The sequence below is a fragment of the Psittacula echo genome, assembly GCF_963264785.1.
Source record: "Psittacula echo genome assembly, chromosome: 5".
Taxonomy (NCBI): domain Eukaryota; kingdom Metazoa; phylum Chordata; class Aves; order Psittaciformes; family Psittacidae; genus Psittacula; species Psittacula echo.
In genome coordinates this window covers 24369980-24430927 of record NC_137739.1, presented here as the reverse complement: position 1 = coordinate 24430927, position 60948 = coordinate 24369980, and the positions used below count along the sequence as shown (strand labels likewise).

General features: G+C 41.2%; 2 protein-coding genes across 2 annotated transcripts; both read right to left on the bottom strand.

Moving 5' to 3' along the window:
* Positions 1–2819: 2819 nt before the first annotated feature.
* On the bottom strand, positions 2820–33154 carry BBOX1 (gamma-butyrobetaine hydroxylase 1; the record flags this gene model as incomplete). The annotated part of the gene is made up of 7 exons (XM_080619004.1): positions 2820–3564; positions 5190–5356; positions 5803–5999; positions 8500–8605; positions 16135–16333; positions 30961–31075; positions 32780–33154. 7 exons carry the CDS (start codon positions 33152–33154, stop codon positions 3404–3406), a joined length of 1320 nt encoding a protein of 439 aa, XP_080475130.1. The 3' UTR covers positions 2820–3403.
* Positions 33155–50222: 17068 nt separating this feature from the next.
* Positions 50223–50849, bottom strand: FIBIN (fin bud initiation factor homolog; the record flags this gene model as incomplete). Its single annotated transcript, XM_080619123.1, has 1 exon — positions 50223–50849. One exon carries the CDS (start codon positions 50847–50849, stop codon positions 50223–50225), a length of 627 nt encoding a protein of 208 aa, XP_080475249.1.
* Between the last annotated feature and the right edge of the window lie 10099 nt (positions 50850–60948).

The window sequence follows — 60948 nt, the reverse complement described above, 5'->3', positions numbered from 1 at the left end:
TTCCACTCATGAACAGTTTTGACCATTATTTGTACTTCATTCTATATGCAGTACTTTATTGAATATACATTAACTTGAATTATATTTATATATAATCGTGAAGGATTTATATGCTGCACATTGCGTGCAGGCAGGGTGATTCTGCTGTTGGGAACCTGGAGCCACAGCACTCCTTCACCTACCCATCTTCCCTGTGTATGTGACGTATGCCTGCTATGTGCAAAGCTGCCTTTTAAATAATTATTATCTTATTCATATAACATTGGTATTTTTGGAAAATGTAGACAGTTCAAGAAGATGAGGGTGTATAAAGTATACCGCTCAGGCATATCTCAGGCATAAAGTTATGAACTTCAGGGTTTTCCTGGGTGAGCTTTTAATAGGGCATACTTCACTGACAAATCCCAGCAGTGCAAAATTAGAGCCATTTAAAGCCTTGATTAATTATTATCATAGAATAGTTAAGGTTGGAAAGGACCTGAAGATCATCTAGTTCCAGCCGCCTGCCATGGGCAGGGATGCCTCACCCTACACCATGTCGCCCAAGGCTCTGTTCAGCCTGGCATTGAACACTGCCAGGGATGGGGCATTTACCAATTCTTTGGGCAACCTGTGCCAGTGAATTACCCTCACAATAAAGAACTTCTTCCTTATATCCAACCTGAACTTCCCCTGTTGAAGTCTGAACCCATCACTCCTTGTCCTATCAGTACAGTCCCTAGCGAAGAGTCCCTCTCCAGCCTCCTTGTATGGTCCCTTCAGATACTGGAATGCTGCTGTGAGGTCTCCATGCAGCCTTCTCTTCTCCAGGCTGAACAGCCCCAGCTCTCTCAGCCTGTCTTCATATGGGAGATGTTCCAGTCCCCTGATCATCCTCATAGGCCTCCTGTAGGCTTGTTCCAAAGGCTCCATGTCCTTCTTATGTTGAGGACACCAGAACTGCACACAGTGCTCGAAGTTGGGTTTCATGAGATCAGAATAGAGTGGCAAGATCCCCTCCTTTGACCTGCTGGTCACACTCCTTTTGATGCAGCCCAACAAACTGGTGGTTTCTGGGCTGTGACTGCACACTGAAGCCGGCTCATGTTCAGTTTCTCATCAATCAACACCCCCAAGTCCTTCTCTGGAGGGCAGTGGTTGGTTGGTCAGTTGGGCTTGGTTTTGACTTTTCGTTTTGTTTTCCCAGTAGCTGTTCAAAGCTGTGGGTTTAGTTGTATTTTAACTGTATGTTAAGTATACAGAACAAACCTGAATAGATACAGGTCTAATCAGGCTGGTTTGGGTTGGAAGGGACCTTGAAGCTCATCCAGTTCCAATCCCCTGCCATGGGCAGGGACACCTTCCACTAGACCAGGTTGCTCCTAGTCTTGTCCAAACTGGCCTTAATGTAGTCCCTAATCCAGCTATTCTAAGTGGTGGAAAAATATGGGGCAAATGGATGGTAGGAAGCAGTCAGGTAGTCGTATTTACAAGCACTTGCAAATAACAATAATGTCTTCGTATCTTTGTACAAGATGTTATGTGTGAGATTAGATATGAGCCCGAAACAGTAATCAGTTCCATAATAGTTTTTAATAAGCAGAAATGTGAAGAAATGTGAATAAAACAGGTTTTAGAAAAGTACAGAATAAAAGCAGAAAATATCTCTTCCCTATTAACCATCAATATAAATCCCAAGATGTCTTGTTTTGAAATTACAAACTGCAGTCTTCCTTCAATTGTTGCATGGAAAATATCACAGTGAAGCACAGTAGTGCCAGCGTCTTACAGAATATAGGTATTAACCTTTCCTCATCTTTCCCCCTTTTGTAGCAAAGGCAAAAATACTTTTCTCATGTTTCCAAAATTAGTTATTAAACAAATTGCCACTAAAAGCCAGTATTGTTATGCTATGTCTTAATGCCATAACTTTGATAAAAACATTTCACTATTCACTATAAAGAGGAATGGATTTGAATGCACCATGTTAGGTCTTGATCAAAGCCTTATTTAGTTTTTTTGTTTATTCGGCTGGGATATCTGTTGCCTGTAAATGATGAGTAGAAGCTATGGAAGTGTTTGCAGGCTGATGTTAGAGTATCACTTATGTGAGGTTTGACAATCCTATTGTTTTAGCCTACTAGGAATAAACTAGTATTTATTTGACTTTCAAGGAAGAGTTTGAAAATGGTTGAACAGAGCAGGTTTGAGGGTGGAGGTGTGGTTATCTTGTCAGGCTCTCAGCACAGTGAGATGCTGTCCTGTTAACTCCACAGCTATAGGGACAGTGACAAATAAACTCAGCGACATATTGTTTTGTATAAAAACAAGTGAGGTTCAATAATTTCTCTTTCAATTTGGCATCTGAATATTGGAAAAAAAAAAACCAACAAAAAAAAAAAACCTACTACTTCAGCTGCGGTAATTCTTACATAGTGTCATCTCTCTTCAAAATACAACCAAGAGGAAAACATCCTGCAGACCAAGTCTGTCAGAGGCATGCTCATGTTTTTGGTGTAACAAAAATGGGTCTGAGTTCAGTCACCACTTCTCTGTCAGGTACTGAGTCAATAACCACCTCTTGTGCTCTGTGGTTTATAGCTGCCAAGCAGTATCAGCATTCCTCCTCTTGAATTTACTCAAAAGTCTGTCTGCCCTGCAGATCTTAATTATGTCTGTGCACAGTGTCTGATGGGATTTCTGACCCTATCTGTGACCTTCACACTGAGATTTATTTGTATTCCTAATGCAGAGGAAAATTAATGCGACACATTCTCTGGTAGATCAATCGTTTCTGAGCTTGTGGACTTTGAAATGTAGGAGCAATGATTTGTGGCTGTGATAGTCATCACATGCACAGCAGGATATGCGGAATATAACATTTGTTGAATGAGATCTTGTATTAAAGTGGAGTTCTACCTAGAAAACTGTGTATATGGAATTCACTCCACAGCAAAGGTTGTTTATTTTGATAATGAAATTTAGTTATGATTTATGCAATAAAGAATGCCTCTCTGAAATAAAGGAAGGTGCTGTTGATAACAAACCTTTAGTAGGTAACACTTTAAGATCTTTTTTGATGCTGCCTTCCAAGCTGCCTAGGGAGGGCAGGTATATTTGTAGAGGCCACAGAAGGCATTGGGATACCCAGTCAGTCCAGTAAAGTGATAATCTTTCAAACCATTTTGTACACTGATTTTAAAAAGCAAATAAACTGGCAGAGGTAGCAATGCATTTTATGGATTCAGAGACACAGATAAATCTTAAATTGTTATGAATGACAGGTTTCTTATGGAATTTAAAAATACACTTGTGATGTTAGCTTCTGAAAGGAAAACAGAGTTTTCATTGTTTTTTTTTTTTTGTTTTTGTCATTATTGAGGTTAGACAATCTACGTTTTGCTTATTCTAGGTAGAACAAAGATCAGTCCCTCTTCAGTACCCTCTTCCTTAGGAGCCGGAGTCTTGACATGACCACATCCCAGTCTGCATAGGCACCTTCCAGGTGACGAGTCACTTCTGAACCTGATGGGTAGCTTTGGCGACCATGAAGCACACGCCAGTTATCAAATGTCAGTATGTCTCCTGTAAAGAGATGTTTAATATTTGGTGTGTTATAGTTGATTCCTTCAAACAGATAACATGGAGATGGGCTTATATCATCAGTTAGGGAGCAATAATTTAAAGCAGCTCAGCTGGAGATACACAGCAATGACACAGTAATTTTAATTTAGCTGGTCATTCTCAGCTAGAGAGGGGAGGTCCCTTTCAACCTCTGCTCCTTGTCTGGTATAACCAGGAGTGGTGGTAGAGGAGTCCACGCTGAGAAAAGCAGGCCTTGAAGGGAAAGGCAACTGCATCAAATCCACAGGAAGGAAAAAAAGGGTGAAAGCCAGTCTGGTATTATTGATCAGTCTGGTATTATTCATACTATGCACATCCTTCATTGCTGTCCTCCTCAGGAGACCTCTGCGAGAACAAAGTCAAGCCATTGAAAGTTAGGAACTCACATCATGAAGGCGAGCATGCTGTTTTAATTTTTCTCCCTTGTGTTCCACAGTTATGATTAATCTCCAGTTAAATATCCTTATAGCATGTCTTCCCTTCTCCCCCTCACCTCTACCACCATTTTGGTGCATTAAATGATGGGGTAGATGGTACTAATGCAATGTGATGTCCTTTTGTTTAGTATTTATTATGTGATCTTATAAATTATTTTATTTCATGTTCGCAATAGAGGGAGATTTATTTCCTTATCGACATTTTAAAGACAGTCATCATAGTACATGAAGCAGTCAGATACACTAATGAATTTACTTTTGTAGCATCTTTTGAGAGATAAGGAACTATTCACATCTTTATTTTATAGCTGGGGAATGAAAGAACAGAGATTAAGGCCAAAGTACTTAAATAGATGCACAGACTTCAAAGAGTAAGGGGCATTTTCGCAGCATATTTTATGTTCAAAACACAGCCCTGTACAACTCGAGCGGAAGTTTAGAACACTAAGCACATCTGCAAATCTGCCTCCCGATGTCTTGCATGGGCCATCCAGAAGAAGCAGCACAGCAGCAAAGGCCTTCAGTAATTTGTCCTGCATTACACTGGCGTTGGGTGGCTAAGCAAAGACAAAGACTGGCGCTGCTCAGCTTCCTTCAGCATTATGCACATTGTGCATCTGTATCATCAGATGTTCTGCAGTTCCTGCAGCCATTGGGAAGGTGCCCCATTAACAAAGTGTCATAACCACCACAACCACCTCTAAATCATTTGTCTTAATGTCCATACTCTGCATCGAGTGGAGCAGAGGAAAAAGTATGTGATTGTGTATCATTTAATGAACAGGCACTGAACTAGGGTGGCACGGCAGTCTTACACCTGGTATTTCCCATCTGTGGTACTACTGATATGACAAGTTGCAATTTCCTGTGTATGTGGATTTTTGATGTAGTATAAAGATACATTGAACTCATCAACAAACAGACTGTTGTGTTGTGTATGTGTGTCTCCCCCACCTTTTTTTTTCTTTTCCTTTATAGTGTAGCAATGGCAAAAGAAATCTGTGAGATGAATGTAAAGACACGGTATGAAATACCATAGGTACTGGAAGGACTGAAGCCTCCTCAGTACCAGTGCTAACAGTGCTCAAGTGTTTTGACTGCTAGGAAAAACATTTGCAAAATCATTGCAAGGAGAAGCAACTTACTGACCTGGTTTCAGCTTGTGAGTAAACTTGAGCTCTGCACTGTTTAATAAATCATTGAATTCCTTTAGAGCTGCATAAAACGGCCTCACTTTTTCAGCTGGTATGTCAAACACTGTGTCTCTTGTTGCATTATTATAATTGATGCGAACTGCTTGGCCTCTGGAATCCACACTAGGAAACAGAGAAGGAAAGGAAAAGGCATGTATTATGTTACTGAAATATTTTAAGATGGTTAAACAACATCTGCACTCTCCTGCTGGAATTTCAGTATGTTTCTATAGTGAAATTCAGATTATTATTGCACTGGATTTTGTAATTAAGCCTAATTAAAAATAATCAGGAGAAAATGTAGACAATTAACTCAAAATTATATTTTCTGTAATCTTTAATTGTAGAATCATAAGCTTTTTAAATTCAGAAGAGATTATAAACATTTGCATTTGATCTTTTTCTAGCATATAGTTCTTAATCTAATCGCTTCAAAACCAAAACCATGTAAGTCTCCCAACCCTCTAAGTACAGACCAAGGTAAACCAGCGTTTCCCCACAAGGTGGCAGGAGCAGACAAAAATCCCCATACAAAAGGGATTTTACTTTTCTATGTTGAAACTGCTCACTCTATAATCCTTTGTTTACATTGCACAGCAAAATCACAGTAGTCCCTCCCAACATCGGTATAATCTACAGCAGTAGAGGACAGGATCTGATATGCCTGAGGATTTTGTTGCTTCAGCTTATTGCATGCGTGAAATCCATCTACAACTTCGGTTTCACCTCCTGTGGCTGTTTGCTTTATACAGTGGAGAAACTGAACCTGGAAAAAATTAACATCTCATTATAAACAAGAATTAGCTTGCATATTTAACAGTTCATTAGCATCAGTTCCCTTATATCTGTGGTTCTGGCTTTTTGGTTGAATTTGGTTTTCAGTGAAAGACTGAGTTCCCATTGCTGCAGCTTCACTACACTCTGCCACCACTATCACAAAGGCAGAAAATTAAAGCAGCATGTTCATAAATCCGTCCCATGTGGCCTGTCTTCTAATGCTTGCAACTTGCAAGTCAACTGCAAAGCTCTGTTCTCACTTCTGTCCTTTGAGTCCCTCTTTGTGGCAGTCATGTAATTTTAAATGCAGTCTTATCTCAACAAGGAGGATTAGCTTTCTTTTGCAGAAACAAAACCTGCTGTGGATTATCTGCTCACAGTAGGGGAAAGGTGGCTGTCATAGAAGGCAACAGGCCCAGTACCTCTATGATAAAATAGGATTAAGACAGTTTCATTTCATTTCGCAGTGAAATTGCCAAAGTGTAAAACAGAGCAGAAAGCCTAAATTGGGCTCTGGGTGGCACCAGTCTAAATCTGAGCTACAGACACAAATGGTAAAACTCCCTGTGGTGTTAGAGTCCAGCTCACACAAAATGTAACCGTTCATCTTGGCCAAACCACACAAAACACATCTGTCCTACCAATGGAAGCAGCTTCACCTTTCCTTTCCGTGATGGTGAACTATTTCTGAGACCATTAGAAAAAAAAACAACCAACCAACCAAAAAAACCCCAAAAAAGCGAACAAAACACTACCCTTCCCCCACCCCCCAAGAAGCCTAATACAAAACCAACCCAAAACAAACAAAATGGGAGGAGAAAAAGGAGCAGAGAACAGGCTTCATCCCAGAATCACCTCACCAGCTAGACCAGCAGACCTTGATGATGGTGATGAAGGGGGCAATTGAAATAACTGACAGTACAGAAGGAGGACTTGTTGGAAAGGACATATCTAGTTAAATCATGTGATGAAGCAGCTTTCTGCCCTCCTGCCATGCTCATTTTGGCCAACAAGCTTGGGGCATGTGGTCTCAGAGCTCCCACTGAAGAGAGCACATGGCAACAAGCTCTTTTCTTTTGTGGCCTCAGCTGGCCTTGCATCGGGTGAGCACAGTTTGGCAGTGCTAAGGAGGGCTGCAGGAATGTATTCCATGGAAAATAACTCTGGAAAAGTTCAAAGGGATAATTCAATTTACATTCTAGAGAGCTAATATTTGTGCTAGATCTAATCGTCAGTTGTTTGTTGTTTTGATTTAGTTTTAATCAGGATCTCTCATGGAAAAATCATTGCCAGATCAAAATCTAGGAAATCCTAAAACCATTATTATGGGACAGTTCTGAAGCTAATCATCATCCATTTAAAACCATTTCTTCAAATATTTGTAAGAAATACATCTTAAGAGTTCAGGATAAAGTTCAAAATAATTCAATGTACTTTAATACTTTTATTTCTTACAAGCACGTTTGAATGAGAAAGGTTATGTTCTTCTAATATTTCATAGCAGAGTGTGCGCCCTGGCACAGATAAGACAATGAGGTAATTCACATCTGCTCTCTATTAATGAAGCCCTGTTCCATTCTTACTCCACATTAATGAACCAGTATCTGAATAACTTTAAAAGGTGATGTTAGTGTGAAGTATTTGGTACTTGTGGATAAATTACATTGGCTTTTTGTTTAATTGTAGAAACAACAGATATAAAGTATTCCACAAGACTAGAAGGGGAAGTTTTATAGATGCAGACTTTTCCAGGGTTATCTTTGTTCCTTTGTACCTGTTTCGACTCCTTTCCAGATTTACGATGAATGTGCATTAGACTTTAATGTGACAGGGACTAGGTGAAAACATATTGTCTGTGGTTGTTGTCCAGCTTTACAGAATGCCCCTTTTTTTGTCTGTTATGAAATGGCAAATAAATGTCTAATGTCAATCAATTCACAGAAAAGAGAATATAAAATCTTAATCATATTTCTTCCAGTACATTCCCCTCCTGAGGTGAACAGATGAGTCCTAAAATGTCACAACTTGACTATAGCATTTAGACAAATAATTTTTTAAATATAATAAAAGCAGTATCAAAAACACATATAGGACACTAGTGTTTTCTCATATGGTGGTAATCTCAATATTCCATGAATTTCATTTAAAAATTGTGGGATACATAGTGGTTTTGTTATGCAGAACTTGCATCATAATGTACATTGGATGGGGCTTTGAGCAGCCTGATCTAGTGGAGGTTGTCCCTGCCCGTGGCAGGAGGCTGGAATTGGGTGAGCTTTAAGGTCACTTCCAACCCAAATCATTCTATCATTCTATGATATAGTGCGTACCCATGTGTATATAAATTGTTATATGATTAATATATTGTTATGTTTACGTTGCTCTTTTAAGACAAAATTCAGAGTCACTGAATGCTAGCCATATTTCATGCTATAGGAACATTTCCCTTTCCCTTTTGTGTTGTGAAGAAGTCAGTAGATTCACCTTACCCCAGGTGGATGCTGCAGAACAGGGTAATCAGTGTGAAAACATAGTTTCCCGGTTGTATAAGCTACATTGTTAGCATCTGCTTTGTCTTGCACTTGCCAAGTTGGTCTTTATAATGAAAGGGAAAAGAGATAACAGGTTAAAACAGCCAGCCAGCATGCCAGACAGTACACATTGCAACTGTAAAATCACAGTATAAAAGAGTCATTACACCTTTGAACACGAAAATTGTACAACTTGAAGAAAAAAATGATTTAGTGATGTTCCCCCATTCCAGCAGAGAAGGCTTATTTCAGCTGTCCTAGGTTCAAGGTAGAAACCTAAGTGTGCCAAGGGACATCTGGCCTTGGTGTGGTATCTAGAAGAATGATGGCTTTCCACTGGCACTACTTTGCTGAATGCAGGAATCAGCTGAAGACTCTAACCAAGAGGTGTCTGTCTGCTAGGTTAAATCATCATCTTATTACTGATGCTTCAGAAATAAGAGTGGAAGTTGGCCCATTTCCTTTATTCAATGTTCCATTTTTCCCTGCCATGTGGAGCACTTTATCAATGAAATATGAAATCGTAAAAGGCTATGAAAATTTAAAAAAAATATATTTTAAAAGCTTTATATATATATTTATGTATACATAGAGAGAGAGACACACTGTCCTTTGCAGGGGGATCTTTCCGGTAACTTCAAGACTTGCTGCTAAAGGAAAAAGAACTTCATGGAAATAGTAGAATCCCAGACTGGTTTGGGTTGGAAAGGACCTTAAAGCTCATCCTGTTCCAGCCCCCTGGCACAGGCAGGGACACCTTCCACTAGACCAGGTTGCTCCAAGCCCTGTCCAGCCTGGCCTTGAACACTGCCAGGGATGGGGCAGCCACAGCTTCTCTGGGCAACCTCTGCCAGCGCCTCAGCACCCTCACGGGGAAGAACTTCTTCCCAATATATAATCCAGATTTCCTCTCTGTCAGTTTAAGGTCATTCCCCCTTACCCTGTCACTACAGGCCCTTGTCAGAAGTATTGATGAAAAAGTGCTAATGAAAGACTTTGTAGTTTCTTCTCTTTCTCTGATGCTCATTCAAAGAACTCCCCCCCCCCGTATTTTGTTACATAGTTGCTGTCTTGAAATTTGGCCATATTGATTAAGACAGTTTACTGACAACTACAGGGGAAAGAGAAAAAAAAAGTCTGATTTTTATGACAGACATGAATACATCGCATTGCAGCACAATCAAAATCTGTTTTGAATGACAACCATGCAGGAGAATTTAAGATCAAGAAACACATGTCTTGCTTGTACAGAGTTCACATGATTGAAGACAGTCTTCATCAGATGCATGTTATAGGTGCAGACATTTGTCTGGAAAAGTGTAAGTCACCATATGCAGCCCATGTCATCACAGGAGCATGGTGATTTAAAAGAAAAAAAACAACTATAGACCAAATATATTATGTTTTGGATGGTGCATGTCCAGCATGACTTCTAAACAATAGTTTAGGAAGAAAATAGGCTAAAGAACATTCAGACCAAAATGGTTTTATACAGTACAGAAACACTTTTGTTCTTGGAGTTCTATTTAGTATAGAAACGATGCAATATGCTAAAACCGAATTTTTTAAATTGCTGGGGGAAAACCCCATTGAATATTTGCCGATATGTTTTACTGACTGGGAAAAAGAATTTGCATTGTTTGGTACAGCGCATACTCATCAGTGCATGACATCAGTACTCAGGCATGATAATTTCAACCACACTTCCATAGTCCCCTATTTTACAGCCAAAGCCCAGCCTGCTATATCATCCTTGTCATTAGTGTTGAAGGCAGCTAAGTTCACTATATCTTTAATTTAAAAGGCTCCAGTGTAACTTGATGGTTCTAAAACAAATTAACACATTTTAATTGTCTCATTTATATGCAATTTGTGCAATTGCTAGAATGGTAGTACTTTATAATGTCACTGTCAGGATTTGCAAAAGCAATCAGTGCTTTCATGCTGTCATGCTTTGCAAGAGGAGCTGGTCCCTGGTAGTTTTCCTTACACACAAGGAGCTTAGGACAAAGCTCAAGTTACTGACTTGAAGTCAGAGATGCTAATAGGGAGCTCAGCACTGAATGTGAAAAAAATCAACCTTACTTTGTCAGACTCAGCTCTCCCTCAGTCATGGACAGAGCACACAAGAAGTAATGGAAGTAAAGAAGGAAGAAAATGTGGGTAATATCGAGGACTCTTGGCCCTTTGAGAAAGCAAAATGGGATGGAATGGTTTATGGTTTAGTAATTAGGGTCAGATTCCAACAACAGTTGCTCAGGCTGATTGACAGAGGAGAAAATTTGGCACCAGGTAGGTGTAGTAATTTTTTTGCATTAAGTGGCAATGTGGGCTCAGTCTCCCTGAGCAGAACACTGATCTGCTTGATACATCCTTAGCCTTGCAGTGCCGCTGCGCTAGAAACTTAAGTCACATGTGAATCATCTGGTCTTGCATGTTATTAAAAATCTAAGTCCCTTATAAATAAAAATCTTAGTCTCATTCATAAGAGACTTAGATTTCGGGACCCATGTTGTCCTCCTGCAGCTGAAGCCCTCTGAGAGGTGCAGATGTTTCAGCTATTTCAGCAGGGGTGCTGGACCCCAGAAGAAGCCCTTCATGCCACCCCAAGCCCTGGAGAAAGCTTCAGAACAGGGGAGGAGCACAAGGTCTAGGGCATGAGAAGTCGGAGAAATATATTGTGATACAGCTGGAGATCTTGTTAACGGAGTTGTGCCTCTGCAACATAAAGAAAAAGGTTAATTTAAAAGCATGGAACCTGTTGTTGTGTTATATGGCTGAAACAGAGAATGTTTCCACTTTTTACAGTAATGACATTTTAGGTAGCATGTACCAATCAGGCATTTAGACAGGAAAAATGTCTTTTGTTTTCCCATGTGTCAGGGTTATATTCATTGCTGTTACATTTCAGCTTAAAATTCATGGTCCTGTTGAGGTGATGTTTTATTTGGCAAGCTTGCCAATTCCAAATGTATCCTTTTATTTATCCTTCTTTTTTTTTTTTTTTTTATCCTTTTTGGTAGGCCTTGTATTTGGCTGCTAGCGAAACAGCAAGGGAATTACCTAAAGTTATTATTTATTACAGTTGTAAAAACTACATCAGAGTTGGATGTAAGAAATGCATTTCTGTTTTAGAGGTGAAGAGATGGACTATAAAATGCTGCTCTAAGTCTGTTGTTAAGACTGAAACCTCAGTGGAGTTTTGCTACTGTGAGAAATATGTAAAACCAAGACCAGGCACTATAATAACTAAAGCTGAAAATGAAACAGGTTAAATCAGGAAAAAAAGATACTGTAGGGTAAGAAGTCTTTTCTTCTTGCTAAAATTTTTAGGCTGGGTTCCAGCTATACATGGTGAAAAAAATAAGCAATTTGTTCCTTATAAAAGACTTACCCCCTCCAAATATCCAAAAATAAAGCAAAACTATTAAAGGCTTTTTCAAGACTTTGTGTAATGAATTACACATTTAACAGCACTGGGTTGTTAAGCTGTTTGAATACATTTCTCTAACTGATTTCTGATATGTTTAGCATGTTACCACTTCATACACATTTGTGCTAAAACACTTGAAACTGGTTTTGTGACTTACATTTTTTAAAAAATACTTTATGAATGGTTTCATGAACCACTACACATAACAATACAAAGTTTATGCACCATCCTGATTGTATTTTCCAGTATTTTAGGATTTCCTCCCTCTTTCTCTTCCCAGGGTCTAAAGAGTCATGAAAGCAGACGATACTAGCTTTTGCAAGATGTTTCCAGTAGACTTCATTCAAGGCCAGGAGAACTCAATGGCACTGGTAGGCAGTGTCCTTCTAAGGACTCAAGAAAGCTTTTGATCAAGGCTCATCTATTCAGATAAGAAGCTCATCTTGTGCATCTCCTTGACAGGATAAGCGTGCTGTGCAGTTCTGGCAGCTTGAATAGGTGTGCTTTGGAATAGTCTTAACAAAGGCATCCTTGCAGCTAAACGATGTCTGAACTGGAGATGCGAAAGCCAAGATGTAATGAATGTCACACTTGCCCCAGCTAAGCTCATAGGTCTGGCCCCAAACTCCAAGGCAGGGTGCCTTGTATGTACAGTTAATTTCTCTCCTTGGAAGTTAGTCTGAAAAAGAAAACGTCTTCAACAGTTTTGGTTCCTTTCCCATAAGTCTTGGCTCTGCTAATATGTGCATTGTATCATCCACATCCTATCCGTTTTATAACTGCCCTTCTTTTAGCACCGGCAGAGACACTCTTGTTTTCAGACCTGGACCTTGGTCTGTACATAGCTTGTTGACTTCATTCTGTGGCAGAGCTGGTTTTTGTTACTTGAAATCCAGACTAGTCTGCAAAACTGGTCTTTAGATGTCAGGCCCTCTTTGATCTTATGCTCTTCAGATTTTAATTTAATATTGCAAAATCAACCTGATCATACACAGAAACATAATTAGCAACTGTCAAATGACTTAGAGTAAATCTAACCATGGTGACTTAATTGGGATGATGTAAACCAGACTTCAAGACTTTCCAAAACTACAGCTGTGCTTAAAAAGCAAAAAAGAAAAAAAAACCTGAACTCAATTAAACTAAATATTCCTGCTAAGTATATTTTGTATTAAATGCAGAATTCATTGGCAATTGGAAAACTTCCACAACATTGAAGCCCTCTTTCTGCAGCCTAATAAATACATGAATTAACAAATAGGTTTTGGAAAAGCAAGGAGACTTACAGCCTTTCATCATTCCTTTATTGTGAAACCTAATAGTTAAGGAAACATAAAACTAAGGTTTAATCAACACCAAGAATAAAGCTGATTTAAACAGTGAAAGGAGCTGTAACCGTTACTTGCTCAAACGGTTTAGAGCATGGTCACATTTCAACCTTGACCTTGTGTGAAACATTAATGGGCAGGAGGCTCTTTGTAGGATATAAAGACTTTTAAATGTATATGTGTATATATAGATATCAAAGACTCAGAACTCATCCTGACAAATTACTTCTATTGAAAACATCTATTAAGAGATTAAACATTCATTCAAGCTGACTTCAAACAAGATGAAGTATTTGTCATTCCTGTTTATAATTGTACTAGGGAAGAGTCAGTGAGGGGTAAGAGTAACTTTTTTTTAATTGGAAAAAAACCCATTCTGAAGTCTCCCTAGAACAGCCTTGGGAGCTGAACTTAGATTAGGAAAGTGTATTCTAACAGTTTATGCGTATTTATACAGTAAAGGACTTTTCAGTCTCTCAAACATAGCAGAGTTACCACAAGCTGGATGTTGCAGACAGCTTCTAACAGACACTTGGCAGTCATTTTAAACAGTGAGGATGACGAAGGGCTGAGGCAGAGTACCAGGCAGAATGTAGATTTTGTGTTAGTCTTACAATGCTGCTGAGTTAAATAGCAAAACCTTTTGAATACGTTATTGAAAAGCATGTTACAGCGCTCAGCAGATGGACAGTAGGTATAACACAGTGGGCTGCCATGTCGAGAAAGTTAGTCTTGAAGATTTTAAGATCTTTTCCAGTTTTAGGATCAAGGAACTTCTTCTAGATTGGGTTCTTCATCCCTGAAACCCAGGCAAACAGCTAAAGGTTTTGTTGTAGCCCAGGCACAAACCTGTGTATGTGTTGAAGGGGCTGTATGGGGGGTTTTGGTTGTTATTTAGGTTTTGGGGGTTTTTCCCCTCTCCCCTGAGCTATTTTGGAGATATATAGTATTTTCTCTTAGTGGTACGCTTCAACAAAGGACCAACATTTTTTTCATCTTAGCTGGGGTTTGCTATATTTGGTCCTAATTCAAAATGCTTGTGCAGCTGTTTGGGTACAAACAGGGCAAATGTTTCACCCCTCAGGTATTGAGGAAAGCTGTAAAACATCCTCAGATATGGTCAGGATTGGATACCCCTAAGAATCATCTTGTATCTGTAATTAGGATGACATCAAAACAGAAATCAAAAGCAGCAATGTTTCCATAATGATGCAAGTTTTAAATTGAGACCATAGTAGACTGCCAAAGGTAGAACCGCTTGACATTAGGAATGCTTTTAGCTGCAGAAAATGTTGTGTAGCACTGGATGAGGTTTCTGAGTTGAGCAGGGGACTCTTATCCCATATATTTCAGTAGGATTAACCTGATTGAATCCCAGCTGACTTTTCCTTCTGGCACAGTAAGCAGAAAGAGGAAGCCACACCTTAATAAAAATACAGCATCTTAACTAGCCTGTTACATTTATAGATTACTCAAGCATCCTAGCTTGAAGAAGGGACATTTTGATCACCTTCCTCCCCTTCACTTCACAATTAACATTCCAAGTTAATGTAATTTTCCTGGTATCACAGTGCGCTTTTACCCCCCTCACCTGCATCACATATTGCAGCAGGGCCCCACATATGCCTTCACACAGGAGTCTTAAGGGGAGAAAATCTTTCCTCCTAACTTGAGGGAATGTGGTCTTTCTGGCCAAGGGTGAAGGTTTTTCACCCACTTCTGTTCGTTTAGCTGTTGGCTTTTGGGTTTCAGACAAAGGAGGAGACACTGGTTATGTGAATAAGGAAACACAGTTTGTTTCCTTATTCTCTGAACTAGAGGTAAATCCAGTTTGTCATCTTTTATTCTATTATAGGGGAGAAAGGACCTTTTTATATCTGAAACCCTGAATGTTCTGGGTTTGGTAGCTATTCAGGCATCAAGAAATCCCAATTATGTTTAAATGTTCTATTTTGTTTAAGTGTTACTGGCTATTTTTATAACTTTTTTTTTTTTTTTTTTTTTTTTTTGTGAGACAATGCACACATCCAAGTAATAAGGTTTTTTTATATACACTGTAAAAAAACATCTCAACAGCTGGGGATGAGGGACAGGGCACCATGTCAGCTAGTAACACTGCTCCTTCACTTAGCTACATGGAGGTCACTGACTCAGCTCAGCAAGACCTGAGCTACCATGGTCATTTTTTTACTCAGGCAGTAGATGCTTGAGGAGGTGAGGTTCAATTTATCACCTCTTAGCATCAGAAGGATGATTTACAAGTTCCTGCTTGCTCTCCTGCAGGCTGAGCAATTACTTCTGGATAAAAAGCAGTCTTAAAAAGTGCCTGCTGGGACTGGCTGGGGCTTTCCAGAGCAGACTCAGTTGGAAGCAGGGAATGGATACTCTGCCCACCTCCTCAGTGATGGGAGGCTCAATAACATCGTCTGTGTCTTAACCTATTTCCATGATTTGAAATCAGGCTAAGAAGAAGTTTCAGTACAGATAACTTCCTTTTTTCAAAAGGGCACTTGATTAAGGGATTTTTGATTTTGTTCCATGGTATAGATAAGTACTGCTATCTTGTGGTTATCTTTAATTTGACATCATCTCCTTTTAGGCATTTTTCCTTCTCTTAGCAGTTATAGTTGCTAAGTATAGTACATACCCTGCCTGTCACAGCAAAATAATCTTCTTATACAGACTCTTGACACCACATTTTCTAATATGCAAAGAAAAAAAAAATCTGCTTTTCTTAATTTAATCCACAAAACAGGTCCGGCAAGCTGAAGTGAAGGATATTAAAGGTGGTTACATAGCCAGCAAAGCAGGGATATTAAAAAACAAACTCACCCATAAAAAGTGAGACGCAGAAACCCAATCCTGTGGCCAAGTTTAATCAACTCTCCCTGCCTAGCAGCAGCTCCTGTTAGTATCACAATTCCTACTTTCTTTAAGGTGCACAGCCACCTGTAGGCACTTTCATCATTGTATATAATTTCTTCAAAAGGCATTTTGGGAAGCTGCAGGTCGGAGCCCCAGTACTGATGTTCTGGAAGGGAAGAAATAGAGAAGTAAGTGATTAGCTGTTGTAGCACCACAGCTCAGGACATAGTTGAAGTATGAAGTTAATGGGATTTGTATGCGTTTGTGAATATGCCCTCAATCCTGCAGTCAACCACCTGAAACTGGGTCCCTAAGTTTGCATGGATAACAAGAAAGATTTTGAGACCTTAACTCAAGTGGAGATGTCAAGATTGGGATTTTTGCTTTCTCATATGATCTTGACTGCAAAGGTAAGAAGGAATTCATATCTGTGGGCCTGATGAAAAGTGGGTTATCTTAGCCTGTGTTGGAGGCATTCTCAGTTCCAGTGTGAGCCATAGGAATAGCCCAGATTCTCACAGAGCTAGGCAGTCTTTTCATGTGTACCCAAAAATAACTTTTCCTTTCCTGCCTCCTTTCTTTTCCAGGACAGAAATCCCATGCCTCTCACTTCATTCTTTCCTATGTCAGGCAACATTCACATTTCTCCAGATGAGATAGATGCTGACACAAAGAGAAGAACTTCTTAGAACTTGTCTCTCACTGCTTTTCATTTTCAGGACTCCAGATGGCTCATGGCAAATGATAAGGGAATGTGCCCACTGCAGCCGGGAAAGCAGCACAGGCAACGTGTTCCCCAGCCCATGCCTCACCAGCTCCTGTGGCAGAGGTGTTTGGACGCTGGACCAGGGAGAAGCAGCGTCAAGCAGGAGAGCAGCCCTTCAGTTGACAGTGCTGCTGGAGCCCTCCTTTCAGCAAAGTCTCGAGGGAAGACAGTGGCTGCTCTCTGCTTCTTGTGATCTACAACAGCAGATGGCAGCTGACGGGGAAAAGCCTGTGGGATTATTTGTGAGGTACTCTGTCCCTTTCACCATAAGAGCTGTACAAAGCCTAGCGCCAAGTCCAAGGCATAACCACTAACCCAGCATATCCACTCTCTGCTGATTTATACTCATGGCTGATTTAGGACAAGTGTGTTAAAGGCTGACTGTTATGGTGGTGATTAAAGGCTAAACCTCAGCAATGTGTACTGTTAATAAATGTAACTGCAGTAATGTTGTTTTGAAGTTTCAAACTGTGTTTATGTCAGATGACATGATACACAGAGGCTCTGGCATAAGCAGGATGTGGGCAAACCCGAGGTGCAGGGGTGGGCCCAGGGATGGCCTCAGGGAGGGGTGGCCCTGAAGGAGACAGGACACCAAGACCACCGGGGATCTCAGGGGAGATGAGGCTCTACACTACAGCGGCCTCGGGTGAAGAGGCTCATTTCAATCTGTGAGGACCTCACTGGGATTACTTGAGGTCAACCAATTAGCCTGTAGGGGTTGCTTGAGGTCAAACGCAATTTCTGCAGACCCCACTGGGGTTACTTAAGGTCATAAGGGTTAGCTTAGGTCAGACTCACTCTGAGGACCCCACTGGGATTACCTGAGGTTACACTTTGCTTGTCGACTGGGATCGTGTTAAGGGTCATCGCTGTACAGCCCTGCTGATGCCAAGTATATTGAGCCAGCTCAGGCTTCTCTATCTCCAAAGCAATGAGGTGTGTGGTTTGAAGATGTTCTACCACCCCAGCCCAGTGTCACCCCTTCTCAATCACCTGTTTTCTGATGGCTTACCCCCAAGAATGTTTTATTTTTTTATATTGAAATGCTTTATGATTTACTATTTTCATTCTTTTTAACACAAGTATATAAGGTTTCCTTTCTGCGTGAAGCTTTCCTCAACCACGCAGCACTGCCAGCCTGTCAGCTATAACATGTAGGGTTTGTGACAAACTCTTTTTTCTTCTCAGCTCTCAGAGCTCCATTGCTGAGCATGAGCAGCAGCCCCCTGAGGAAAGCCATTCATTTTGTTGGCAAGTGTACCAGTGCCAAGAACTATAAAAGAATCTTGGTGTACTGATATGAAGAACAAAGGTGAACCCTTTTTCTGCTGAAACTGATTTTTGTCTCTTACCAAAAGGTTGTCTCATCTGAAACCCAAGGCCAGTGTATTTTAATGGCCAAAGACTGATGTGTACAGAGAAGAATGAAGGTCACAGCTCTCTGCATGACTGAATTCAAATCGTTCTCTCCAAGACTGTGATTGCAGACAGGCAGGACTTCCTAGTGGATAAACTTGGATCTTTCCCTTGCCACCTTTCCATAGCCACATCCTGCATCTTACCCACACAGCTCAAAAACGTGCATCGAACAAACAGGAGACATCATTAGATGAAAATAGTGTACTATTTTTGTATTATGGGCAGAGCTTCTGCGAAGCGGCTTTCAGTGCTTTCAGTTTCGCTTGTGGGATCCATGTCCATGATGTCCTCCCAGAGAGGAGCTGGAGGAACCCTCTGCAGCAATGAGTGGTTCACCTGCTCATAACTTTGGTAAACCCTTAACCATTTGAGCTGAAGTTTTCCATGGCCTCATAGCTGCTGGAGAAAACATCTCATATCTGCCAGAAATAATTTTGTGAGAGCTTCAACAGCAACAAAAAGGGATCAAAAGCCTTGACCAGTGGCAAATGAATACTGCAGCCAAGTCACAACTTCTACACTGGCTTAGTTTTAGTGCTTTCTGATGTATAGCTGAGCATTAGGTCAAAACTCAGACTTTCCATTACCAGACACATAACTGTGCACAAACTATATCATGTTGCCGTCACACCAGTAGCACATAAGAGATTTAGAAAAAACCCTACTACTAGAGTAATTTGTCCATGTGGAGAAGCAGGACAAATGGGGATACTGCAGAAAGAAGCACTTTCTTTGTTAACCATCTGCTTAAATACTCCAAATCAAATCAAGTACATTTTTAAGGACATTAAGACACATCTGCAAAATCCAATTAAGTTCCTTCAATCAGAGGCAGTGCTGCAGCCACTCGTAAGTGCAGGCAAAACCACATATTAACAACTAAACCCCGTGGTTGTTTATGTTGGCCTCAATATTTACAGGCCAAAATAATTTAAAATATTTAAAATAATCAAGATTTTTTTTCCTTCCCTCTTTTTTCCCCCCAGACTAATCCTGCCAGGACCAATTTTGCTGGACAACACTGAAGCAGATATCACCCAAATTTTAACAGCTTTGGTGCATCCAGCCAAGAACTCAAGGAATCGGTAATGTACACAGGCAGCAGAAAGGCAGGAAATGAATCATGGAGCCTGAAGGACAGCTTCCCACAGGACACTTTCTGGAGCTTGCCAGTTGTTAATGCACTTCAATTTAATTTGTCTCTGCTAGCGGCAGGGGACAACTGGAAGCCAACAGCTGTGGCTCACATTGGGTACTTTACAAGTAATAGTAATTTTCTTCCACAGCTCAAAATATTCCAGAAAAGAGCAGCCTGAAATACCACATGGTGTCCCTGGACCACTGAACCCATCCTGGGCTTTTGTTTATTTGTTATATGTATGGGGATTTTAAAATAGTGCAGGGAGTTTGAACTAGTACAGGGTTTAAAGCCAAATGCAATGGTTGCCAGTGTAACTGAAAGAAAGCCGCTGCAGAGACTTGGTAGTGATTTTTTTGTTGTGAATTGCATTTGTAAGCACTGTTAGTACACATTAAAACTGAAACAAGTACAGGTTTACTGGTGTAAATGGATCTTAGATCAAGATACAACTTTTATTAAGCTACATGGCTAGAAAGCATCATTGGTAATTTGTTTTCTTGTGTGTAGCACATACACACACTGCAAATACCAGTCGCTATTCAAGGAGTTAATAATAAGTGGTACTAAGATTTCCTCACAAATCAGTGTTTCTATTGTTAAACTCTGGTTGAAATGCTTAGAACTACAGCAAAATACAATCTTTTCGTTTTTTTCATGCTGAAGGTTCCTTTAGTTTGAATTTATGAGGAGAACAGCCAGTCAAAAAAATTGGCTGTGTCTTAGAATAAAATCGAGCACGGGAATACACTTTTTTGCTCATGTTTGAAAAACTTCCAGCGCAGGCTCCAATTCCTGTACTTTGGGTTTCTAAGACAATGTCAGAAATGTTTTGGTGAATCCCTCCCCCTGCTAAGCTTGTTGAGGTACAAGTCCATCAGGACACTTGGTAACTGACCTTCCTACAGCTTCATAGCTGACAGCATCCCCACTGCTGTGCTGCCCAGGCAGGTGACTACCCACTGCAGGAGCCTGCCCATGGATGCAGCCATCCAGGGAAGGAGATGAGAAGGAAAGACGAGCTGAGCTGGTCCATGCTCTCTATTAGAGCCTCTATCCCAGGCCCCAGAGGAGAAAAGATGTGAACAGAAACATGGGAGAAGCTGTCAGGGATGAGAAAGATGTTACCTGGGAAAAAAGGGAAGACACCTGGCAGAAAGAAGCTGGGTCTGGAGACTGAGTAAAAACTGCCAGTGGCTGCAGAGGACACTGGAGCCAAGTAAGGGGAGCTGGAGGTTGAGGAAATTCACAGGAAAAAAATTGTTTTATCGTTAAACAGAGAGGATGGAAGCCTTCTAACCCCCACCAAACTGCACTCTGTCCCTCTACTGACAGCTGGGCTGGCTGCGATGCCACAAAGCGGCAGTGTGTGACCACTGATCTCCAACTGCCAACTGTCCTGGCTCAGCTGAACTCAGAAGCAAAATAATCCTGGTGATTGCTCTTTGGTAGCAACCTTGTGTCTTACTTATTTCAGACTTTTTGTGGGGTCTTAATGATGGCACATGTTAACTTGCAGAATGAGGAAAAGAGGTGTTACATGCTTATTTGACCTGAAAAGCAGTGCTGGTGGCAGATACAAAAGACCATGTGGACAGATACAGCTGCACTTCAAAGTTTCTGTAATGCACAGAAGTAGATGTGGGGCAATTACTTTCTCTCCTGTATGAAAGACCTATTTCAGAGTTGTACTGCCCAAATAAAACACTACCTGCCTCCTTGTTCTCTTCTCACTAATTTCCACTTGTAATATCTCTTCAGCTTGCCAGTTTATCAGTTTGTCTGCATAAATAAACACACACATAGAATCATAGAATCACAGAATCATAGAATAGTTAGGGTTGGAAAGGACCTTAAGATCATCCAGTTCCAACCCCCCTGCCATGGGCAGGAACACCTCACACTAAACCATGCCACCCAAGGCCTCATCCAACCTGGCCTTGAACACCGCCAAAGATGGAGCACTCACAACCTCCCTGTGCAAGCCATTCCAGTGCCTCACCACCCTCTCAGTAAAGAATTTCTTCCTTAGATCCAATCTAAACTTCCCCTGTTTAAGTTTGAACCCGTTACCCCTTGTCCTATCACTACAGTCACTGATGAATAGTCCCTCCCCAGCATCCTTGTAGGCCCCCTTCAGATACTGGAAGGCTGCTATGAGGTCTCCACGCAGCCTTCTCTTCTCCAGGCTGAACAGCCCCAACTTTCTCAGCCTGTCTTCATACGGGAGGTGCTCCAGTCCCTAATCATCCTCGTGGCCCTCCTCTGGACTTGTTCCAACAGTTCCATGTCCTTTTTATGTTGAGGACACCAGAACTGCACACAATACTCCAAGTGAGGTCTCACAAGAGCAGAGTAGAGGGGCAGGATCACCTCCTTTGACCTGCTGGTCACGCTCCTCTTGATGCAGCCCAGGATACGGTTGGCTTTCTGGGCTGCAAGCGCACACTGAAGCCGGCTCATGTTCATTTTCTCATCGACCAACACCCCCAAGTCCTTCTCCTCAGGGCTGCTCTGAATCTCTTCTCTGCCCAACCTGCAGCTGTGCCTGGGATTGCTGCGACCCAGGTGTAGGACCTTGCACTTGGCATGGTTAAATTTCATAAGGTTGGCATCAGCCCACCTCACAAGCGTGTCAAGGTCCCTCTGGATGGCATCCCTTCCCTCTGGCATTATCAACCGAGCCACACAGCTTGGTGTCATCAGCAAACTTGCTGAGGGCGCACTCAATCCCACTGTCCATGTCACCAACAAAGATGTTGAACAAGACTGGTCCCAACACCGATCCCTGAGGGACACCACTCGTTACTGGTCTCCAGCTGGACATCGAGCCATTGACCACTACTCTTTGCATGCGGCCATCCAGCCAGTTCTTTATCCCCCGAGTGGTCCACCCATCAAATTGATGTCTCTCCAATTTAGAGACAAGGATGCGGTGTGGGACAGTGTCGAACGCTTTGCACAAGTCCAGGTAGATGACGTCAACTGCTCTGCCCCTGTCCATCAGTTCCATAGCCCCATCATAGAAGGCCACCAAATTGGTCAGGCAGGATTTCCCCTTAGTGAAGCCATGATGGCTGTCACCAAGCACCTTGTTGTTTTTCATGTGCCTTAGCATGCCTTCCAGGAGAATCTGCTCCAAGATTTTGCCAGGCACAGAGGTGACACTGACTGGTCTGTAATTCCCTGGGTCATCCATTTTCCCCTTCTTGAAAATGGGGGTTATATTTCCCTTTTTCCAGTCATTGGGAACTTCACTTGACTGCCATGATTTTTCAAACATGATGGCCAGTGGCTTAGCAACTTCATTCGCCAGCTCCTTCAGGACCTGTGGGTGGATTTCATCAGGTCCCATGGACTTGTGTACGTTTAGGTTTTTAAGATGGTCTCGAACCAGAATCAATGTTCAAATCAAAGACGTTGCACAGTAATAGATAAACAGAATGAAGATGCCATTTCTTACATTTTTTTTCTTTGCATAAATTTTGCATTGATTCTAGTTTTTTTCAATCCAAGAAACATTAGGGTTTAAGTAAGTCAAGCATTCTCTTACATGTTGAATCGGAGCTGTTACTCTTACAGTAAAAACACAGTTTCCCTTGCTTTTATCTCTTTTAGTCTGAAGATACTTATTCTTAAGAGAGTGCACAAAGTGTGAAAATATTTTATCTATTCCATAGAATAATTGTTTTGTTTAAAGCAAACCTAGCTTACTTGGTATTTGAGCTAAGAGTCATTCAGCCTGCCTGATCATCAATCACATAGATTACATACTGGAAATGAGACCATAAGCATTTGAAAAAAGGAGATGGCATCATGTATAAAACACCTATTTCTCTCTTTATCCCAATATCCCTTCAATGGACCGGACCAATAAAGACTATTACATAAACCAAGCAGTTTCCAGAATGGGAGCTGGGGGGGATTTCACCTGGTGACTGAAGGACGTGCTGTACTTAAAGAGATGTACAGGGCCAGGTTTTTGTGCCTCTCTCCCCACATATAGGTAGCAAGCACAAAATGCGCCATCCTGATAAAAATAGTGAACCCAGACACTACATAGTTACAACATTTTTCAACAGTTGCAAAGTCTGCAAATTTCCAGCCACCAATATTCCCCCCACCTTGGCTAAGGCTGGTGAGAGACTGTCCAAGAAACACAGTGCACGTACCCAAATATAAGCTATTCACATAGACAATCTTTTATACCCTACCCAGTGTTTCAAAAAAGCTGTAGTGCGATTGACAAGCTGTTGAATTTCATAACATGCTCGCAAAATGAAAAAAGCACAATCCATGAGGAGAGATGTAATCTCACCTCATTAAATTCCTTTTTGAGGCCACTCCGGGACCTGCTACTCACTGCTCCAGTGTGTTTAGCTCAATATTGATCCTTTCACACACTTGAAAGATGGGGAAAAAATAAAATATTTCCTTTTCCTCTATTAAAATTTATGAAATTAAAATAGCTTCAGGTATGCTGTGTGAGCTGCCAAGAATATCCTGTGAAAGACAAATTAAAGCTTCAGTGTTGGTGCAGGTAAATAACCATGTGAAAACTAGTGGAACTTTCTAAGTTTCAGCTTCTCCTTCCTAGTCTTTGTTGCTGTCTTGCTATTAAATATTTTCCTGACTTTCCTTATATAAAATAAGGAGTGGAGCAATATTAGTATTTCAAGGAATATACCAACAGATTTTTCCCCACATTGGGAAATAAATGTACACACCTTAAGACCTAAGTGCAGCTCCTGGAGCCCCAGACTTTCCTGATTAGAGGGACTGTGAAGTCCTCTTGTTCCAATTCCCAATTCCTACTGTGCTTGCTTGAAGTTCCACATAATACGGGATGTCCTTTCTGTAGAACTATAGAATCACAGAATGGTTTGGGTTGGAAATGCAAAAATCCAAGGAAACTGAACTGTTCACTGATACTTTCCAAGCAGCTACTGAAACTGAGAAAGGATTCAAATGAAGCAGCTTCTTAGACTCTGTTCAACATTTAGCTACTTGATATTAACAACAAAAAAAACCCAGCCCAAACACAATAAAATAACTCAGAAAATAAAGTCCGAAAGTACTACTAAATGTAGCTAAATCATGCCTGGCAAGGCTAGAAACTCTGTCCTCAAAATTCCAGCTCTCTCACAGGAATTCACTTCTAGTGACAAGTGCAGCCAGCATCCTTAGTGGACTGGGCTCTTTCTAAAAGCACAGACTGGTACACAAATGCTTACAAATCCTACCTCATGATTCAGAGAAGAAAGGCTCCAAGTTCACAGCTTTTCAGTGTCATCTTGAGGCAGCCAAGAGCTTAGTCTCTGAGCTACTGAAGGAATAACCTTTCCTACTTGACATTTGCCAACATACTCTACAATGACGCTGTGGTAAATATGCCAAAAGCTGAAAATGCCTCATGTACAGCTCCAAGCATTACTGATCTTGGGAAATGCATGGAACACAGCAACTGTTGGTATTTAGGAGGGGGAAAAAAAAAAAAAGTCCAGTGCAGCTTGTAAAGTTATTGCTATTAAAAACATGCCCTCACTTCATGTCTTACAATATTCTGTTTAAACTTTATAGTTTGTCTGAGCTCAAATCTTTACTTATTCTGAACAGCATTAAGAAAATCTGCTTACATATGCACACATGTATTTGTATAGCGATGCATCTACCATGCACCGGGAAAACAAACGGCTCCTTCTCTCTCCTCTCTCTCTCCCCTCGCACATACTTGCTTTGTTCAGTGTTTCCAGACCACTAATCATGTATAGTGCTTTCCAATGGGCACTTTGCAGTCTTTCTTGATATATGGTGCTCAAAATTCATACTAGCTACAAAGTCCTTACTCAATCAAATGAAGCAGGAGGACAACTTCATCTCTTCAGCAAAATAGACTTCTCTTTGGACTCAGTTGAAAGCAGTGTTTGCCTTGATCCCAAACCAGTCTACCACGTTCAGCCTGTGATCAGTACCAACCCCACCCAACACGGGTGGTTATTTCTTTGCCTTGCACTTGAATTGCTGCCGAGCTGCAGTATCCTACAGGAAACCCTGATGCAAAGACTGTGGATGCTGAAGAAATATGAAGGAAACGGACTGCAGAGAGCGGCTTGGCTCACATGCTTCTACTACAGTGCCGCTGAGTGTTAGGCTAGATGAACTGGTCACCTGACCCATTAAAGCATTTTGTATGTTTTTACCACTTCTCCTATTTTACAAAGTCATTTAGAATTGTAACCTGGTGCTTTAACACATTTCCAGGGTGGTGTCACCTGCAGATTTAATGTGGCTATTCTTTTCCATCATACTCATAGATGAAACCAAGAAAGAGTACTGCATGAATCACAGACCTTTGCAAAGCCTATCTTGCAATATCATTCTGTCTCGATGGCAAACCATTACAGCTACTCTTGGCTTTTTTTTTTTTTAAGCATGACACATTTCCTTAGCACATTCATGGGAGTTCCATGTGCAACTGGGTCAAATGCTTTATGCCAAGGATATGAATGTGAACACTTTGTTTAACACTAAACATGCCAAGGAAAGTGATGAAAACCAATCAAAGAACAAACTTGCATACTTAGAGCACAAGCCAAACCACTGTCTTTCCTGTACTGCATAAACTTTTCGGGATATTAGAAAGGCACAACCTTCATGTACAGAAAGAAGAGGGGAAAAATATTAGAACCAGGGAGATCTTACAGCTTAATTCAAATATACCGGTACCAGTTTTAATACTTATACTAACTGCAATAGGTCTGAGGTCTAATTTCTAACACTTCGGTCTGACATACACATGAGCTACTTTTAAACACCTCGTATTTGTACGAAAACCAGGGGAGGACTTTTCCTGACTGGTCACAGAGACCATCTCAGAGAAGAAAGTAAGTACAACTGTAGTAGGAGAGAGACAAGTATTAGGTCTATACTAAAATAAGCAGTATTTATAAAGAAAGACTTCCTTCTCCTCAGTCCCAGATAAAAATGTTATATGCTGTCTAACAATTACAATTATCAGGTCCATAACTCTTTGGAAAAGGGACATGAAAACATACATCATAAAACCCAAAAAACATTCTATCAGTCATGAAGATATTTAAATTCTTCCACTTAACAATATTCTTTTAAAAGTCTGTATGAAAGTCTTGGAAAACTGTGCCCACAGGGCACGTCACTCTCCCAAATACTGAACAACAGGAACTTTATTCCCAGTTTTATCCACAAAACCCCTTCAGCCTGAAAAATCTATCAAGCAGCTGCACTGAACAGGGACTGTACTCTTTGCCACTATTTCCTGGTGGTAACTGATCCCACTCATGTTCTTCATTATTTTATCATGGCAGCATAGCACGGGTTTTCCCACTGTGTAACCACAGTTAACATAGTTTCCATTGTACTATAATAGAAATCTAAGAACATACTCTTTGAAAGCTGAAAGCTGAAAGACAAGAATGAGCCACTAGTGCCTGCACAGCCTTAGGTCTCACTTGCACAGCACAGTTGCAGTTGCCAAATTATAAATCATTATGTTTGCAAAGGTAAGTGAACAATTGCTAAGGGATAAAAACAAAAGTCTTGCAGAACTCTTTTGTGGTTTTATTGATAATTTTCATTATGAGCACTAAACCCCAAAACTATGTGCTTTTCAAAATGGGAAGAATTCAATACTTTTGAAAGAATTAATGAGTCACCACCTCTTTAAATTTCAGAATAATAATTTGGGGGGTGGGAGAGAAAAAGAATCCCATTTCTTGATCATACCAAGCTAGTCATAAAAAACCACCTGCACAAAATGAGAAGTCAGCCTTTCCCCAGCTCCTGCAGATGCATTAACAAACCCTTGGAATTATTCAGCATTTACTGTGCAGGTTGGGACAGTGCTGGTCAAAGCCTTCTATACTGGAGTCATGTGGGAAAGAAAGTCTAAGCATCATAGATTCACCTACCCCACATAAAATTATTTTGTCTACAATGTGTGTTTTAATGTTTGTTGAAGGCCAAGTGTATTTTTGCTATATTGTGAATTCTGCATGTGGCAGCCTAACTCATGGGGGCAGCTCATATTAGTTATTGCTACAGGATAAACTCAAATGACCAAACTCTTTTAGTAAAAAAAACAACTTCTAACTTTTCCTCTTAAAATTATCATCTAATAGAGAGACTGAAAGCACCACTGATGCTGTTAACATCCTGATTCAAACAAATATACATCCAACATCATATTACTGCACTTAAAAGTACAAGCATCATCTGAAACCTTTAATTTTAGGTTAAAAACTCAACATAGCAGCATTTAGGAATCTGAAAGGGGCCTACAAAGATGCCAGAGAAGGACTTTTCATCAAGAATTGTAGTGACAGGATAAGTGGGAATGGGTTCAAACTTAAACAGGGGAAGTTCAGATTAGATATTGGGAGAAGTTCTTCCCTGTGAAGGTGGTGAGAGGCTGGCACAGGTTGCACAGAGAAGCTGTGGCTGCCCCATCCTTTGCAGTGTTCAAGGCCAGGTTGGACAGGGCTTGGAGCAATCTGGTCTACTGGAAGGTGTCCCTGCCCATGGCAGGGGGTTGAAACTGAATGAGCTTTAAGGTTGCTTTCAACCCAAACCATTCTAAGATTCTATGATTAAGTAGCACTAGGGACTGCCTCTGCTGCACTTTTTTCTCCTCCATCCAATAAGGAAATATCATTGTGATATTATTTTTTCCCCTCTACATCTTATTCTTGGGATGCCAGTGTTTTGGAAAATGCAATGTTATGCAGTGAGAGGCTGAATACTGAAAAGCACCTCATGTACTTGGTATCTCTCACTGAGTGCATGTGTCTACCACACAAAATCTGAGTTACAGAGAGGCTGCACGAGGTGGTAAATCACTCCTGTGACATTCTCTGGGGAGAGCACAAGTAAACAGGAGGGACAAAAAGAGTATGTTTGAGACACCATAGCTGAAGAAGTAGAAGATAGCTCTTTTGCTGCTTTTTGGGAAGTATCTTGTAAGCTGGGCTGAAATGAGCCTCGGCGTACACAAATAGCAGACTTTGCATATCACATGGATAGGATCTGGCAGTGTTTTTGAAAGGGGAATCTTAACATATTGCCATAGAGCTATTTATAGTCACCTTCATCATGAAGTAGAAATCTGACCTACTCTTTGGGTTTGACACACACCTGACATCTAGTTTTTTGAATCAGAAATTATGATGAAAGAAACATCATAAAAACAACATGAAAAGCAAAAAATTGTAAAAAAAAAAAAGAAAAAAAAAAAAAGAAAAGAAAGAAATAAACCCCCACAGCTGTGATAGTGCCAGCAGTGAAGGTTAACTTCTAACTACAGCTGTCTGACAAGCTTGCTGTTATATTTGTTGAACCAGCATGCAGAGCTGGCATTCCATATCATCCGTAATACTATACTGCTGGGATATGATTAGCTACTTAAAGGCATGTAATTTGCAGTGTGTAACTAACTCCACTGAACAGAAGGAAGCAAATTCTAAATGTACCCATATATGATGAGAAACATATCTTAAAGAGCCAGCAAGCAAACCCACACGATTTCTAACCACAGCCTTTTCTGCAAATGAATCCTGAGAAAAGCTGGGAGAAGCTGACCACCACAATGAGCCGGGTCTTCTCTGAGGAAGAGTAGAATGACACTACTAAAACAAAGCCAAAGTTAACACAGGCCTTTATTTAGTGTAACTTTTATAAACCTATTTCTTCAGATCTAGCATGGAAAACAGAATTTGCAAAAGCATTGCCCAAAGAATAACATGGATCTTTGGTGTATGTTTTACCTGGACGGTTCCACTGGAGAAGAGCAGTGGCAGAGGGAAGAATTGGCTTCCAAAACAAACATTGCATTTAGATGCTGAGAATAAGCACTGTGTAAATATGTGTATATGAAGGCAAATCACAGCCATTTAGACTTCATAATGGGGAATAAAAGTAGTATTATATCTAAAATACTGAAACCTCAGTTACTGATACCTTTGCTAATAATAAACATAACCACAGAGCCAGAGTAATTTGCCTGGGCATTTCTTAAAGCAACCTTTGATTTATACAGATTCCCTCAAAGGCTACAAACATCTCATTATCTTGCACAGCATCTCCATTTTTTCAAATAAAACAATCTTACTACCCAGTAAATTTAGTCTCTTTTCCCCAAATGAGGTCTGCATCTTCCCCCTGTTCATTCTGGGAACATGCCCAACCCTCTAAAATAGTGTAGTTTATTCTTGACAAAGCTAAAGTAGACATGAACTTTCATATCACTAGGGAAAAAAGTTCCATTCTGAACTACGAGGAGTCTGTTACAGGATCCACTGAAATGAATGGAAATATTACTCATCATTAGTTTTAAGCCAGATATAAAAGTCTGAATCTTAAGAACTGGCTTTTGTTTAGAACAAGTGCTAGGAGTTAAGGAATATTTGACCTGCAGAAACTGGGAGAGATAATTGACCCCTTCAGCTGTCCCTCAAGTGCCAAACAAAGCTCAGATGCAGGAGATACCCAGGGCCATGTGTTTTCCCATTTCTTATCTTTCAGGAAAAAAACCCAAACCAACCGACCAACCAAACCTTCCTTTCTTTATTAGAATAAAACATACCCCAAAAATGGAGCATAAACCAATTGTGAATTTGCCTTTTAGCTTGGAGGAAACTGATACCTGGATCTGAGTTTCACCCCCTCAGTCTGCCTCTAGTTTCTTTTTTTCTAAAGTAATCCTGTTTCAAGGGATATCATCTTAACTCTGAATACAGATCCATAACTTTCTGCAGCAGCAGATCTCACAGGAGAACAGTCAAGAGCAACAGTAGAAATCTTTCAAGTTGTCACGCATTTCATGCTCACAGTCTGAAAGGCCGCCAAACAAACAATTATTCACTCAAAAGGGTGACGGATTTGTACTGGGTAAATGTTACACTGCCTGTTGTACTACACGCTTCATGACCAAAAGACAGTCAACCACAGCAACAAGTATGGGACATAGAGCAAACACAACCTGAACTTCAGCACTAGGCACTGCTATGCTATAGTTACTTTTTAACAGAAGGCCATGGCAAGGGATTATTTTATCATTATTTCAGTTGTAAGACCCTTGCAATCCCAAATGATCTTTCTGAAAACTAAAAATCTAGATAACTAAGACGGCACACATAAAACTTCCATTGTCACATAGACCGCTGCTGGTCTGCAAGGCTCATCTCTGAGATCTCCTAAACCTTTCTGGAAAGAAAAGGGTTTTAGGAAAGTAAACACAACCCAACCATTTGAGCTCCACTGAGGTTCAGAGGTTAGCAGAGGGAAAGGGTAACACAGGTTCCTGCTGTGCATGTGCAGCCTGCCGCTGTGTACCAAGAGTGGTTGCAAGCACTCCAATTGACTCTCACTGCCAGTGTCAGACCCCCAGACCCCTTGCATTTGAAACAAGCATGACAGATGTGGGTTTAATTCCTACCTGGTAAAAATAAAGTTTCTCGCATTTCTGCCCTGGCTTCTTCGGAGAAGCATCGTTTTTTCAACCACTCAGCTTCATATTCACTTGCATGTTCATCAGGCCACGTAATAGAGATCTTCCATCATAAAACAAAAGATAATTTTAGAACAATAAACACTTGAAAATTGCAGAACAACACCACCAAAAACCCAACCCCCTCCCCAAAACCCAATGAACCCTTAGAAACGACAAAAAATGTCATATTTAGATCAGTAATATCAGAGTTAAGCTTTCCCTGGAGCAGAATGACAAACAAGTACTGAAAACCCAACCTGAACATCATCCACATTCTGACACCTTTTAGAAATGCTCATTTTCACATGAACCCATGACCTAATTTGCTGTTTTGTGTGGGCTGCTTTCACTGCGGGAGCTGCACTTAGTAGAAAGAGGAGAATCACAGAAGCTGGCACATGTCACTGGGGACAGCGCTTCACCACAACTCAGGAGAGAGCAAAAATATCTTCCAAAACACTGACTGCTTGTTAAAATAGAAAAAGGACAAGATGAATGGACAGAAAAGAAATGCCAGGAGAGAAATCCCCTAGCGTTGTAGTCTTCCCTCTTTCAAATAAATGTTTAAAAGGTGTTGGATTTTTAATTCCTGAAAAAAAAAAATAAATAAATAAGGGAAAGCAACCATGTGGCTTTGCCTGCCATGAACTGAAAGAGCTTTGTGCGGCACACACTGTGTGGCTGAACTCTCAAGGATGTTGAGTAGGTATCAATTCCCATTTCACATAATTCTCCTTGTACACAGGATGGTGAAAAACCAGTACCAGTTTAGGATTAGAGCTGTGTCTCATCAGTTCCTGAGTATAAGTGGAAGCAGACTATCTCTTTGCTATAATAATACATTTGTATATTCAAATAATGAATTTACAAGCATTAATTTTGGCAACAAACAATCAACCTGGGAGATGAGAATTCCTCAGTACAGACCCTAACCCAATGCCTGAGCCCCTGCAAACTTGTCCTGCAGCAATGCTGCTTCAGCTGCTACAGGGTTGACTGACGCATCTTTAACATGTTTAAAACATCTTTAAGTGTAAAATGGAGGAAATGAGTTTGCGTATTGAAGGACCCATGTACTGCTTTTAATAAAACCTATAAAATCTAAAGGATACATTAGGTTTTCATATGGCAGGAAAGATTAAAATTCATAGGGAGGGCAGTTCCCATCCTCTTCTTCCCAATAACCTCCCCTTTTCCACAAACAAATGTTAATGTAAGTAGGTAGATACAGATACAGACACTAGGCCAACTCTGAATATTGGGTCCAACTTTGGTTTGAGTGCTTGCTCTATGATGAAATCTTTCGCACATTGGAAATTAGCTAATAAACTGATATTTTTGTTATGGATTAAGATCATCACTTTGCTATGTGTTTTTCTGATTTTTAAGCCATTTACTTACAGAATAAAGTGGGGGGAAAGGTGTAAGTGTAATAAAATGTGTGGGGAATGTCTATATTTTCTTTTCAACATCTAGTGATGAAGAAACATAGAGCAGACCTTTAAAAAGCACAGTTACAGTCTAAAAACTAAAGCCTGTGTTTCTGCAGCCTCTGCATAGTATCTATAAAGAGAAGTTTCATATAAAGATGGGAAGACCTGAGTTCCCCAAATTGCAATTATTCCTAAAAGCTTTGTGAACACATGGTAGGGTTTGCAGATAAGTAGACTGTGATCACAGTATATATAACCTGGGATTGGCTGCGATTTAACAAGCACTGCTGGACAAGTCTCATGGGAGGGTGAATGCAGGTCTGTCCAAATACCTTTTTCCTATCTGCCAGAGTGACTTCCTTCGCCACGATATTCACGTCCAGGTCCTCGAAGAGCAGCTTGCGTGCCCTGGCTGAGTGCAGGAAGCAGTGCGGACACTGGCAGTTGTCCCTCAGCCACACACAGGGATAGCGGCTCTCGCTTCCATCCTCCCACTCCACACGGACCAAGTGTCCCTTATCCAAAGCTTCCACCTTCCGTATCCCTGGATTCATGTTGAGCGGCCAGGCAGCGTGGAGCCGCTGAGCAGCGCGATGCCAAGTGGTCCCAGTGAGCAGGGTCCTGCCTTTGTGCGCCGGCGGCAGGCAGCACGCCCTGCCCCCGGGGACTTTGGTCCTCAGCAAGACGTCAGCCACCACCCTCCACATTCTGGGTTCTTGAATGAAACTGTCAGAGGAAGAACGCCTTGGAGGAGTTCCTAAAGCACCATGAGGAGCCGTTTGTCAGTGAAGGAGACAGTATAGCCAAAAAGACCATTTTAGGATGATTTTCCTCTCTCTTCCTGCTACCCAGACTTTTAGGAACATTCATTATCTGTTGCTTACACTTTCTGAGGCACAGAAGGTGTACTCAGACCCATCTATTCAAAAATCCCTTAGTTTAGCAGGGCTTCAATTTGATTCATCATATTGGCCATCTTTTGTTTCTGAAGGCAGTTCATTATGTGTTACACAGATAGTGTCTTTCAGAAAGACACCTCAAGGTGATTTCTACAAACCAAAAGTAGGAGCTATTACCAGCCATGATCAAAAGCTAAAGCCTTAATGTACACATTCCTTAATTCCTGCTGTGGGTACTACAGAAAGGAGAACACAGAATCCACCCCCTTGCAAGGAAAAGCTTTGTAATCATGACTTTAGCTAGAGCAAGAGGGTTCTGCAAGAGCTCCTTTCTCCTTGCACAGCCAGACTGCTTTCTATAGATATAATCTTTTATTTAAAGCTAGCTGTATACTGTATTGCAGACAGAAGATGCATCCAAATTTTAAATTAGAAAAGAACTTCTAGTCTAATTTTTTTTCTTATTCAGAAAAATATTTGGCCTCCCCCTGAATTAGTTAAGCCATTACATGTATCTTTTTATGTTGCTTTTAGGATCACAGGGCAAAATATTGATCCCTTGCTAGGACCAAGGTCTCCCCACTTGTCTTTGCACAAGGAAAACATCAGTGGCTTCAGTATTTTGACTCACTAAGACCTACTGGAGTTATCAGTATTTTTTTTAACTTTACTACAAGTTAGAACAATGTTATACAGGACCCTGGGGTCTCCTTTTGTTTTTATTCAATTTTATTGAGTATAGCAAAGCCTTCGTTTGTTTGCATGCATTAGTACTATTGGAACCCAGTAATTACCACATTTCCCTTGCAATGCAGCCCAAGACACAGCTACAGTTTTGTGTTACAGACTTAAAATACCTTCTATCCAAAAATTAGGTCATATCCAGACTGTCTTTCCCTTTATATATATATATAAAAAATATATACACAGACACAAATATGCATATATGTATGCATAGTTCCAACTGAATTCTAAAGCATTTTTCAAGTACTGCAATTTTCTTCCTATCTGTAAAAATACTTACACTGCAAGACCAGCTGCAGTATACTCCTGAAATTTCTTGGATAAAGGTTTATTATGCATGACTGCAAAGATGTAGTATGTTTTAGGGGTTTTTAACATGTGATAATTGGATACTTACTCTAATCTCTCTAAAACAAAAGACAAGAGCTGGAACAAAACAAAGGTTTCCAATAGACTGAAACTTCAGAATATCTGGCTTAAAGAAAAAAGAAGATGATGACCATTTTAAAAACCCTAAACTTCTGCTACATCTGTTCTAGTCTCAGGATAGTTCTCTGTTCAAGGCAGTGGGTTACCTGATGAGTAATGGGTCAGATCCACAAATACACTTAAGCAACCAAAATATAGTTTAGATGACATTAGAACAGTTAAAATGTAAAAACCATTGCCTAATTGCTTAGGCAACTCAAAGGCTGTTAATTGTTGTCCTTCTGTATACAAAGTTATCTGAATCCCTTAAATGCTAATACTACCCATATCCAAGATGATGCAGAGAGAACTGTGTACCCTCTCATGTACCCCTTACCCAGTTCACTGACTGGTGAATATGCAGGAAACCTTGCAAGGCATGATAGGGTAAGCAGGATCAAAAAGTGCCTGACATCTGGACAATGCCGAATCGTCCAGCACGAAGCACTCATATCCACTTTAATTGAAGAACTTCAATTCCATCCCACTTGCTTTTCAATGTATAGAGAATACAAACACAAAAAATTCCTCACAGAACCACCCACCCAGCCCCTCTGGGGATAGGGATGCTTTTTACTGTATACTAAATATATGTAGGTACTCCTGTAGGTGTCTGCTTAAGACAAGACCATGAGAACCAGAATTTGCTTCTGGAGCGTAAGGCCACTAGGAAGCTCCTCTGACCTTTAGAAGGGGCAGAGATAATTCTAAGAACTGTATATACATAATATACATCCAGCTAAGTCGTTCATTACCAAATTTGTCCATAATGTATTTCATACATTCATAACATTCATCTATATCTAGCAGCTCAGGTACTGGTTTTGTACACAATTTTCTCATCTTAAGTGGTTTGCCAAATAATTTCAATATTATTCATGTGCTTAGTGCTTAACCTAAGCAAAGGCTCTTCTTTAGCTTCAGCATGGAGTTTGCAACTACCTGGATGTTGTATTTGAGCTTACTATGAATATTTTTATACAAAATGGCAAAAGAAAAAAAGACAGGAAAAGATATTAAAGCTTTTACGTTCTGAATATCCTCAGGGAAAATTCATCGCTAAGTTTAAAGTCTTACGTGAAGCATGCCAGATTCAAAGGGCTTCTAAGTTTCTCCTATTTTACCATTCAATTAAGAAACATGAATTTGCTTCTAAGAGCTTCCTCATAGCACTAGTGGTAATAGAGAACCACATTTTTTTTATGGCAAGAAACTGAGGTGAGTTTACCATCTTCCTATCACAGATGTTGTTTAACTAATATTCGCTCACCTGGTAACGGGTAACAGTCATGCAGAAATGCATGTCAGGAAGAATCACTTCTAAATCCATGGCAGTAAGTTTTGTAAATGCTTTGGAACAAAAGGTCAAAAAACCCCACAGATGCAACCAATATCGCTAGAAGTGATTTCTAGATAAAATAAAAGAAAAAGAAAACTTCTGGAAGTTACATGTAATTTTTGTTACAATGGAGAAAGCTGTAAGCCAAATGGGAATTTTCACCCTTGCTTGGATGTGAGAAGAAGCTTGTGCAACAGGGCTCAACTTCAGACATGCACCAGTGACCTACACCTGAACATCATACACACAGTCCTCAACATCCCTAACTAATAGGCACCTGTGTACCACAATTCGGCTGACCTCAGAAACTGTTTTAGGATGAGATGAAATGAACTCTGTCTTCTGTCCACTGACCACAGAATGAGCCTCAGTGACTAGCTCCAACGTGGATGTTATGCCATTGGTTTTCATATTCAGCAAGAACACTTCTCATGGCATTAATTTTGAGATTAGGTAATGCTTTTGTTTACAGAAAACCAGTGCTATGTACAATCCACTAAACAGTGTACTGCTGTAAGAACTGTGAATGGTGACAGTCCTAAACTTTACTGCCACAAGAAGAAAGTCTACACCACTGTTAGTGGTACCCCTGTTTCACAAGACTGCAGGTTTTGGTGTAATCTGTCAAACTTACTGTTAATCACGAAGTACTCTTTTGAAACACTTCCAGGCCTATAACTCAGAATCTCAAAGAGCCACTGCCTCTGGCAGAGAGGGAAGGATCTCCTTCACAGGCTGCAGCAGGAGCTTTCAATAAGATTAGGATAGTAAAAGATTCCTCAGGACACTAAAATACTAATAAAAATCACTACATGTGGCTTTTTTAATATGCAAGTCTACTTGGTCTACTGTTACTCTGTCTCAAGACATAGTCAGCTCTTTCATTTATGTCTAGTTATTGAAGTCAATGAACTTGTACCTGCATAGCACTGCTGTTTATTAGGAAAGAATCAGCTCCACTATTATTCAGTTTGCTGGTTATGCAAGAGGAAGCATCAAAATTATTATAGCAAAAACATTTCCCTCTTAAGCATTTACTATGTAAATACAACGCAGTGTTTGCATTATACTTCTGTTTCTGTCCTCTCTGTAGAGCAATTATTTGGGTTAACCACCTACCAAGAGAAATCTTGTAACAAAAAAAAAAAGGCTGTTTATTTTTTTCCTTGAGTTAGTCATATCATAGTGTCATTATTAAAATGAAAACCCAGATGAAGATGATTATCCGCTATACAAATATCTGCTACAGCATGCCCTATAGATTATTTTATTCTTAGATACACAAATCAGATAGATCTGCAAGTCTGGGTTTTGTCCCTTACATACAGCATCACAGCAGAAACTTCTCCCTTCAGTAGGATTTTTCTCAGTCTGCATCAGTGGGGTGGTAGAGTATTCTGAGACTACCCCACGGGTCACCAGCCTCCAGCTCTCCAAACCAACAAGGGGGAAGAGAGTAATCAACAGATCCTGATGGAACAACAAAGGCAGCCTGTGCTGGCATTCCTTCTTCCTGGAGCGATGAATGACAATGCATAGAGCTGAGATGAAATATTCCTCAAGCAGCACTAGCAAGCCTCTAGCTGCCACACAAACAAGAAAACCCCATCTGATGGCTCTGCCCATTGCCTGCACGCTGTAGGGAAAGGACAGGTGCCCATGAACTGGGTGGCTTTGTCTTGAAATTGTGTGTTACTGCTGATTTCTAATTAACTAATCTTTCTTTATGTTGAATATGCTTAGGACATAAAGGTGAGCCTGCAAATGGCAGTGAAGAATTCAAAGTGATCCAGAAAATCCTGCAAAAAGCTAACTACTACCTTCCTATGCAACATCAAAGAAAACGTTGCTCCCCCTGTACTAGAAAGTGTAGCTATAAATGGTAGAACTGGGCAAAATTATCATTTCCATTCCTGATCATGTGCACAACTATAACTACCGGGTTATATTGCTGTTTTCGCAAAATCTTTATGTTAAGACACGATACTGAATGCCAGAGAAATGCAATTTTATGTTTCAAACCCCCTGGCATCCAAGACAGCTGAGCTGCTGGTAAAGAACAAAGTTGTTTAGAGGTATGCCTTGTTATTTCTTTTTTGATTTTTACATAACAGTAGGATGCACATCTCAAATCAGTGGATGCTAAATTACCACCAAGAGTTCCAGGAGGTTTCAGCCCTTTTCTCCTCAGAATTTCCAGGCAGACACTTATCCTTGTGCTGCTATTTTACCCTTGAATTTCAGTCTGCATGAAACTACATGCAGATTCACTGGTGTGCCTGAAGTTAGCATGTTCATAATCATGGTCAAATTGGCAAGCAACTAATACTGCAAAGCAAATTCTCTGCATTCTTGTCTCTAAACTACTGTCATCTGCATGAACCTGAAAGACACCATCCGTAAGTCTGCTCTCAGTTATCGGACCTTGGATTTGCAGAGTTTAAAACAAATACTACCAATAGCTCTTGTGAGTCCCACTGGCCCTTGTGAACACCATCCCAGGCTCAGGATCATGGATTTTCTGCCCACATTGTCATTATTCACTCGGAATCAGCAGCATGACGAGGGCAAGCCCAGATGCTGACTAGCAGTTTGGATTTAAGGCAACCGCCACTACCTGAAGGCTGCTGCTTTCAGTCCTCCCAAGCCCTCCAGTTACAAGGTAAATGGTTACAAGTTCTCCATTCTCTTTCTCAAAAATCTGTCTCCTCCGGTTTTCTCAAACCTCACGCCACCAGACATCATCCAGACTCCCTTGTTTGCAGGCACCAGAACTATGTTTACTAGCTTTCCCTGCACAGCTACTTCAAATGTAATTGTGGTTAATGGTACTTTCAGACAGCTGAGCTGCTCTGGATAACACATACACTCCTCACACATGGTTAAGAAGCTGAAGAGAAACGAAGGGTGTAATTTTGTGATATAATCAAGTTTTAGCCTTAAAAGCAACTTGCTTGTCAGTGTAACCAACTCCATGTAACAGAATTACATGCTGCACTGGCACCATGGTTATATAAAAGCCTGGATAACTTCAAGAAGAACCCGTACTAGCCTCTGTTTGAACTGAGATTTTGTATCTTTTGTATTTTTGTAAGTATTGCCTGAGTCAAAAAATCAATGCAAACTTTAGAAGAATAGACTAAACAGAGGACACTCAGTGCCTTGGATTGCGAGGCTGAACGATACCTCCTTGTGTAGAGGCGCAGCTAAGCGTCCCTGCAGGAAAACATTGCCGGGTGTTATCTCGGATTACAACAGAAACAAAGCAGCGAGTATGCACCAGAAAGGGAAAATCCAGCACGTTTACAGCGCTTCGAGACAGCCCAGGAAGAGACACTGCCAGGGAATTCCTGGCTGGGAGCAGGGCCACGGCCCCGCTCCCGCTTTCCCTCTATGAAATGAGCCTGATGGGAGCGCGCAACGAGGAGGCTCGTCCATGCAAGCGGCTGCTACGCGGTCCAAGCGCCCTGCGACTCCCTTCCCCCGGGACAGCGGGAGGGACGCGATGCCTGCGGCCACGCCTGGCGCCGGGAACGACTTTACGGCCCGGGGCGCTGCCGGCGTCTGCCCTGTACCCCACAGGTCCCACTCCCCAGCCCTGGCACCCCCTTACCTCGGCCCGGCCCTGCCCGGACCCGGCTCGGCACCGCCGCAGCGCCCTCTCGGGCAGCGCCGCCGTAGTGTTTTTTTCCCAGGGAAGGCTGTTCGGGATCTCCTTCAGGATAACGGGGGGTCTTTCCCATGGAAACACACCGGGGAGAATAGGGCTCTGTTACTCCCTCGTTACCACCGCAGCGACCTTGCGCTTAGCGGAAAGATGGATTTGAATGGAGTTTGGCTTTGATTTGGAGATGAATGGCTTTTCCCAGCTGTCATTCCCCATGGCTGCCTCTCCCCGGTGTGAAACACTTTCCAGCCACTACAGCCTCCCTGTTTTTGGTGAGGAGAGGGATCAGGCTAAGAAGAACCTTTTTTTGGACCACAGGGCCAAAGCAAGGACATAGGAAGAAATATCCCACAGAGTGTCCTGGCTGCTGTCTCTAGGCACGATGAGCCCCATGCCCTCACAACAGAAGGGAAAAAAAATACAAATTAGAAAAAAACCCAAGCCAAACCATGTCTTCATATGCCAGATATAGCCTACATTAAACATCACTGAATACTAAAGACAGCCTTTACAGGCAAGATTTAGGGGGAATAAGGCCAAACGAAGACTACGTTGTGGCACAGAACATCCCTGTTGTTTCAGATGGAGCAGCCATCTGAGTTAATGCTGCAGATTTGGATCAGCACTGCTGTGGCCAGCAGGACAGGGCAGTTCTCAGCACCGGAGAGACCACATCTTGAACCCTGTGTTCAGTTCTGGGCCCCTCACTACAAGACATTGAGATGCTGGAGAGGGTCCAGAGAAGGGCAATGGAGCTTTTTCCCAGCTATGCAAGAGGCATCTGCTCCACTGGACGCTCTGTGTCCATTCTGTTGTCTGCAAGAGCATCCAGAGAAATCCTGGTGCCTCAGTATAACCAGTAAAGTGGAAACCTTCAGCATAAATGTTGCCTAAGCAGCACTTTTCACAGACAGTAAAGCCTTCACAAAGATTAAAAGTTGGCTAGTCGAATGGAAACAAATACATGCACAAATACATGCAGAAGTGAAAATATTCAGTGACTGTTCAGAGACTGTCTAAGCATTTTGGCAGTGAAAAAGGTCTAAGACTGAGTCTGTGACTTAAAGGAAATGAAATATTTTTGTTGGTAGCTATCATTCAACATCTTCAATAAAAAGCAATCTTCATGTACCAAAGCAGTGCTGTAACACATGGAGCTGGATGCTCTACTTTCTTTTAAAGAAACAGTGGTAGGAATTAGTTGCTTTCAAATTGGACCCCAAATACATTTTCTACTTTTCACATTCTTGCCTTGTATTTTTCTCATATGCTCTATAGAACAGACACATTCTTAGTTGTCATGGCTGTCTTCCTGTTTATTTTTTTTATTTTGCTGTCTTCCTGTTAATTTCATAGAATCATAGAATCATAGAATAGTTAGGGTTGGAAAGGACCTTAAGATCATCCAGTTCCAACCCCCCTGCCATGGGCAGGAACACCTCACACTAAACCATGTCACCCAAGTCTCTGTCCAAACTGGCCTTGAACACTGCCAGGGATGGAGCATTCACAACCTCCCTGGGCAACCCATTTGAGTGCCTCACCACCCTCCCAGTAAAGAATTTCTTCCTTAGATCCAATCTAAACTTCCCCTGTTTAAGTTTGAACCCGTTACCCCTTGTCCTATCACTACAGTCACTGATGAATAGTCCATCCCCAGCATCCTTATAGGCCCCCTTCAGATACTGGAAGGCTGCTATGAGGTCTCCACGCAGCCTTCTCTTCTCCAGGCTGAACAGCCCCAACTTTCTCAGCCTATCTTCATATAGGAGGTGCTCCGGTCCCCTGATCATCCTCGTGGCCCTCCTCTGGACTTGTTCCAACAGTTCCATGTCCTTTTTATGTTGAGGACACCAGAACTGCACACAATACTCCAAGTGAGGTCTCACGAGAGTAGAGGGGCAGGATCACCTCCTTTGACCTGCTGGTCACGCTTCTTTTGATGCAGCCCAGGATACGGTTGGCTTTCTGGGCTGCAAGCGCACACTGAAGCCGGCTCATGTTCATTTTCTCATCGACCAACACCCCAAGTCCTTCTCCTCAGGGCTGCTCTGAATCTCTTCTCTGCCCAACCTGTAGCTGTGCCTGGGATTGCTGCGACCCAGGTGTAGGACCTTGTACTTGGCATGGTTAAACTTCATAAGGTTGGCATCAGCCCACCTCAAAAGCGTGTCGAGGTCCCTCTGAATGGCATCCCTTCCCTCCGGTGTATCAACTGAACCACACAGCTTGGTGTCATCGGCAAACCTGCTGAGGGCGCACTCAATCCCACTGTCCATGTCATCGACAAAGATGTTGAACAAGACCGGTCCCAACACCGATCCCTGAGGGACACCACTCGTTACTGATCTCCAGCTGGACATTGAGCCATTGACCACAACTCTTTGCGTGCAGCCATCCAGCCAGTTCTTTATCCCCCGAGTGGTCCACCTATCAAACTGATGTCTTTCCAATTCAGAGACAAGGATGTTGCGTGGGACAGTGTTGAACGCTTTGCACAAGTCCAGGTAGATGACGCCAACTGCTCTACCCCTGTCCATCATTTCTGTAGCCCCATCATAGAAGGCCAATAAGGCCTAAAGAAATAATTTGTTTGGTTTCTTGAAATAACTAATATATATCACCCCCTCCATATAAACACATTATTTGAAATGAGAAGCTTGAAAATTCTAAATTATTTTCAAGGTTTGATAGGTTGAATGTCTGGCAGACAAGTTAATTTCATATATATTGTTGTCGTGGTTTAAGCCCAGGCTGTAAATCAGAACCACGCAGTCCACTTCCTCCCCCACCTTTCTTCCCTCCGCTCCTGGAGGGACGGGGAGGAGAATCAAAAGAATGCAACTCCCACGGGTTGAGATAAGAACAGTTTAATAACTAAGGTATAACACAAATCACTACTGCTACCACCAATAATAATAATAATGATAAAGGAAATAACAAGGAAGAGAATACAACTGCTCACTGACCGGTACCTCACCACTCACAGACCGATACCGATACCTCACCCCCCACCCTGCAGCGATCTAGCCCTTCCGGAAACTCTCAGTTCTACATCCTGGGCATGACATGCTGTGGTATGGAATACCTCTTTGGCTAGTTTGGGTCAGGTGTCCTGTCCCTGCTTCCTCCCACCTTCTCCTCCTCCCTGGCAGAGCATGAGACTCACAAAGTCCTTGGTCAGTCTAAACATCGGTGTTATCAGCTCCGTTCCCAGGCTGAAAGTCAAAAACACAGTGCTGCAACAGCTACTAAGGAGGAGAAAAAATGACTGCTACTGCTGAACCCAGGACAATTGTTTATGAAATACATACTGTTTACAAATTGCTTTATTTACTTATTCCAGAGTTTTAGTTACTCCCTGTTAAAGAAAAGGATAAAAGGAATTTTTAAGGAGTACAAACCTTAGTCCTTGTGCCAATCAGTAATCTGCAAGTAGTAGCTCATAGGAAAGGGCAGTGCTAAATGTAGATTGTTGCTTGAGCAGCCATAGTTTTTAGTTTCCTGACTCTTATGCTGTTGGCTTTACAACCTATTACATAAAAACTAGGTTTTTCAAGTATTTTTGATTCTTTGTTTTCTTTTAGAACCAGTGCACATTAATATGTGCACATAATTATGCTATTAATCGCATATTGGCTGAAAGAAAATATTTATATTACACACATTTAAAATTCACTTATTTTCACTAATTAAAGGGAGAATCAAGAGAATCAATTTGTTTCAAGCACAGAGAAACAAATTGCATTGTGTCTAAATAATATATTTAAGGGTTATTGATGAGTGAAACCTTTTATTCACATGAATTAAGTATATAAGCATGCTTACTATTCCCCATCAAACTAAAAAAAAGAAAGAGAAGCAATTTTGTTTAGACCTTAGGAAGGGAAGCTGTACATATATAGTACAAGGAGTAATGACCTTAAACTAGAAGAGAGTAGATTTAGATAAGACATTAGGAAGTTCTTCCCTGTGAGAATGATGAGGCGCTGGCACAGGTTGCCCAGAGAAGCTGTGGCTGCCCCATCCCTGGCAGTGTTCAAGGCCAGGTTGGATGGGGCATGCAGCAACCTGGTCTAGTGGAAGGTGTCCCTGCCTGTGGCAGGAGATTGAAATGATCTTTAAGGTCCCTTCCAACACAAACCATTCCATGACTGTATATACCAACAATGGAGATTTCTTCCAAGCCAAAAGGGGAACATTTTGAAGTATTATAACAAGAATAAGGAGGGTGTGAAAACTGAAATGGTCACAAATCTCATTTGGTAACAGCAGCACTCCAAGGTGTTTGCAAGCCCGGGTCTCTATTTTTATAAGGAGCATTACATAATACACAAGTGGAAAAGTATCCTGTCCAAGTAGAAATAAAAACAAACTGCCTTCAAGATGACGTAACTCAGCTAAATATGAACCATTAGTGTTGTGCTTGTATTTGCAGCATATCTATAAAAGAAAGAATTTTAAGAAAGGCATGTCAGAAGTGCTATATAATGAAAATCTGGACCTTATTGATTTTACAGTATATTTACCTAACCTTTTGCTGCCACAACATCATTTTGGTGAGTCCTGTAGCACAAGATTAATTTGTTGATATCCTTTGGGCTTTACTCTGACGCTATCATTCATACGGGGAAGTATGAAGCTGTGGGGTTATGCAGTGGGTTTCCATGTGAATACTGGTCTACACAGTAATAAAAGTCAAGGTTGGCAGCATTTAGTAGGTAAAGGGCATGACAAAATTTAAAGTTGCAGGCTAAAATACAAAAAGCATAAGAAGCAGAATATCATTAGAAAGCACACTCTAATGTTCGTCCAATCAATTTGTTACCCTGACATTACAATAAAAGGCTATGAACTAGAGAATATTCTCAGTGCAGTCAGACATACCAACGACAATGATGTTTTTCTGGTCCTGTGAGTATCAGCTCTGCATGCCCACTGAGGAGGCATAAGCAGCTACTTGGAGCAGGTTCAAGATGCCTCTGTGGCAGGACAGACTGAAATGTAGCTTAGAAATGTAGAAGAATTAATATTAAATTCAGTAGGACTATGTAAGTAAATAAATACCATGCAGCCTGCATACGGTTATGGAACCAGAAACAGTGGAAAAGTGATCAGGATAAGCATTATAAGTCAATATATATGTAGCACAAGGGCTCAGCTTTCTGAAAACCCTAATTGCCGCAGAAATAGAAATGCTGCAAATTAGCTTCTAGGGTAAAGGGGCACAGGGTGAACTTCATTCTTGATGTACATGGTCAGATTTATTCCTCTGCACTAGTATTAGGAAAAAATACCTGAGTATGCTTTACTTCTTGCTCATTCACTCTGTTTTTTCTAGCGTTACTCTTCTGTAATTAGAGGATATGCAAGATGCTAGTTAAAATTAGAAACCTAACAGCATCCTGACTCGTGCTGACCCATTTATGAACTAGCTTGTGTTTTGTTGTGTCTCTGTTAGAATCCAGAGTTAATAAGTATATTACTCTGTAAGAAAGCATCAAAACTTAAAAATAATTTGCAAGATATTTGACATAGGTACTCGTATTACTCTGAAATTTTATGCAAATCTCAGTTAAATCACATGGAATCAGAAACAAATTAATATTCATAAAAAAGGACAAAGCCTGCTAATAAGAAAAGCTGACTGCTCTTGATAAACCAAAGAGCTGTCAACACAGAAATTGTACGGGAAATAATTCTTTATCATTACCCAGGTAATGGCATAAGAAGATCTTAGATAAACTTAAGTGAAAAAGCAGAGAACCTAAGGCCTACTGAATTAATTGTCCTGGATTTAGCACTAAGCTGAAAATCTTGATCACATTATTTTTGAGAAGAGGTAATAAATAGAATAAAAGACATCTTGCAGTTTGGACAGACTGTCTATAGTAAAGTCTCTATTATTTGCGCTAAACCTAATTATGTTGGTAACTCTTATTGCAGTTGAAATGTTTGCAGTGTGGAGAAAGTATGGAAAATACAGCGCAAGTACATTGCCTTTTTGGTCATCCTGCACTTTCAATACCCAGCACTGGATAATGAATCTCTCCCTAAGCCAACTTTCTCCAAGGACTTTCTTTCCCCCTCACAAAGAAAGTTCAGACACAAACACTTACTATTACATAGGCAGTTTCTAAGTACTTCAGGCAGTTATACATACAGCCTGAGGAAGGTTGTCATCTGAGAAAATATGATACAACTGGCATTGTGTTTTCTTATGAAAGAATGTTAATGGCATGTTGGAGACCATCAGAAATACCTCCCCAAGGTAAGGGAGGTTTCAAGGACGAACAACTACAAACCATGAGTGACTCTGTCCAAGCCACATCATTAAGAAGGTAATGATTATGGAGACCATATGTTTTTCTTGTTACAGAATTAGTCATTAAATTCTGCCTTTTCCAGTTGTAAGCTGATCCTGTAGGCAGGATGACAACTTTATGAAGAAAATAAAATAAGCACAGCTATAGTCTTTTTATATGTATATATTCTAATAAAAGCTTTATTAAAAAAAAGCTTTTTATTGGGGTATTTTTGGGGTATTTTTGCCAGTTTCACATACTTCAGGAATGAAATACAGACCCACAAGTCGTTCAATTTTTGCTGATGGCTTGCCAAAAAAATTAAAGTAACAGAAAATAAATTCCCCAGTGGGCTGTAAGTAAAAGTACATTTTAAAAGACAGAAAAAAGCCAGATATTGAATGCACAGGTTTACTTCAGGAATAATGGCCATCAAATACATTTGACTCAACAACCCTTCAGTGTTAGCTGAAAACTTGTTTACCAATTACAAAAGTGATACATGAGCAAAAAGGTGGTAAAGTAACATGAAGCCCGTCTAAATAAACTGCTGCACCAGCAGCAACAGACACACCCCATAAAATTTCCCCCCAAAATTCACATTTTCTAGGTAAGGTTATAACCAAAGTTATTATAACCAGAGAAAGCTGATGCTTTCCCTGTAGTTCACCAGTTGTTTCTATTGAATAAGGCAAGTGTATTTCTTGCTTCTGAGGTATACCTCTTGGCAACCTGCATATGAGCACATGACAGCACAAGAGCAACAACTTCAGATAATTCATACACCCGGCTTGAGGCACACAGGGTTTTTGGAAGGCTTACCATGTTTTTGAAAGATTCCCTTGACTTCTCTGTTTCTTGGTGTGGTTCTGGTTAGGTCAAGCTGAGACACTTTGGAAGCTGCAATTTAGAATGCCACAATTTACCAAGACCATCATGAATTCCTAGCCATTGACTTTTCACAAGGCCAGCACTGCCTTTCCCAAGCTTTTATTTACTGTGTATTTGTACTCGAAGCCTCTTCCTCTCCATGTGTGTATCAGTAGATGTGAGAACACCCATGGCAGAGCACTGCCTTCAAAAGTAAGCTACCTGGAAAGGAGTGGAGATGTGTCTCTTAATGCCTTGCTTTGACTCTTGATGAATTAAATTGCAGGCTGAGTCTCAAAGAAAACTTAAGTATTAAGTAAGCTTTCTCTGACTCTTCCAGCTGCATTACTTATTTTTTTTTCCAGAAAACACTGTCATCTCCCTTTCAGTATCAACTCTTTCATAAATTCAGACGTGTGTTTTGAAAATCTCCAGAACACCACAAAAAAAGAAAAAAAAGACCATGTCAGCTGAATCTTAGTTTTAACTTTGATGCAATATTTAAACACAACAGGAGGAGCTATTGGGTCAGAACAGCTGCTACATTCATCCTTTTAAAGCTCTCTGGTTAAAAAACCTTACTGAGTTTTTGACGATAAGAAAGCCTTTACTGTTTGAAATAGGCTCTATAAAACTAGAGGTTCTTCATCTTTTCTAATTAAATAAGTTTTATCAGCTAAAAAAGCAAAAGCAGAAAATGATAAGATCACAGAGAGGATTGCAATGTAGTTTTTAAAGAACTATTTTGAAATTCAAACTTTAAACTGCTGGATATCATTTAACAGCCAGTTCTTGCAGATTTATAAAGGCCATTTAACTTATCAGCTCTGACTCAACATTAATACATTTAATGCATTCATTTGCTTTGGCCAGCCAAAATGGTGCAAATCCAATTCTGGTAGATTTAAATGTCCTAAAAGAGTTTTGTATTGGCTTCCAAATTCACACAAGATGGTCCTTTTTTACTGACCAGGTGAACTTACACCTACTCAGATGTATGCATATTCTTTTAAGAGAGAACATTTAAAGCCCCTTATAGCCATTACAGAGCAGAATTATGATTTAGTTTCAATTCCAAAGATAAACATCTTTATATTTTGCTGAAACCTAAATCAACAGAGATAGTTATCAAAATATGAATATTATGAAAAATTATGTATGAAAAATTAGTGTGGATTTTAAAGAACCACGGTTTTGTTTCATTAGATGACCAATTTAAATACAGGGTTATTGAGCAGAATGAATTACACTATGTATCTCCATGGGTCATGTAATCTCCTGCTTTGGAAAGTAAGCCCTCTGCGAACACTTACTCTTTTGGTATGCCATGTATGTTGGGGTAGTTTGAGCTTGACTGAAGTTTGCTGTTGCAAATAGACTGGCCAAGCTGCTAAAAGTCATGTTTCACACTACTACTACTATTTTTCTATTAGAATTCGAATATTGCTCTCATGGCTAAAAGCTCTAGCACCACCTGACATTTTAGTTTCTTTACTGATGTTTACAATTCATGTTATAACCAATGTCTCTGAAAGCAAGCAGAGTCCAAAACTCCTTTTAAGAAGCATCAGGGCATAACATCTGGCATAACATGACAAATGGCATGACATCTTTGGCACCTACTTCTAAGCAGGCAAGACTCAGAGAGAAAGTTGAGACTGGATGCCAGTGAAACCCGCAGGCACTTCTAGAGCTTGGTCCATCCCAGAAATCCTGTACGGTCTGCTGTGACAGCAGGCAGACAGGACTTGGTGACTCAGATGGCCCCTTTTGCTCATGTTGTTACAGCTAACCCTAGTGACAAAGAAAGAATCACAAATTAATTTTATTTTTTAAGAGCTAGAACCTCTTATGCCTTCCAACTTGGCAAGAGACTTGAACATAACATTGAGTAGTTACACCAAAGTCAGTCAATAAAATGTTTCATTTTCTTTTTTCCAGGTAGATCTTTACAGACACTTAGGGTCTTATAGTACAAACTGATGCCTAAGGTATCCTGCTAGGAGCTACCTCTCCCTTCCTCTGGTGAAAGCAAGCTGCCTGGATGGTCCTGCAGTTCTGTAAGCACGTACCCTCACCAGACACTTACAGTTCCTTCAGCGCTCTGGTCCCAGATGACTTACATTGACCCAGTACACTGCAGAGTAACTTACCAACTGGATGGTTTGCAGACCCAAGTACCACTGAATGTGAAGAGGGTTAACAAGATCACACCTAAATCATGCTTCATATGCAGCTTTTTTTCCAGTGCCATGAGATTGCTAAGTTTCTGAAAAGGCTTCCAAACTCAAATAAATCTGCCCTACATGTTCTTTTGTAACACTGCTTTTAATGAAACTTGCTTACCTCTTGAGTCTACACATTTTTATTTGTTCTTACTAAAAAGCAAGTTATTTCATTTGGCAGGATCTACACACTCACAATTTTTTGCTGAAAAGACATATTACAACAGCATGGTTTAAATCAGGAGCGTCCCAAGCAGAACAATAAAAGAAAAAATGTGGCCTTTAACATGGTATTCAAATATTTATTAAAACAACATATGAACATTTTTCACCCAGTGATTCTGCCTGCAGTATCTGTAACTTAGTAGCCATATTATCCCAAATTGACAATTAAATAGCAATGAGTCTAAAAGCTCAAACAGTCTTCCCCCTCCTACCCACTAGGCACTTTTGCTATTGTCTAGGAACAGAAATAATTTTAGTAATAGCTTAGCTAGCAAAAGTACAAAGGCACTAACAAGAAATGTCACTGTACTGGCACAGACAAAACCTTTTTGTCTGTTTTAGAAACATGCTCTAAGAAACCTGGCTCTCATATTTTGGATCTGAAACTACAATCACTGCTAGGGCTCCTTCTTACTACAAAGACATACATCAGCATTCTTGGGATCTGACCAGCTTTTTTGGCTGGCTTTTGGGGTTGCGATAGCTTAAAGTTACAGATAAGCAAGCCTGAAAAGAGTACAAATCCTGCCAGAAGAGTTTCCATCTTTCAGAACACAAATGGAAATCACAGCTTTAAGTTATGTAAGAGAACAAGGTTTAACGTGCGTAGGGTACATACCATTACAACAGATTAAGAAAATTAATAGACAGCCAGAGGTTTCACCCCGAAGGAGAGTACAAAAACAATTTAAGCATCATTAACATGAGTCTGGGATCGGCAGGTGAGCACTTCGCCTTATCCACACTTGCAGCAGGTGAGCTGCAGTAGAACAGGCGATACGTAAATCAACGGCGGGGAACTGCAGACGAGAAAGCTCACTTTGCTTTGTAACCAAAGATGAACGACATAACACAAGGCGATATTTTAAAATATGGGATATTAACTTAAACATACCTCTACCCTCCTGGCTTATAGAAACGCGCAATTTGTTTAGGGAGTCAAACAGAATAAATAAGTTTTTTTTCCTGGCGCGGGGGTGCTCCTGCCAGGCAGAGCCCGGTCCGGGGGCTGGAAGCCGGCTCGGGGTCCGGCTCAGGCGCGGAGATAGTCGTTCTTGAGGCGGCTAAGGCGTGCGCCGTGGCTGCGGACGGTGAGGGCTAGGAGGTCGTGCTTGTCCCGCAGCCCGCTGGAGATGTGTCGGGTCTCCCGGAGCAGGGCGCGGGCGTGCAGCAGCAGCCCCAGGAAGCTGTCGCCCAGGCGAGCCTCCTCCCGAGCCCCCTGCTCCTGGCCCTGACGGAACTTGCCCTCCAGCTCGCTCAGCGACCGGTCCGAGCTGGAGTAGGCGTCGCTGATCTGAGCGGATTCTCGGCGCAGATATGTGCTGTAGCTCTCCTCACCGTCCAGGTCGTAGGAGATGCTCTTGCCTATGCCCTCCAGCACCCTGCCCGCGTCCTCCACCTGCCGGCCCAGCACCGTCAGCTCCTCACGCAGGCTGAGCCCGCCGCCCGCCGCCGCCGCTGTGCCGCACCGCCGCTGCTCGCTCACCCTGAACAGCAGCTGGCACCGCTCGGGGTCGTCGTTCTCCTCGTAGTCCCCATCGGGGACGAAGTAGTGGTGCAGGGTCCCATTGGACATCTCGGGGTACAGCGGCCCCTCAAAGTACCCGCGGCAGAAACTGCACAGGCACCAAAGGCACAGCAGGCGCAGCGCTGCCGGCATGCTGTGGCAGGCGCCGGGCAGCCTAGGGCAGTGCCCCGCCACACTGTCCCCGACTGACACCCATGGGGGGGGTCCCCAGGCCCAGCCGCTGCAGCCCCGCGGGTACGGGGGCTCCGCGGCAGCCGAACTGGGTCGTGTCGGGTCGGAGTGGCTGGTGGGCAGGCGGCAGCTCAGAAGCCCGGCGGCGCTCTAGGGCCAGGAGCGGGCGCACCGCCTTAAAAAGCCGGGCAGCCGGAGCGGAAAGGAAGCGGCCCCAGCGCCGGGCAGGGCCGGGCCGCTTCCCCCCCCAGCTCCCTCCGGGCACCGGCTGCTGGCTCCGGTGGGCACCGCCCCCCCGGAGTCGCCCCCTAGGGGCTGCCCAGCGCTGGGGGCTGCAGGAAGCCACGTACATCTTTATCCCCCTAATAAACAAAAACCCCAAACCTGGAATGGCTCCGCTTTCCTCACTTTCTTGTTAGAAATGACTAGTGTGCTCGTTGTCTCATTTTCACGGCAGCTTCCCAGCAAAAACATCGGGACGCGGCAAAGCTGCAAACACGCTTAGTCTCTCACTGATCAAAAAGATGAAAACGAAAAAGATGTGGTTTCACGGAATCACAGAATGGTTTGGGTAGGAAAGGACCTTAAGATCATTCAGTTCCAATTCCCCTGCCGTGGGCAGGGACATCTCCCACTAGACCAGGTTCAAGTATAAAGTGCAAGGCAGCACACCTTAATACAGAAATGAAATATAAAATCTGATCTTCTAATGTCAGATATGATTGAGGAAAGTCTAAACGCAACTTATCCTACAGGGCTGACCATGTAAAATTTTAAGTTGTTCATGAAATATCATTCTGCAACAGCCTAGCAGCTGGATTATGTCAGGGTTGAACCTTGAATGTAGCTCATATAAATCTGTCTTTGCTATATTTTGAGTTGTTAAATCAAGGTGAGATAGCAAAAAGAAGGTCTGTACAGTTACCAGCTCCTTTCACATTGTCATCTTGCCTCTTTTCGTGGAAAATATCACCAGCGAGCAGAGATTACACCAAATCCTGCAGTCATCCAGAGTTAAAACTCCCACAGCTGTTGGTGAGGGCTTTGCATGCACGCGCATTTACATTCCCTCCTTAATGTAAATAACTTAAGTCTCATCCTGATACTTTCTGCATGTTGTAAATAATTACGATGCTTACAGTTACCTTTTTTGGGAAACAGGCCAGACACTTCCGTTGTACCTCTGCTTTTTTCATGCTGGGCACTGCATATAAGAGCTTTATGGGGCCTAGAGGACTTTGGCTCTACCATTTCTTACACTGCCATGACTCTGAACATCTACATTTCAAACAGTCTCAAGCACCTTCCCTCACAGCATCTTCGTTCTTTATAATCACAAGCCTATCCTGTCTCTGGGTGCACGTGTGAAGCTGTAGAGAGTAGCTTCTCAAGCATGCTGAGCTCCACAAGCTCCTCCTTTCTTTGCTTGCAGTTCCTCGAGAGGCTAGACCGAGGCCCCTCTATCTATGTAACCAGCTCTGGTGGCTGGCTTCTGACTCTGTTGCTAGGTATCCCACTATCAATGGGTAGGTTAGGAGGTTCCTGGGAGCACAGTGATGGGCTAACTAGATGGCCAGGCCCTTTAAGGTATGACATAGCAGCACTGAATGCAAGCTGTCACCCTCAGTGTGGCCTTTAACACGTCACTATAAACTGTGATATCAGCATTCCTGAGTATTGATTTTAGAGCCTACTGAAAAGCTTTATGTAAGCACTGAAGGTCAGAAGACTAACAAACACCAAGAAAAAAGAGCAAAAATTAGGCCAACCAGTCAGTTAACCAACAAAAACCTTACCCAGAGACAGCAAGGGTAGTAGCTGAACCCTTCACTTAATGAATCACTTTAAAGTAGTCTCCCCAGAATCAGTTAAAATCACGCATGTGCACACCTCAGGATGAGCAATGTTTGCCAAGTTCAGACAACTTCTTGCACACAGCTGAGAAGCCAGGCCAGACTAGCTATCCAAACAGAAACACTCCACACATTTGGAAACATTCTAAATTCGTAATTAAGTTCAGCAAACACTCATATAAATAGGTTGGATTAGGCTAAACTTCTGTGCTTCAGCTTTCTATAAAAGGTTTAAAGCTTATTCAACTGAGCCTGCTTGGCATTTGTCCTCGGTCTGTGTTTGACAACAGGGGCACTTTCAATCAGTTTTATTCCCAGGACACTCTTGTTTCACCTAATATTTTAGTTGGTTCCCAATTCTTTGCCAGTCATGGTACTTTATCTACAGAAGTTTCCACCCAGGCTGGCATTACTGCCACTTGATGGTTTGGCTAATACTTGAGTTGTGGTGGACTCCACTTCTGAGGTCTCTTCATGGAAGTACCACACTGTAAATCACTCAACTATAGCTTTGTCAGAATGGTTATGCTTTCACCAGTTCCACAGTGGGTAAAAAATTCAGCCTCAGTAAATACTTTTTCTCCCTCTCTTCATACATTAAGAGACTAAGAGGTGTCTGTTGCTCCCTCCTGCAGCCGCCAGCTCCCCTCCATTGCTGTTTTTAATCCAATGTGCATTATCCAAGTTTTATTTAAATTTTGTGTCAAAATAGTCTCTCCCCAAGTAACCCACTTGGAATGTCTGCTTCTGAAGGAAGTCTGCAATAAGGGATCTGCAGATTTGGTGTCTCAATGGGCAAAGCTTTGGTAAAAGCTGGAACTTACTGAAAGATACACAGCAGCCTGATCCAAGGCAATACCTATTAATGGTTCAGGATTACGACACAATAGATTCCTAAATTTTGACTGAAAAGCATCAAACAATGGAAAAGATGCTTGCTCACATTGACAGAACAATACCATGCATGAGTAGCCATTATTCTTCACAAAATCACATCTAAAAAGACAAAAGTCTTAAGACTGCAGTGAGATAATCTCACGTGGATACACTTAAAATGCCTATAAAACCACGTGGCCTCAAGGGTCAGACATTTTCAGCACAGTTCATGGGAGGAGGAACATCACAGCAATGGCTGAAATAACAATATAAATATCAATGTCAGCTTAGAGTTCTCAAAAGTAATTTCTGGCATTATGTGGAAGGCACAAAGGGAATCAGACTGAAAGAGGACAGAAGGGAATTTCTCAGGAACACCAGAAACATGGGGTGGAGAGAACCAGGGAGGAGAGCAAGCTGTTTTCTGCTGAACATTCTGCTGGGGACCCATAGAGGTATAGTTGTATGAGATCAGATATATGGGGAGCTTTTGGGATGCATCCAAGAAATAGCTGCTTCTTGTGACATGCTCCCATGAAGGTCGTCATCGAAATCCTGCTATTGTCAAAATGCCCCTGATTTCAGGATGACAGCCTTGTACCCTCCATGCCTGCCCAAGCATAAGACATGGAAAAAGTCCTGGAAATGAAAAGAAAGCAGCATTCTGATACTGTCGTTTTACAAATACTTGGCATGATACACTGTTCTGTGGTGAAGCCATTGTTTTTCCACTGAATAGCATTAGGTTTATAGTACTATAAAGAACTGCAGAATTTACTCTGCATAACCACTTATGCGACAGCACCAAAGTCAGCCTCCAGCCCAAAAACTGTCTATAAACAGATGGCAAATATGCAGCTCAGCACTGGATTTCAGGTGACGCTTGCTTCATCTTTCATTCTTGGCTCACATGTGCTTGTTATTTCTGTGGCAGATCACAGTAAACTCTGCAGCATCAAAATGTTTCAGATATATAAGGCCATTAATTTGGAGAACAGATATATGCTATATGGTCCTAAAGGCCCCACAGGCTTTAGGGTATAAATGTTGTTTTCTGACTACTGGCTTCTGTTTTCCAGCTGTGAACTGTTCTCTGGCTTTACATAAAGATACCTTGTTTAAACATGAGACTAACAAACACGTGTGTGTAATTTCTAATTGTAGGGTGTAGCACTAAATGTTCAAATGGCAGCAAGTGAGGTGGGCATAAAATAGCCCATGAAAGAATAATGCCAGGGTTTAGGGTTTTCTGGTAGGAAAATTGACATAAGGATATACCAGAAATTCTGCAGAATAAAGAAGGATTTGTAGAATGAAACTTGTATAACATGCTTCATATTCATTAAGTATAATTTTCAAATACAACAGAACTTAGGAATGAATATGCTGAAACATGAACTGTACCAAATGTTTCGGGACCAGCATGGTTATCTGTTGTTGCACTGAAATTTTTAATTTTTCAGAAAATGTGTTTAATTCAGAATTCAAACAGCTGAACAAGAGATTTCTCAAATACACATTTGTAGAGAAACCACCTTCATTGCTACCTGAAGTTTAAGGCTGACAGAATCTGATAACCTTTTTCTTCTTCAGAGATTTGAGCCTGAAACCATAGCTGGTTCTGGGCATAGAATCCTCTGAGCCCTTTTGCACTGGCCATTCTTGGATAAGCAATACAGAAAACTGAATTCAAAACCCACAAGTAGTTTTAGGAAGTAATGAGTATGAGGTTGAACGTGAATACAACTAATAGAAAGGGTGTGTTAGGCTGGTTGTCTCAGAAGAATACACAATTAGTATTGAATCTACTCCAACTTTAGCCAACACCAAAATGAGCTCAAAGTTGGCAGAAAAAACCGGAACTTTTACCACAGCCTGTCTCTGTAGTAGGTGCCGGTTTACTTTATGTAGATATATTCTTCAAGCAGAAAATTGAGGATGTGCTCAGGTTATTTTTGAAAAGAGAACTGATGCATCTGGATGCCTCCTAAGAAGGGAAGAGGCTAAAGGGACGGATGAAGCAAGATGAGTATTTACTGGCATTTTACTAGTGCAGTTTCTGCCTGTTGGTGAAAACCTTGAACCCCAAAAGGGATATCACTAGTATTTCTTCAGCAAGCTTCCTGATGTGGAAATAATAACACTTCCTCAGTGGAAATAAAAACACTTTAAAAAGCATCATTGGCCAGCACATGGGGAAGTTCTCCCATTACTGTAAATGTGGTTTGTTACAGAGACAGTGGATTGTGCTGTTAAAATGTTGATTTGATTTTCAGTCCTTTCTACGTTATTTTTAATGCTCTATGTGAATGTGAAAAGGATGTACGTGAAAATATACTTTGCAGATGTTACAGATACATAGTTCACTAATTAGTTGTGATAATGCATTCTCCTTGCCTGTAACCTGTTAGGATTAAAATAGGATTTATTTTAGGATTTAATCCCCCCCCCCCAACTTTCCTCCTGTCTCTCTTAGAAAAAATAGAAGCAGCTTGCAAACTTGACATGTTCTGCACAGCCGGGACTGGAAAAGAATTTGTATAAAAGCCTTGGAAGAAATCTAAGAGAGTCTGGTGGTGAAATGCTGATGTCATTTCCAATGGGATTAATGCACTGATACAGTTGCTCAGGATTTGCAGCCCTGTGATCTTAGGTACTCATTTAAGACAGGATCTTAAAAAATCTACATTTTCTGAAAGCTGAATCTCCCCAGGCCTATTCTCTAGGGCAGTTCCCCAACAACTGAAGCAGATTTACACTGTATAATTTCCAGTTTTGCCACCTTTGTAAGGGTGGCATTTTCTGATTTACACGCATAACCTTATGTATTAGGATTGGGGATGGATTCCTGAAAAAAAGCTAGATCCTGACACTTTTTACACTGGTTAGTCATCAAATTTCCTCTTCTCAACAATGCTTTAAAATCCCTGCTCATGAATTTAGAGTGGAAGCCTATCTGTTCAGTCTAAGCAACTGTACACAGTTTTATTAAACACGTCTCCACAATGGTTTATCCCTTCTATTCTCTGCTTCAGATAAACCTGGAGTATTATAAAGTATCCTTTGGGCACATAAAGGTGAGAAAGGAGATGGAAAATGACCAAAAAAAAAAAAAAAAAAGTCCTAGGAGTTAACTGGTTTAAATCTCCTCTCACTCATACCTTTCCTAATGTAGCAAATAAGGAATAAACCAAAGCATGCTTCTGTAGTAAAACTCACTTGTATTCCCAGATCTTGTTTTTAGGAGTTTGAAACATCCTTTTTGTATCCTAATACATTCACTCAGATTTTTATTTAAGTGCTTTTAACAGTGTATTAGATTTAAAACTAGGCTGACTTTGTATTTAAGCAGCAGAAGTCCAAACATATGGTTTCAATTGAAATATACCAAAATCTCTCCGTTAAAAAAAAATCATTCCCTTTAACAAACATTCTTATAAAATTCTACTTGACGAAGCAGGTGAAGGGGTACTATTTACCTTCAGCTCTGTATTTATTTTCGTGAAGTCATGGTTGACTGTTCCGCAGATTTTTAATGACTTGGTGCACACAGAGCACTCATTCAGCAGTTCTAACACTGTGTTATTCTCCCATGCCTGAGGTTGATGCAGAATATTGATTGGGAATTTATGCCTCCTGCTACAATTTACGACTGTTATTCAGAATGGCATAGCTTAGGAACCAGCATTTGAGATGACTGGCCTGTGGCTCTGCAGGCCTTTAGAACCAAAGTGCATGGGGTGCTCTGCAGAGCTGCAGGAACACTACCTGCCTGTTTCCACATTTACAGTCAAGGAGCAGAGACATATGATCAGCTTTAATGGAAAGAAGCTGGACTGAATAAAATTTGCAGGCTAATTTAGGCTTAGGAAATATTACACCTCTTCCAGCTTGGTTGCCTTCGATGAGAAAGCCCCAACCTTGCTGCTGGCATTCAGGGCCTCTGAACACCATGTTTGTTCTCACACATTGGTCCATTTTGGTACATTAATCCCACTGGATTTTATGCTCCCAGAGCCTGTGGCAGCTGATCAACCTGATTTTCCCTACAGACTGTCTTGCTGGGGCACTGGAAAGCCTGAGGCAACAGTACTGCAGTGACTTGGCAGATTTGGAAGTGTTCCCTCCAGGGTTAGACAGGGGATGTATGAGCATCAACTTGCTGAAGTGTCTCAGTGCCCAAACCCACGGAAGCACAAAGAAGAGCATCTTCCATCTTGTAGCAGAATAAATGCTTCCATTTCACAGTGAGCAGTTTTGGGGGCATTTAGAACACTTTAATATTCAGATCCCTAAGGAGGTTCAATCAAACCAAAGCAAAGCTGTGTCAACTGTTTGAAATGAAAATTAAGAGGATCCATTCAAGTCTGGAAGGCAGGGCAGGACAACCCATCCTCTATACAAGAGTAACCCACAGGCAGGACAACTCCCCGTGGGTTAAATGGCTGCAACGTACACTGCTTATTCAGTGCCAGCAGCCTTCGGAGCAGGGGGAGCCTGTCTACAATTGCAGGGTTGCCTCTCCATCCTCTCCCAGTCTTCTCCCAAGGAAGACCATATGCAATTAAGTTTTCAGTGTTAAATCTGTAGGTGGCAGCAACAAAGACTGAACAAGAAAGGAATAGTGGGAGTGTGTGGCCTTTTTCACCCCATTTACGAAATAGCTTAAGGCAGACACAGTCAGAGCCACAAATACTGCTGTGAAACAAACAAAAAAAGGCAGTGAATATATCCCTTTCTGTCTTCCCTGTTGCACAGTGTGATATCCTAGCAATAACTTCAGGTAAGAGTTGGCCCCTGGCACTGTGCCACACATTTGGTAGGAGGTGGGATTTCACCCTTGGTTTCAAACCTGTTAAGTCACTGCTTATTCTGTCATTTTACCATATATTTTGCAGGTTATGCTCCTGGAGTGGTATGGTACTGGACTTCAAAATCACTGATTTTTTATACATCTGCACATAGGATGATGGCAAGGGGTGGCATACCCTGTGTTTTGTTAACCTCTTATTGCACTGGAGTCATTTGAATGCAAATCTGATGAAGGAGTAGTTTACCAGAGATGAAAATGCTTGGAACAGCAGCGAAGATTTCTTTGAGAATTGAACCATACAGGTTCTTTCATTTTCTACTTACCTTCACACTTGCCTCCCAAAGCACTTTGTGCAGAGTGTGATTTTGACGTGTACTTGACCTTTGCTGCCCCAGGAAACTGCACTTTCAGAAGGGCTATGGGGTTGGGCTGACATCCAGGAGTTGTCAGCCATGCTGCAAGTAAGAGGCATTGCCACTGCAATTACTGACATGTTTTTATGTATTTATCTTCAAAGAACCACATTTTGCTCATCTTCACATTTGAACTGATCCATCCTACAAAGCATCAGGTCAAGCTTATAACATTAATTTCTGACAAACAAAAATCAAACCCCCACCATAGACAGAAGTGTGTAATCTTTTGATTAACTTGTAACACTGAAGAATTTGAGGTCTGGTTGCTGAGATGGATGCACTAATCAAAACACACTTAGACATCTATTAAAAATCACCTACCTCTCTTTCAAAGTAATCCTGCTGGGATCATGGATAAATGAGCTGCAAACTCCAGCTTGTTTTGTGGTGGTTTCTTGCATTCCTGAAAATGTATGCATAGGCTTTTCAGAAGGGTTAAAGTGAGCAATGAGCATTATACTACAGCTTTTGAGAAGGATTACAAGTTGTATATCATAGCTAGGACCACTAGTTCTGGGGCAGTTATTTAAGTAACATTATTTGCACATTTTAAAATCTTTTGCTTGTCCTATCCATTTATCCTCTTTTTTTTCTAAAAAGCATCACTAGAGTCTTAATTCACTGTCTAGAATGTGAGCACACCTCTGAGAATGGTATCTGCATATTTGCTGCTGTTGCTTCTGCTACAGTGACAAAAGAGATCGGGAGGCCAAAGCAGCTCAGTGTAAATGGAGAAAATAACTACCTTAGTAACTAAGATACTCAGACAATGAGGACTGCATTTTCCAAAAAAGGTTTCTTTAGCACGTGTTGAAAGTGTTGGGAACTTTACCCGTGCCTTCAACAGAGCAAAGTCGAAGATGAACCTTGGAGATGCTTTGCTCTGTATTGACTGGCTTGCTCACACTTGGCTTGCTTGCAAATTGCTTTCAGACAGTAGCATTTTCTCTTCTCTAATTTTTTTTTTTTTTTTTTGGCTGTAAGTTGCCTGGGAACCAGCACAATGAATAATACAGGAACCATTAGTTGCTTCTGGAAATGTAAGTTTCCACAAATGCTAGGCATTTCCAGATATGAGTTGCAATTCCTAAATTGTTCATGGCGTTAATTCCAGATTTTACAGAAAAAAAAAAAAAAAAATTGCTATTGTTAATCAAATTAATACATTCTAACAGTTCTTGTTGTCCACCAGCTATTTGGTAGCATTATTGATATGTGATGGCTAGCCTGGGGACAAAGTTGTTGCATGAGAAAAAGCATCATGGCAAAGAATACTTCTGGTACAAATTTTCAGCAGTGTTATTTCTGCTGAGGTGCACAAAAGTGTTGGCATTTACGAATGGTTTTGGTTATCACACCTTCTCAAACGATTAGCTGTAGGATCTGATTAGGAACAGCTGAGTGATTAAAACATTTCCTTGACTAATGCAAACAAAACAAAATGATTAAAAAAATAAATCATATCCAATTTAGAGAATTTCTGTTCTGCTGTTTTCCTACTTAGAATTCCATTTTAATCTTTTCATCAAATATATAAACCATTTTGAACTCTAGCTAACTGGATACATAGTCACACTGTGAGGGACTAATACAGCAACACAATAGCAATCCCCTGCAGACATCATAACTTTATTAAGTTGCTTCACTGGTTACCAAATATCTTTTTCTGTCCAGCTGTTACAGCAGCAAATATATTGGTAGTGGAATGTATTAGCAAATAAAAATGTGTCTAATCTTCCGTGGAATGGCATGGAATATTCTCTTTCATCATATTCCCAATGTCTACTAGAAACAGAAGGGTTTGTAGGTGATGTAAGACTATGAAGAAAACCATATCCCGCTTGTTGAAGCTAATACATAACAGGTAATAAACAGCATATACCAATGGGCAGGTTGGACAAAGCCTTGGGTGACATAGTCTAATGTGCTGTATCCCTGCCTGTGGCACAGAGGTTGGAACTAGATGATCTTAGAGTCTTTTCCAACCCCAGCCGTTCTATGATTCTATGATAATGTGTTCAATGTGGATGCTATTTCTGGCATAAGCAGACAGGACTTTAAGACCTCAAAGTAATGCCTCCAAAAGCATCTAAATTTTACCA